Below are 72,089 nucleotides of genomic sequence, written 5' to 3' on the forward strand. Positions count from 1 at the left end.
TTTACATTTATTAAGGATCCCCATTAGCTGTGTGTGTGTGTGTGTGTGTGTATAAATACATACTATTTTAACCATGATTTATAGTGTTTGTTCACTGTTTAAGTTGTTGTGGTTTTGGGGTGTGGGGTAGGTGGTGGATTTTAAAGCAGAATTGTTGTATGTGTCGAGGTTGAAATTCTATGGAAGTTTAACAACACAGCTTTGGCCAAAGTGCACACAGTCTCCTCTACTCCTGTGGTCAAGGACCTTGCAGTTAGTATAGCTTATTTGTTCAAGTGGTGAGGAAATATTAAATATCACAAGTTCTCTGCTGAGACTGGGTAGTAATTATCAACAGATGGCTGCCAGTTGTGAAAAGTGTGGTGTGTGTGTGTGTGTGTGTGTGTGTGTGCCTGTGTGTGTGTGTGTGTGTGTGGTTCAGGATAGATACAGTGATATGAAGATGAGGTGAGGGTAAGAGGAGAGATCGATAACAGGTTGAGGGAATAAATCAAATTTCAGTAAAAGAGAACCAAGGAAGAGGGGAGAGAAAAAGAGAAGATACAATTAAGATGGAAAGGGAGAGAGAATGAGACCCTTTATGTCAGTTATTGCCCCAGGTGACCAATAGTTCACAGTCCTGGTTAGGACCAGTTTGAAGTTAACTGCCCAACTTTTTCCACTTTGGATGTTATCTTAACCTTTCTTATGTACCTTGAATGACTAATACGAACCATCTGTGGGGGTGACACATATAGCTCCCCTGGAAACAAGAGCAACACATTTCTGGACCCATACTACGATCCCAATGGTGGACATTATGGCGTTTAGGGGAAGGGGCGGCAGGGGCGGCAGGGTTAAGGGCAGCACAGGTCACCAGGGTTCAGTCAAATGAGCCGAGAATGACAGGAAGATCCCCCCCACACGTTCCACCCAAAACACTGACCTCCCTGTGGTCCCTCCCATGTGTGATCACCTACACACATTAACCATTACAATGTATCCCGACACCCAAAGCACAGCCCCCTGTGCTAAATTACACTGCGACGTGACACCGTCCCAAACACGAGTCCATCGCGCACTCTTCTTCCACTGTCTGCCTTTTATCTCTTTGAGCTCAAATCAGCAGTGATGTAATTAGGGGTTCAAAGCTTCTGCCACAAATTGACAGCAGACATGGAGAACAGTGCTGTACAGTACTGATACCTCTCACAGACACAGGTCATGACTACAGGTGTTTAGACAAGTTCCAAGCATTTGGTACAAATTTACACCAGAAACAAGGGCAGATAGATTAGACTTAAAGACAGACAAATAGATCTAAGATCACATTCATTATTTGGATTGACTGGAGATACAACCAATAAGCACCAGCAGATGCGGGTTAGCATATGATTTGTTTTGGGTTAACACTCTAATACAAATTAGGCCAATGTATTCAATTTTGTCACTGTCCCTTTTTCCACAATAACACCTTTCCCTTATTCCTCACTGAAGGAGTTCCTTGAGCCTCACTTCTCAAAATACAACGGAGAGGATACAATGTTAAAGCCCTGCTTTCTTCTGAGAGACCAGGGCTTGCTTTCATAGCTGGAGAAGTGTTGACCCCAGGATAGAACCCCTTTCTCCCCTACTGTGAGTGACAGGCCTATTGGATGTGGGGCCACAGGACCTTATTGCCCCTATTGAGAGGTGGGGCACGATCCCCAAAACCGAGCATCCTAGGTGGCCACAGTCGCAGGGACCTCCTTCACTGGTCGCAAACACCTTAGTTCCAAACGAAAATATTTTTTTATACCCAAATGTATATCTACAGTATACCGTTCTGTACACTCTACAGCGCCTTCCATTCAGTCGGCACATTGTGCCTGTGAAAAATATGTGGGATTTATTTTCTTCTCTCTGCTCACTCATTGAAATTTGCTGCGCCGGCCGAATTACTCATTTCTTTGCCCTGCAGATTAAGACTTGGTTTGTAAAAAGTACATTAAATAATCACGTGGCGCTTGGCTGCGCACGAACCCTCAAATCCATAACATCGTATAACACTCAAACTCCCTGGCTGTCACGATCGTTGAGAGACGGGTCAGACCAAGGTGCAGCGTGGTATGCGAACATGTTTATTTAACTCAATAAACATAAACAAAACAAGAAACAACGTAAAGTCCTCAGGCTAAACACATACATACATACATGCATACATACATACATGCATACATGCATACATGCATACATGCATACATGCATACATGCATACATGCATACATGCATACATGCATACATGCATACATGCATACATGCATGCCTAACACGGAACAAGATCCCACAACTAAGGTAGGCAAACAGGCTACTTAAGTATGATTCCCAATCAGAGACAACGAGCGACAGCTGTCTCTGATTGGGAATTACACCTGGCCAAACATAGAAACACCACATCTAGATCCTAAACATAGAAATCCTAACATAGATCCTCACGCCCTGACCAAACCAACTAAAGACAACAGGCCTCTCAAGGCCAGGGCGTGACAGTACCCCCCCCCAAAGGTGCGTACTCCGGCCACACCAACCTGACTCATTAGGGGAGGGTCCGGGTGGGCTTTCAGCCTCGGAGGCGGATCCGGCTCCAGGCGTGACGACCTCTTCCTCTCTGCCTCCCCGTTGCGCCCCTGGTCTGGTCTGGACCTTGGCACGATGCTTCCCCTCTCCTTCCTCCCACGATGCACCAAGCCCTGTCTGGACCCTGGTGTGGGAGACCCCGAACCTGGAGAGGGGCTGACATCTGGGCCTGGATCGGCAATCCTCCCGCGATGCACCAAGCCCTGTCTGGACCCTGGTGTGGGAGACCCCGAACCTGGAGAGGGGCTGACGTCTGGGCCTGAAGTGGATTCGCTGACCGGAACTGGATCCCGGTGGAGCGGACTGCTCTGTCTCCGGAATGGATCCGCTGACCGGAGCTGGACTTGGCACCAGTGGATCGGACTGCTCTGACCCCGGAGTGGAACCGCTGACCGGAGTTGGACCGGGCACCGGTGGAGCGGACTACTCTGGCTCCGGAGTGGATCCGCTGACCGGAGCTGGACTAGGCACCGGTGGAGCGGACTGCTCTGGCTCCGGAGTGGGACCACTGACCGGAGCTGGACTAGGCACCGGTGGAGCGGACTGCTCTGGCTCTTGAGTGGAGCCGCTGACCGGAGCTGGACTGGGCACCGGTGGAACGGGCACAGGCCGTGCCGGACTGGGAACACGCACCACTGGCTTGGTGCGAAGAGCAGGCATGGGCCGGCCGGACTGGGAACACGCACCACTGGTCTGGTGCGAGGAGCAGGTACGGGCCGTACCGGACTGGGAACACGCACCACTGGCTTGGTGCGAGGTGCAGGCACGGGCCGGACTGGAGACACGCACCACTGGTCTGGTGCGGGGAGTAGGACCGCGGCGTACCAGACTGGCGACACGCACCACTGGTTTGGTGCGAGGAGCAGGGACGGGCCGTACTGGACTTGGAACACGCACCACTGGCTTGATGCGGGGAGCAGGTACGGGGCGTACCGGGCTGGCAACACGCACTACTGGCTTGGTGCGAGGAGCAGGGGCGGGCCGTACTGGACTGGATACACGCACCACTGGTTTGGTGCGGGGAGCAGGTACGGGGCGTACCGGGCTGGCAACACGGACAACTGGTTTGGTGTGGGGAGCAGGTACGGGCCTTACTGGACTGGGAACACGCACCACTGGTTTGGTGCAGGGGGAGCAGGTACGGGGCGTACCGGGCTGGCGACACGCACCACTGGTTTGGTGCGGGGGAGCAGGTATGGGGCTTACCGGGCTGGTAAGGCGCACTGGTGACACAGTGCGTAGAACTGGAGCAGGATATACTGGACCGTGGAGGTGTACTGGAGGTCTGGAGTGTACAGCTGGCACAACCCGTCCTGGCTGGATGCCCACTTTTGCACGACATGTGCAGGGCGCTGGCACAGGACGCACTGGGCTGTGAATGCACACTGGCGACACATTGCGTATCTCCGCATATCTAGGTTCTTTGTGATTGAATCTGTTTGAAATTCACTGCTCGACTGAGGGACTTCAGAGATAATTGTATGTGTGGGGTACAGAGATCAAATCAAATCAAAATCAAATCAATTTTTATTGGCCACATGCGCCGAATACAACAGGTGCAGACATTACAGTGAAATGCTTACTTACAGTCCTTAACCAACAGTGCATTTTTTGAAAATAAAAAAGTAAAATAAAAAAAATAAAAAATAAAGTGTTGAGAAAAAAAAGAGCAGAAGTAAAATAAAATAACAGTAGGGAGGCTATATATACAGGGGGGTACCAGTGCAGAGTCAATGTGTGGGGGCATCGGCTAGTTGAGGTAGTTGAAGTAATATGTACATGTGGGTAGAGTTAAAGTGACTATGCATAAATAATTAACAGAGTAGCAGCAGCGTAAAAATATGGGGTGGGGGGTGGGGGTGGGGGGGCAGTGCAAATAGTCCGGGTAGCCATGATTAGCTGTTCAGGAGTCTTATTGCTTGGGGGTAGAAGCTGATGAGAAGTCTTTTGGACCTAGACTTGGCACTCCGGTACCGCTTGCCGTGCGGTAGCAGAGAGAACAGTCTATGACTAGGGTGGCTGGGGGAATAGGCTTTGTCGTGCCCTCTTCACGACTGTCTTGGTGTGTTTGGACCATGATAGTTCGTTGGTGATGTGGACACCAAGGAACTTGAAGCTCTCAACCTGTTCCACTACAGCCCCGTCGATGAGAATGGGGGCGTGCTCAGTCCTCTTTTTTTCCTGTAGTCCATAATCATCTCCTTTGTCTTGGTCACGTTGAGAGAGAGCTTGTTATCCTGGCACCACATGGCCAGGACTCTGACCTCCTCCCTAGGCTGTCTCATCGTTGTCGGTGATCAGGCCTACCACTGTTGTGTCAACGGCAAACTTAATGATGGGGTTGGAGTCATGGGTGAACAGGGAGTACAGGAGGGGACTGAGCACACAACCCTGAGGGGCCCCCGTGTTGAGGATCAGTGTAGCAGATGTGTTGTTACCTACCCTTACCACCTGGGAAGGCCCGTCAGGAAGTCCAGGATCCAGTTGCAGCGGGAGGTGTTTAGTCCCAGGATCCTTAGCTTAGTGATGAGCTTTGAGGGCACTATGGTGTTGAATGCTGAGCTGTAGTCAATGAATAGCATTCTCACGTAGGTGTTCCTCTTGTCCAGGTGGGAAAGGGCAGTGTGGAGTGCAATAGAGATTGCATCATCTGTGGATCTGTTGGGCCGGTATGCAAATTGGAGTGGGTCTAGGGTTTCTGGGATAATGGTGCTGATGTGAGCCATGACCAGCCTTTCAAAGCACTTCATGGCTACAGACGTCAGTGCTACAGGTCGGTAGTCATTTAGGCAGGTTATCTTAGTGTCCTTGGGCACGGGGACTATGGTGGTCTGCTTGAAACATGTTGGTATTACAGACTCAGTCAGGGACATGTTGAAAATGTCAGTGAAGACACTTGCCAGTTGGTCAGCACATGCTCGGTGTACACGTCCTGGTAATCCGTCTGGCCCTGCGGCCTTGTGAATGTTGACCTGCTTAAAAGTCTTACTCACATTGGCTACGGAGAGCGTGATCACATAGTCATCCGGAACATCTGGTGCTCTCATGCATGCTTCAGTGTTGCTTGCCTCAAAGCGAGCATAGAAGTGGTTTAGCTCATCTGGAAGTCTTGTGTCACTGGGCAGCTCGCGGCTGTGCTTCCCTTTGTAGTCTGTAATAGTTTTCAAGCCCTGCCACATCCGACAAGCGTCAGAGCCGTTGTAGTACGATTCAATCTTAGTCCTGTATTGACTCTTTGCCTGTTTGATGGTTCGTCGGAGGGCATAGCGGGATTTCTTATAAGCTTCCGGGTTAGAGTCCCGCTCCTTGAAAGCGGAAGCTCTACCCTTTAGCTCAGTGCGGATGTTGCCTGTAATCCATGGCTTCTGGTTGGGGTATGTACGTACGGTCACTGTGGGGACGACATCATCGATGCACTTATTGATGAAGCCAGTGACTTATGTTGTGTACTCCTCAATGCTATCTAAAGAATCCCGGAACATGTTCCAGTCTGTGCTAGCAAAACAGTCCTGTAGCTTAGCATCTGCGTCATCTGACCACTTTTTTATTAACCGAGTCACTGGTGCTTCCTGCTTTAGTTTTTGCTTATAAGCAGGAATCAGGAGGATAGAGTTATGGTCAGATTTGCCAAATGGAGAGCGAGGGAGAGCTTTCTACGCGTCTCTGTGTGTGGAGTAAAGGTGGTCTATAGTTTTTTTTCCTCTGGTTGCACATTTAACATGCTGGTAGAAATTAGGTAGAATGGATTTAAGTTTCCCTGCATTAAAGTCCCCGGCCACTAGGAGCGCTGCCTCTGGATGAGCGTTTTCCTGTTCACTTATGGCCTTATACAGCTCATTCAGTGCAATCTTAATGCCAGCATTGGTTTGTGGTGGTAAATAGACAGCTATGAAAAATATAGATGAAAACTCTCTTGGTAAATAGTGTGGTCTACAGCTTATCATAAGGTACTCTACCTCTGTCGAGCAAAACCTCGAGACTTCCTTAGTTTTTGATTTTGTGCACCAGCTGTTGTTTACAAATATACACAGACTGCCACACCTTGTCTTACTGGAGTCAGCCGTTCTATCTTGCTGATGTAGCGTATAGCCCGCTAGCTGTATGTTGTCCATGTCGTCGTTCAGCCATGACTCTGTGAAACATAAGATATTACAGTTTTTAATGTCCCATTGGTAGGATAACCGTAATCTTAGGTCATCCAATTTATTCTCAAATGATTGAACATTGGCTAATAGGATTGATGGAAGAGGCAGTTTACTCGCTCGCCGTCGGATCTTTACAAGGCACCCCGACCTACGTCCACGATATCTCTGTCTCTTTCTCATGCGAATGACGGGGATTTGGGCATTGTCGGGTGTCTGTAGGATATCCTTCGCGTCCGACTTGTTGAAGAAAAATTATTCGTCCAATATGAGGTAAGTAATCGCTGTCCTGATATCCAGAAGCTCTTTTTGGTTATAAGAGACGATGGCAGAAACATTATGTACAGAATAAATTACAAATAACGCGGAAAAACACACATATTAGTACAATTGGTTAGAGGGCTGTAAAACGGCAGCCATCTTCTCCGGCGCCATTGTGAGGTAGTCATAAAAATATCATGTTAAACACTATTATTGCAAACAGAGTGAGTCCATGCAAGTTATTATGTGACTAGTTAAGCACATTTTTACTCAAACATCTACAGTACATATTCATTAGAAGAGGAGGAAAAAATTCAACCTCTGTGATCAATGTTCCGTTTTCCCTCCAAAGTTCACCAGGGGCCAAATAAACCCCAAACTAGCCAATCCAATCCTGTTATCCCGCTCCTCAAATTTGGTGAATCACTTTGTTCAGAGCAGGAGGCCTGCCCCTGCCCCTGCGCCCGTCCAGTCCAGCCAGGCAGCCTGTCAGTCAGTGAGTGTTAAAGAGTAAATGTGTGCCTTCAGCAATGCGCTCACTCAATGACCTCTTTATTTGTTAAAATATATTATTTTAAATAAATTACAGAGCACTTTCACTGAATAAACAGAGACTTTGGGGCTGCAGCCTGCGTTACATACTTACCGCGGCCACATAAATCTAGTGAGCTGTGTAATCGCCTTTGATTTCACTGATAGGACACATTCAGGTAAAAGAGATGGGGGCATTGAGGACTCTGAAAGGCAACACCATGAGGAGGGAAAAGAGAAAAGGTTTCATTGGGACTATGTACTTATGATATTTCTTTCTTCAGTGTGGCGACGGAGGACTCCATTAGAAGAACAGAGGGGAGCTTTAAGGAGTCCTGTCATTTCTTCCCTCCTAATCTGAGAGGTTTAACACTCCTACTCCTGCCAATGCCATGGCAAAAACACCACCCTAACTACAGCAGAAGCATAAGGAAACAGGACTTGATTTCTACCTCTTATCTACTATTACGGCTAACCTATTCAATATTAATTAAAGGAACAATAACTGTACAACCGTTTATAAGATGGTGTGAATAGAACCATTTCAACATAATTTTTTTAATTTGATATTGCCATATTAAAGATATATTATTGAAGTTCAGTTGCTTTGTTCATGTCAAATTCTGGCTTGAATGTTGGCTGTACTGTTCATATCCTACATATACTACAATACTGTCCAATTAGGTAATTTCTGGACAATATTTATTTATATTTCTCTCAAACCTCAAACCTCTACTCGGGGACCACCAGCCGTTCCATGTACAGTATTTAAACTATTCTACAGCTAGCACACCTGATTCAAATTGTCAACTAATCAACAAGCCCTTGACTAGGTGAATCAGGTGAGTTAGTTTAGGGCTACAACAACATTTTGAAATGTCTGCGGGTCCCCAAGGAGAGGTTTGAGAACCACTAATTTTGGGGGCCCCTTTTGGTTCAAGAATACCCGTAGAGGCAAAAGTTATGTATAGCCTCTTTAAATGATTGCTGTAATTTTTCTTTCTCATATCCATTCCACCTTCATCAGCAATTAGTTCATTTCCCCAACACTGTTGTGGTCCAGACCAGCCCTGAGAACCGATTTAACATGACCTAAAAGGCAGGGAAAATATACACACATTCACAGAGTGGTACTTCGGCCATCAAGGAAAATGCTATGTCTGGCGCAAAACCAACACCTCTCATCACCCCGAGAACACCATCCTCACAGTGAAGCATGGTGGTGGCAGCACCATGCTGTGAGGATGTTTTTCATTGGCAGGGAAACTGGTCAAAATTGAAGGAATGATGGATGGTGCTAAATACAGGGAAATTCTTGAGGGAAACCTGTTTCAGACTTCCAGAGATTTGAGACTGGGACGGAGGTTCACCTTCCAGCAGGACAGTGACCCTAAGCATACTGCCAAAGCAACACTCGAGTGGTTTAAGGGGAAACATTTAAATGTCTTGGAATGGCCTAGTCAAAGCCCAGACCTCAATCCAATTGAGAATCTGTAGTATGACTTAAAGATTGCTGTACACCAGCGGAACCCATCCAACTTGAAGTAGCTTTGCCTTGAAGAATGGGCAAAAATCCCAGTGGCTAGATGTGCCAAGCTTATAGAGACATACCCCAAGAGACTTGCAGCTGTAATTGCTGCAAAAGGTGGCGTTACAAAGTATTGATTTTGAGGGGGTGAATAGTTATGTACGCTCAAGTTTTCTGTATTCTGAATTTTAATTCCAGGTTGTAAGGCAACAAAATAGGAAAAAATTCCAAGGGGTGAATACTTTCACAAGCCACTGTATACTGTAGTTAGGGATAAAGTGACTAGACAACAGGATAGGTAATAATTAGTAGCAGCAGCATATTTGTATTTATTATGGATACCCATTGGCTGCTGCCAAGGCAGCAGCTACTCTTCCTGGGGTCTAAACACATTAAGGCACTTACATCACACATAAAACAAAAGACAAAACAGTACATCATGTAACATTATTACACCACTACATATCTACAATAAAAAAATATATAATACCACCATACAACAATATTACAATGTACATGTGTAGAGTGCTAGCGTTTGTGTGAGTATGTGTGTGTCTGTACCTCTGTGTCTGTCTCTTCACTGTACCAGCTGTTCCATAAGGTGTCTTTTTTTCTGTTTTATAAATCTGATTCTACTGCTTGCATCAGTTAACTGATGTGGAATAGAGTTCCATGTAGTCATGGCTCTATGTAGTACTGTGCGACTCCCATAGTCTGTTCTGGACTTGGGGATTGAGAAGAGACCTCTGGTGGCATGTCTTGTGGGGTATGCATGGGTGTCCGAGCTGTGTGCTAGTAGTTTAAACAGTCAGCTCAGTGCATTCAGCTTGTCAACACTTCTTAAAAAAACAAGTAGTGATGAAGTCAATCTCTCCTCATCTTTTAGCCATGAGAGATTGACATGCATATTATTAATGTTAGCTCTCCGTGTAATTTAAGGGCCAGCCGTGCTGCCCTATTCTGAGCCAATTGTAATTTTCCTAAGTCCCTCTTTGTGGAATAGTAGTCCAGGTGCGACAAAACTAGGGCCTGTAGGACCTGCCTTGTTGATAGTGTTGTTAAGAAGGCAGAGCAGCGCTTTATTATGGACAGACTTCTCCCCATTTTAGCTACTGTTGTATCAACATGTTTTGACCACAACAGTTTACAATCCAGGGTTGCTCCAAGCAGTTTAATCACCTCAACTTGCTACATTTCCACATAATCCATTACAATATTTAGTTGAGGTTTAGGGTTTAGTGAATGATTTGTCCCAAATACAATGCTTTTAGTTTTAGAAATATTTAGGACTAATTATTCCTTGCCACCCATTCTGAAACTAACTGCAGCTCTTTGTAAAGTGTTGCAGTCATTTCAGTCGCTGTAGTAGCTGACATGTATAGTGTTGAGTCATCCGGATACATAGACACTCTGGCTTTACTCAAAGCCAGTGGCATGTCGTTAGTAAAGATTGAAAAAAGTAAGGGGCTTAGACAGCTGCCTGGGGAATTCCTGATTCTACCTGGATTATGTTGGAGAGGCTTCCATTAAAGAACACACTATGCGTTCTGTTAGACAAGTAACTCTTTGTCCACAATATAGCAGGGGGTGTAAAGCCATAACATTCGCGTTTTTCCAGCAGCAGACTATGATTGATAATGTCAAAAGCCTCACTGAAGTCTAACAAAATGGGTATCCCTAATAAATACAAATATGCTGCAGCTACTAATTATTACCTATCCTGTTGTCTAGTCACTTTATCCCTACCTACAGTAGCTTGTGAAAGTATTCACCCCCCTTGGAATGTTTCCTATTTTGTTGCCTTACAACCTGGAATTAAAATGGATTTTTGGGCCAGTAAAGGCTATTCTTGGGTAGCGTAATTACTTTTGCTTCCCTCCAAGCCTGAGGGCACACACTTTCTAGTAGTCTTAGATTGAAGATATGGCAAATAGGAGTGGCAATATCGTCCGCTATTATCCTCAGCAATTTTCCATTCAAGTTGTCAGACCCCGGTGGCTTGACATTGTTGATAGACAACAATATTTTTTTCATCTCTTCCACACTCACTTTACGGAATTCAAAATTACAATGCTTGTCTTTCATAATTTGGTCAGTTATACTTGGATGTGTAGTGTCGGCGTTTGTTGCTGGTATGTCATGCCTAAGTTTGCTAATCTTGCAAATGAAAAAATCATTAAAGTAGTTGGCAATATCAGTGGGTTTTGTGATGAATGAGCCATCTGATTCAATGAGTGATGGAGCGGAGTTTGCCTTCTTGCCCAGAATTTTATTTAAGGTGCTCCAAAGCTTTTTACTATCATTCTTTATATAATTCATCTTTGTTTCATAGTATAGTTTCTTCTTCTTTTTATTCAGTTTAGTCACATGATTTCTCAATTTGCAGTACGTTTGCCAATCGGTTGTGTAGTCAGACTTATTTGCCATTCTTTTTGCCTCATCCTTCGCAATCATACAATTTTTTCATTTCCTCATCAATCCAAGGGGATTTAACCGTTTTTACAGTAATTTTCTTAATGGGTGCACGCTTATTAGTAACTGGAATAAGCAATTTCATAAATGTCTGGTTGCGCCTCATTACACACCACAGACCAGCCAATATTATTTACATCATCAACATAAGAATCACTACAAAACTTATTGCATGACATCTTATACACTATATTAGGACCAGCCTTTGGAACTTTGGTTTTCCTAGATATGGCTACTATATTGTGATCACTACATCTGATGGATTTGGATACTGCTTTAAAGCACATTTTTTGCAGCATTAGTAAGATGGTTACAGTTGAAAGCTTTTTCTTGAGTGGGCAGCTTGATGAAAGATGATCAATATTTAAATCACCCAGAAAATATACCTCTCTGTTGATATCACATACATTATCAAATTATATTATCCATATAGTGATTGTTAGCACTTGGTGGTCTATAGCAGCTTCCCACAAGAATGGGCTTTAGGTGAGGCAGATGAACCTGTAGCCATATTACTTCAACAGTATTTAATATGAGATCCTCTCTAAGCTTTACAGGAATGTTTGTCTAAATATACACTCCAAGCACAACCCCCATTGGCATTTCTGTCTTTTCTGTAGATGTAATAACCATTTATTGCTACCGCTGTATCCTCAAAGGTATTATATAAGTGAGTTTCAGAGATAGTCAGAATATGAATGTCATCTGTTATTAGCAAGTTATTGATTTCATGAACCTTGTGTATTAGGCTACATATGTTAATTTGGGCTATTTGTAGTACTTTTCTGGGATGATTGATTGTTTTTATTGCTTTACCGGGAAGCTAATCAGAAGTAGACATGCTCATGTTATTTATATTGAAGCTGATAGTGCAGGGTGAGCTGCACACAGTGGACTTCCTACTAGCGCACACCGCCTCAGTGCTAACAGTATAATTCTGGTTTATAGGCACATGATTACTGCATACAATCGCTGTTGGATCAACAAAGGCATTCAGGGCAGTTAAGGGGAAAAAAATTAAGTTACTTACTTTGTGTCTGCCAATGCCCCTGGGATAATGTACATTTGCTGCAGCATATGACAACTCAGTGACACAATGTTAGGAATTACCTGAGCTGGTCTTGAGTAATTGATAAGTCATTGTCTCAACGCAGCCTTGAAATGCGTGGACAGAGTCCAGGAGCCAAGATGATTTGGATGGAATCCGTCATTCCTGTAAAACATCTTCTGTTTCCAAAAGGTGTCAAAGTTATCTATAAAAGTGATTTAACAGAGCTACAGTAATCTTCTAGCCAGGTGTACAATGCCAGTAGCCTGCTGACTTTTTTGGAGTCTTTCAGTGCTGGAATCAGTTCTTTAAAATGCATTTTCAGATTGAGCCCTCTTGATGTCATTTGACCTCACATGGACTACGACAGCGTCAGCTCCCGGCATCTGTCGTAGAACGGTCAGAAGCAGCCTTGTAATGTCCTGTATTCGTGCTCCAGGATAGCATAGATGTTTCCTACAATAGAACTGCCGATGACGACAGCTGGTGCAATGGCTGAGGAGGTCCGGCCATTCTTTCGCCCGAGTGGTTCCGCAAACCCCTCAAGGACCGAAGGACAGTGGGGCCCAATGGACCCGAGCCAGCTGTAGTATCCATTGTGGATGATGAATGGGCCGGAGTCTCAGACAGCCTCACGGTCTGATGAGGGTGGGAGCTCTGAGGATATGAACCCGAGATAGAAGCCACCAGAGAGGGAGACAGAACAGAGGACAAAGGCGCATGTACCTCTGCATCCAGGGCGGCGAAGCTGTTTCTGGTCTGTGTCTGGTCCGTGCTTAACATCTCCAAGGAGGACCCCGTTGCCTGAAGTCGCTGTTTCCGACTTCCAAAGTGAGTGACTTATCTCCATGGCTGGTTGGTAGGATCGAGAACAGGAACATCCCCCATGTCATCCAAGAGCATCCTACTAGCTCCATTCTCCAGGGAAGGGAGAGACCCGGCTACTGTGTCCGGCTACTAGGGTAGAAGTGAAAGAAAAAGTAGGATTCCCCAGTAGCTTGTGTAGGTTCGCTACTTGTTTGTTGAGAGTAGCCACTTTGCCCCTGTAGTCCTCTGCATGTAAACAGTTGCTACATGGAAAGTCCAGAAGGTCCACATTGTCCTGGAATGAAGCAAAATAAACACAGCTCCTGCAGCATTGAAAACGTTCAATAGCGACTTCCATTTAAGACTTCCAACCAGCTAGGCTAGCTGGGCTTCCATGTCTCTCTCCTTACAGGGAATTCTCAACTAAGTGAACAAAAAAAGCTCACACAAATTGCTAAATCCAAAAAGCAGAAAGATATGTCCTCCTTTAAATCCTGTCACAGCGGTGAGCACGAAAGCAGTGTCCTTGCACGTACTGTTGGTATCAGCATCGGCTAACGTTAGTAGTTACACAACGCAGTTCAAGCCAGGTAAGGTTGCAGGGAAAAAGCCACAAGTAGCATGGGACACCTCCGCGGTCCCAGCCACAAGGGCTAACCATATCGCGGGCTGTGTTCAAGCTGTTAGTGAAAAACCCTGCTAGCTTGATACAAGCAGTACCAAGCCGTGATGTAGCCAGTCAAGATACTCTCAATGGCGAAGCTGTAGACATTTTGGAAGATATGAGGGCCCATGCCAAATATCTTCAGCCTCCTGAGGGAGAAGAGGCATTGTCGTGCCTTCTTCACGACTGTGTTGGTGTGTGTGGACCATATTAATTCCTTAGTGATGTGGGCATAGATTAACTTCAAGCTCTCGACCACTCCACTACAGCCCTGTCGATGTGAATGGTGGCCAAGCCCCACTTAATTTGGAGCTCCCTTTTATGACCTAAATAATGCCTAACTCATCAATAATCATTTGTATCAATCTAATTCCTCATAACTAATCCATAAAACCACTCAAAATTCCTAGAGTATACAATGATCATGTTTAATTGATTACCCTTCAGATCATATCCTCTTTAAATCTCACAATGATTAATGAACCCCTAAATCTGCTCATATCAAATGATCCATTATCAATTATTTGATCAACACCATAGGAACATCTGTCTCCCCTTCTATTGTTCCTGTCGCCCCTGTAAATGTCATATTTCATTCATTAGCCAATACAATCACATACTCCGTGTAAGTAAGACATTATATTTTATCCCAGGCATCCCCTTAACATAATGCTATAGGAGACTTCCATCAATCCTGGAAGACACTATATAATACCACGTTTCATTAAGTTCACTACACCTTCTAATATAAACCTATAACCCCTTTTTATTAATTTAATAATCGCAACCTGTTGCATTGATGTTTTTAAAAAATATAAACCTATTGTTTAATAACTTCATGCTTATAACAAATGTTTATTCAATTCATCATCCTAATAGTCACAACTATATCCCATTGTTCAACGTACCATAAACAGATTATCGTTTTAGAAATCACCAATTATTTTCATACACCACTGGTGTTACCCAACCTATACAATAAAGTAATAACCATTAGAATTTGTCAAAGAAATGCTTTTCATTCAACTATTCAAACTTCTGCTCGATACAGTCAAGCAAGTACAACTCTTTTACCCGTGAACTAGAACCATATATTTTTTTTTTCTCAATTCAAATAATTGTTCCAACTCTATTGCAATTTTCAGTTCGCTATTCAATTTCTTTAACTGTTCTCTCTGATTAGGCCCTAATTAATAAAACAAATACTTGCTATCGTTGATAAGCATACATTTAATTTTATTCATATCATTTCAACTATGTACTGTCTCTCACCCCCCCCCCCCCCCCCCCCGCTCCTTCCTACACAATGGGGGAAGCGCGGCGACCTGCCCTAATCATCTTCCTTCTTACGAAATAATGGAATTAGTACTTGTAACCACAACCCATTACTACTTAAAAACATATTTTCATAGACATAACTAGAATATTTATCTATTTAAGCTATCTAATTCAACCTTTCACATTTCTCAATCCACCTAGTAATGCGAAAGCTTTACCCACTGTTCCTACCTAGGTTCGAACCACGGACCCTCTACATACATTGCCAGTCACTCCACAAAATCCGCGATCCTTTAAAGCACGCCAAACAACCACTTCCATGTCGCACAGCCAGCCACGTCATCATTCCCGACTAGCCAGCCCTTTCATCTCAAACACTAAATCCCCTAGTAGCAAAAATAAAACACACTCTCAAACAGCGTTCTGCATTTACCTCTATCATCTGGTTTAAAAACTAACGTAACAACATTAACCATCCTCTATGCTGTAGTAACATCATGTTTGGTTCAGTTTATTTATTACGATGGAGTGTCCATAATACTTCTCTATTCTCACCTCATTCAGCAACACAAAAACTCTCTCCCCGCACCTATTCCGGTTGAATAAGGGTGCCTTTCTATTTAACCCAAAACACGCTACAAATCGTCCATTCAACATCACCAAACCAAATACTCAGTAGTATCCGGTTACCACCCATACCAGCCGTTGAATTCCACTCATACATACAGATTTCACCTTTTGCCATTGAAATGCGCAATAAACCATAATAGTTCAATGGAACCCTAAATTGGCTGTCTACTATATTATACATTACTTCTATAACCACATTAGTTATGGTCTGATTACCCATCAAACCTTATCACATGATCCAACAACGGTACAACTTTAAACTCATGCTTTGGGGCTGTTTTTCTGCAAAGGGACCAGGACGACTGATCCATGTAAAGGAAAGAATGAATGGGGCCACACTGTTGCTGGTATTTTGGCCCATTCCTCCATGCAGATCTCCTCTAGAGCAGTGATGTTTTGGGGCTGTCGCTGGGCAACACGGACTTTCAACTCCCTCCAAAGATTGTCTATGGGGTTGAGATCTGGAGACTGGCTAGGCCACTCCAGGACCTTGAAATGCTTCTTACGAAGCCACTCCTTCGTTGCCCGGGCGGTGTGTTTGGGATCATTGTCATGCTGAAAGACCCAGCCACGTTTCATCTTCAATGCCCTTGCTGATGGAAGGAGGTTTTCACTCAAAATCTCACGATGCATGGCCCCATTCATTCTTTCCTTTACACGGATCAGTCGTCCTGGTCCCTTTGCAGAAATACAGCCCCAAAGCATGATGTTTCCACCCCCATGCTTCACAGTAGGTATGGTGTTCTTTGGATGCAACTCAGCATTCTTTGTCCTCCAAACACGACGAGTTGAGTTTTTACCAAAAAATTATATTTTGGGTTCATCTGACCATATGACATTCTCCCAATCCTCTTCTGGATCATCCAAATGCACTCTAGCAAACTTCAGACGGGCCTGGACATGTACTGGCTTAAGCAGGGGGACACGTCTCGCACTGCAGGATTTGAGTCCCTGGCGGCGTAGTGTGTTACTGATGGTAGGCTTTGTTACTTTGGTCCCAGCTCTCTGCAGGTCATTCACTAGGTCCCCCCGTGTGGTTCTGGGATTTTTGCTCACCGTTCTTGTGATCATTTTGACCCCACGGGGTGAGATCTTGCCCCAGATCGAGGGAGATTATCAGTGGTCTTGTATGTCTTCCATTTCCTAATAATTGCTCCCACAGTTGATTTCTTCAAACCAAGCTGCTTACATATTGCAGATTCAGTCTTCCCAGCCTGGTGCAGGTCTACAATTTTGTTTCTGGTGTCCTTTGACAGCTCTTTGGTCTTGGCCATAGTGGAGTTTAGAGTGTGACTGTTTGAGGTTGTGGACAGGTGTCTTTTATACTGATAACAAGTTCAAACAGGTGCCATTAATACAGGTAACGAGTGGAGGACAGAGGAGCCTCTTAAAGAAGAAGTTACAGGTCTGTGAGAGCCAGAAATCTTGCTTGTTTGTAGGTGACCAAATACTTATTTTCCACCATAATTTGCAAATAAATTCATAAAAAATCCTACAATGTGATTTTCTGGATTTTTTTCTCTCAATTTGTCTATCATAGTTGACGTGTACCTATGATGAAAATTACAGGCCTCTCTCATCTTTTTAAGTGGGAGAACTTGCACAATTGGTGGCTGACTAAATACTTTTTTCCCCCACTGTATATTCCCAGTGGTTTGTTCAGCCTCGGGTCACTAGACCACACCCTACTTTCCCCGATCAATATCCTTATTACTCAACTTTTCAAAAATCCTCCAGTTGTGTTAACATACTCTATTTTTCCCGTATCTGAACTTTTGTATCTGTTCTCTCTTTCCTTCCATATGTGTACCTCATATGTTATTACTCTCATGTTTGCTGCCACTGTATATTCCCCTATGTAACATCCCCTTATTTTGTATCTGTTTTCCTGTGGTTCTCTTTCTAATCTTTGTCTCGGCATTCCTCCTCCAGCCCCTTCTTCCTCATAGGGAGGTGGGGCCAGTGGGGGGGCGAGATTACTCCCCTGCACTCTCCTTCAACTCACTACGTACTCATAATCTGGATTTTCTCTCCATGCCTGGTCTGCAAAGTTTGGATACAACCTTTCTGCCCTCTGCTCTGGGGGAGGCACTGAGACCTCAACCTTCACTTCTCTTTCATTCTCACTCACTTCTCTTTTCTTCCTGCCTTCTTCCTGCTTTCTAACTTCTACTAGCCACACCCTGGCTGTTTCTAAGCCCTCTCTAAGCCCTCTCTTTCTGTTTCTGTAGATCAGTACCACAATTTACATGCATTTGTTTATTCATGGATTCCAGTTTAATTACATCAAGTATTTCTCGTCCCCAGTAAATTCTGGGACCTCTTGTGAGGATTTGCCCCCCATGGTTGGTACCGTTAAAAATCCCTTAGCCACCTCTTCTATATAACAAGTCAATATAACAAGTAATTCAAAACAGCTTCACACCACAACACCTGGAATCACCCCTCCCTGTATAGGTATTCTTGACTAGTCCCCCAGAATTATCTCCTACTCCACGGAGGAATTTATCCCCACAATGTAATCTTGACAATTCCTGACAGTCTCATACAACAGGAATGGGTTCTCCCTCTTCTCTATACAACCACATGGAACCACCCCTTCCTGTATATGTAGTCTTGACTAGTCCCCCAGAATTATCTCATACTCTACGGAGGAATTTATCCCCACAATGTAATCTTGATAATTCCTGACAGTCTCATACAACAGGAATGGGTTCTCCCTCCTCTATACAACCACCTGGAATTATTCATAGATGTGACTTTTGAGCAAACATTAGGTCTCACACGTATACAACCTTACATGATTATTGGGTAACACCATCGGTAACCCGGAGTTTGTAAGGCTCCAGAACGGATAGAGTTACAGCAAAATCTACAGTTGTTTGTGACTTTTGACTTTACTAATATTCTACTTCTCACACATGCTATTTTAATTCCTTCTGGTGTACTTTTTGTATTTGTTTAACCCGGATTATTTGTTGACTGTTCTATAATCTCTTACAGGTTACATCCCATAGGTGTACTTTTAATAGTTCCTTCTATCTCAACACCGGGTAGTTTATTTTGGGAATTGGCCTATTACCGTGAGTCGTTACGGACCCACCAACCTTAAATTGGCTAACAACCTTAAATCGGCTAACAACCTTAAATCGGCTACCGGCTACAACCTTAAATTGGCTACCTTAAAATGTCTACACATTGATCAATTTTGTACTTTAAATTATGACGTTACCCTCAGTCAATATTTTAGCAAGTTCTCAAATCAATTTCACCAAGTAATGAATAAAGATTACTGACCTTATCCTTGCAGCCGAGATTCAATGTAGGTTTGGATTCCGTCACCGTCAGGTGTCCTCTGGCCTGTTTTAACTTTTTTTTTTTACTTTCTATTTACGAATGTATCATTCGCCCGTCGATGGTTTTCAGAGTTACCTGGAATGACAGAAGCAGGTATTGGAATCCGGCTCGAAGGACCAAGCTGTTACGTGAATTATTAAACAAACTATTTCAGTGTCTCTGTGCGTCTCCCAAAAGGTTGTAAGTCTTTTGGGATTTAAGTAACGGACAGAGTCCCGATCTGCATAGTCAGAGATCTTTATTCATTGAGAATTCTCCCATCACAATTTCAGAGTCCATCTTTTATACTCATACGTCATACAAAATAATCTCTCCCCTCTGTAGGCAGGCTGTAGTTTTCCACTCTAAAACTGCTCTTCTGACCATCAGTTCACACACACACACATATACACACATGCATACACACATATATACACACACACACACATGCATACACACACTCATACATACACACTTTCTTATCATAGCCTACTCCCTGCATTCCTCAGTTATCGCTGTTCTCACAATATTCTGCTCATTAAATATATAATATTCATACTCATTAAAAAGCCTAACAGTTTCTCTCCTCCCTAAATTCCTAAGTTATCAGTTGCCTGTAGACAGTTCTCCTTGTCCTTTGTTGTCTGGCCTACAACTCTTACTCACATTGCTAAATAGTGGCTCAGTGCCATAGTCTTTACTGGTCCTTCACTCACACATTTCTAACACATTATACACAGTTTCAGGGTGTAATAATTAGTCATTAATAATTAATCTATCAATCTATCATTTTATTGGTAGGTTTATTTGAACAGTGAGAGACAGAATAACAACAAAGAAATCCATAAAAATGCATGTCAAAAATGTTATAAATTGATTTGCATTTTAATGAGGGAAATAAGAATTTGACCCCTCTGCAAAACATGACTTAGTACTTGGTGGCAAAACCCTTGTTGGCAATCACAGAGGTCAGACGTTTCTTGTAGTTGGCCACCAGGTTTGCACACATCTCAGGAGGGATTTTGTTCCACTCGTCTTTGCAGATCTTCTTCAAGTCATTAAGGTTTCGAGGCTGACGTTTGGCAACTCGAATCTTCAGCTCCCTCCACATATTTTCTATGGGATTAAGGTCTGGAGACTGGCTAGGCCACTCCAGGACCTTAATGTGCTCCTTCTTGAGCCACTCCTTTGTTCCCTTGGCTGTGTGTTTTGGGTCATTGTCATGCTGGAATACCCATCCACGACTCATTTTCAATGCCCTGGATGAGGGAAGGAGGTTCTCACCCAAGATTTGACGGTACATGGCCCCGTCCATCGTCCCTTTGATGCGGTGAAGTTGTCCTGTCCCCTTAGCAGAAAAACATCCCCAAAGCATAATGTTTCTACCTCCATGTTTGACGGTGAGGATGGTGCTCTTGGGGTCATAGGCAGCATTCATCCTCCTCCAAACACGGCGAGTTGAGTTGATGCCAAAGAGCTCAATTTTGGTCTCATCTGACCACAACACTTTCACCCAGTTCTCCTCTGAATCATTCAGATGTTCAGTGGCAAACTTCAGACGGGCCTGTATATGTGCTTTCTTGAGCAGGGGGACCTTGCGGGTGCTGCAGGATTTCAGTCCTTCACGGCGTAGTGTGTTACCAATTGTTTTCTTGGTGACTATGGTCCCAGCTGCCTTGATATCATTGACAAGATCCTCCTGTGTAGTTCTGGGCTGATTCCTCACCGTTCTCATGATCATTGCAACTCCACGAGGTGAGATCTTGCATGGAGCCCCAGGCCGAGGGAGATTGACAGTTATTTTGTGTTTCTTCCATTTGCGAATAATCGCACCAACTGTTGTCACCTTCTCACCAAGCTGCTTGGCGATGGTCTTGTAGCCCATTCCAGCCTTGTGTAGGTCTAAAATCTTGTCCCTGACATCCTTGGAGAGCTCTTTGGTATTGGCCATGGTGGAGAGTTTGGAATCTGGTTGATTGATTGCTTCTGTGGACAGGTGTCTTTTATACAGGTAACAAACTGAGATTAGGAGCACTCCCTTTAAGAGTGTGCTCCTAATCTCAGCCCGTTACCTGTATAAAAGACACCTGGGAGCCAGAAATCTTTCTGATTGAGAGGGGGTCAAATACTTATTTCCCTCATTAAAATGCAAATCAATTTATAACATTTTTGACATGCATTTTTCTGGATTTGTTTGTTGTTATTCTGTCTCTCACTGTTCAAATAAACCTACCATTAAAATTATAGACTGATCATTTCTTTGTCAGTGGGCAAACATACAAAATCAGCAGGGGATCAAATACTTTTTTCCCTCACTGTATTTTCTTAACTCTTATTTTCTTAAAACTTCATTGTTGGCGAAGGGCTTGTAAGTAAGCATTTCACAGTAAGGTCTACTTCTGTTGTATTCGGCACGTGGCAAATACAATTTGATTTGAATTGGTCAGAAGCCCATAAAACGGCTGCTATCCACTGCAGCCCCCTCAGAGATCCTTCTTTTCACTTTGTCATTTAGTCCAATGTTGTTGATCTATCCTCAGTTTTCTCCCATCACAGCCATTTAACTCTGTCGCTGTTTTAAAATCACTAATGGCCTCATGGTGACATCCCTGAGCAGTTTCCTTCCTGTCCTGCAGTTCAGTTCAGAAGGACGACTGTATATTTTATTTGTCTGGGTGGTTTAATACATCATCCACAGCATAATAATTCACTTGACCTTGCTTAAAGAGATATTCAATGTCTGATTTGTTATTGTTACCCATCTACCAATCACTGCCCTTCTTTATGAGGCTTTCAAAAAGCTCCTTGGTCTTTATAGTTGAATCTTTGCTTGAAATTCAATACTTGACTGAGGGACCTTACAGAGATTGTATGTATGGGGAGAGAGGAAGGGTAGTCATAAAAAAAAGTTATTTATCAAGCCAATTTTTACACATGAACTAATTTAGTATTGCCTAAACAAAGGGGTGAATACTTACGCTGTCACGATCGTCTAATGAGGGAGACCAAAGCGCAGCGCGTTGAGCGAACATGACTTTATTAAATTAAAGTACTCACTACAAAAAACAACAAACAATGACGAATCGTGAAGTCCTCAGTTACAATGACTGACAAGGAACATGGAACAAAAACCCACAAACACAAGGTGAACACAGACAGTTTAAATATGGCTCCCAATCAGAGATAACGAGCCGACAGCTGACACTCGTTACCTCCGATTGGGAGTCATTTGACCAACCAAGGAAAACACAACCAATGACAACCCAACCAAACAAAACACAACCAAAACGAACACACCCTGGCTCAAAATACAAAGTCCCGGAGCCAGAGCGTGACAGTACCCCCCCCTAAAGGCGCGGACTCCGACCGCGCCTACACCCCAAATAGGGAAGGGCTGGGTGGGTATTGCTCCTCGGAGGCGGCTCCGGCTCCGGGCTTGACCACCACCCTACTACAATCCCCCCGTAGTGCCCCCAGTCCGATCTGACCCAGTTAGCTGGATCAGGACTGCCGACGCGCACCCCTGGCTTGGCGCGTGAGGCAGGAATGGACCGGACCTGGCAGACGATACGCACCCTTTGCATGGTGCGTGGAGCCGGAACAGGCCTCACCAGGCTGAAGACTCGCATCCCTGGCTTGGTGCGAGTAGCAGGAATGGGCTGAATCCGGCTGACGACTCGCACCCTTGGCTTGGTGCGAGTAGCAGAAATGGGCTGAATCCGGCTGACGACTCGCACCCTTGGCTTGGTGCGAGTAGCAGGAACGGGCTGGACCAGGCTGGCGACTCGCACCCCTGGTTTGGTGCGAGTGGCAGGAACAGGCCGGACAGGGCTGACGAAACGCACCATAGACTTGGTGCGGAGAGCAGGCACGGGCCGGACAGGGCTGGCGACGCGCACCACTGACCTGGTGCGGGGAGCTTGGATGGGCCGGACTGGGCTGGCGACGCGCACCACAGACCTGGTGCGGAGAGCAGGAACGGGCCGGACAGGGCTGACGAAACGCACCATAGACTTGGTGCGGAGAGCAGGCACGGGTCTGACAGGGCTGGCGACGCGCACCACAGACTTGGCGCGGAGAGCAGGAACGGGCCGGACAGGGCTGACGACGCACACCACTGGCTTGGTGCGGGGAGCTTGGATGGGCCGGACTGTACTGGTGACACACACCACTGGCCCTACACCGGGATCTGGAACGGGCCGGACCGGACTGGCAACACACGCCAGTACCTCTCGCCGTGCCTCTACTTCCTCCATCCCCTCTTCGACCAGTGGCCCCCGTAACCCGACGGCCTCCTCCGGCAACCCACTGGACCGCTCTATCGCGGCCTCCTGCTGGTCCGACGTCGTGAGCCCCCCCCTAAAAATTTTCTGGGGTTCTCTCCTCTTCGTGGACCAGGCCTCCATCGTTCTCGCCAGACTATCACCCCACTGCTCCAAAGTCCAACCTCTCTCCTCTTCTCTTGGCTTGGCCCAGTCGAGACTCCTACTCAACTGCTCCCAAGTCCATCCGCTCTCTTCTTCATGCTGCTTGATCTGGTTAAGGTGGGTTTTTCTGTCACGATCGTCTAATGAGGGAGACCAAAGCGCAGCGCGTTGAGCGAACATGACTTTATTAAATTAAAGTACTCACTACAAAAAACAACAAACAATGACGAATCGTGAAGTCCTCAGTTACAATGACTGACAAGGAACATGGAACAAAAACCCACAAACACAAGGTGAACACAGACAGTTTAAATATGGCTCCCAATCAGAGATAACGAGCCGACAGCTGACACTCGTTACCTCCGATTGGGAGTCATTTGACCAACCAAGGAAAACACAACCAATGACAACCCAACCAAACAAAACACAACCAAAACGAACACACCCTGGCTCAAAATACAAAGTCCCGGAGCCAGAGCGTGACATACGCAACAACTATATTTTAGTTATACAATTTGTATGAATTTGTAAACATTTGTAGAATTTTCTCTTCACTTTGACATTATGGAGTATTTTGTGTAGATCACTGATAAAAAAAAAAATCTATATTGAACAAAAATATAAACGCAACATGTAACACGTTGGTCCCATGAGCTTAAATAAAAGATCCAAGAAATGTTCCATATGCTCAAAAAGTGTGCACAAATTTGTGTACATCCCTGTTAGTGAGCATTTATCCTTTGCCAAAATAATCCATCCACCTGACAGGTGTGGCATATCAAGAAGCTGATTAAACATCATGATCACTACATGTGCACACCTTGTGCTGGGGACAATAAAAGGCCACTCTAAAATGTGCAGTTTTGCCACACAACACAATGCCACAGATGTTTCAAGTTTTGAGGGTGCGTGCAGTTGGCATGCTGACTGCAGGAATGTCCACCAGAGCTGTTGCCAGAGAATTTAATAATCATTTATCTACCATGAGCCAATGTTATTTTAGAGAATTTGGCAGTATGTCCAACCGGCTTCACAATCGCAGACCACGTGTAACCACGCCAGCCCAGGACCTCCACATCCGGCTTGTTCCCCTGTGGGATCGTCTGAGACCAGCCACCTGGACAGCTGATGAAACTATTGGTTTGCACAAGTGAAGAATTCCTGCACAAACTGTCAGAAACCGTCTCAGGGAAGCTCATCTGTGTGCTAGTCGTCCTCACCAGGGTCTTGATCTGAATGTAGCTTGGCGTCGTATCCGACTTCAGTGGGCAAATGCTCACCTTGGATTGGCCACTGACATGCTGAAGAAGTGTGCTCTTCACGAATGAATCCCGATTTCAACTGTACCAAGCAGATGGCAGACAGTGTGTAAGGCTTTGCTGATGTCAACGTTGTGAACAGAGTGCCCCATGTTGGCAGTGGTGTTATGGTATGGGCAGGCATAAGCTACGGACAGCGAATACAATTGCATTTTATCTATGGCAATTTGAATGCACAGAGATACCGTGACAATATCCTGAGGCCCATTGTTGTGCCATTTATCCTCCGCCATCACCTCATGTTTCAGCATGATAATGCACGGCCCCATGTCGCAAGGATCTGTACACAATTTCTGGAAGCTGAAAATGTCCCAGTTCTTTCATGGCCTGCATATTCACCATTACCTGGGTGGCAGGTAGCTTAGTGGGTAAGAGCGTTGTGCCAGTAACCGAAAGGTCGCTGGTTCTAATCCCCAAGCCGACTAGGTGAAAAATCTGTCGATGTGCCCTTAAGCAAGGCACTTAACCCTAATTGCTCATGTAAGTCGCTCTGGATAATTACATTTTACATTTTAGTCATTTAGCAGACGCTCTTATCCAGAGCGACTTACAGTTAGTGAATACATTTTTTTTTTTTATACTGGCCCCCCGTGGGAATCGAACCCACAACCCTGGCGTTGCAAACACCATGCTCTATCAACTGAGCTACATCCCTGCCGGCCATTCCCTCCCCTACCCTGGACGATGCTAGGCCAATTGTGCGCCGCCCATGAGTCTCCCGGTCGCGGCCGGCTGCGACAGAGCCTGGATTCGAACCAGGATCTAGTGGCACAGTTAGCACTGCGATGCAGTGCCTTAGACCACTGCGCCACTCACCAGACATGTCACCCATTGTGCATGTTTGGGATGCTCTGGATCGACATGTACGACAGCGTATTCCAGTTCCCGCCAATATCCAGAAACTTCGCACAGCCATTGAAGAGGAGTGGGCCAACATCCCACTGGGCACAATCAACAGCCTGATCAACTCTATGTGAAGGAGATGTATCATGCTGCATGAGTCAAATGGTGGTCACACGCACCAGATACTGACTAGTTTTCTGGTCCACGCCCCTACTTTTTTTAAAGGTATCTGTGACCAACAGATACATATCTGTATTCCAGTCATGTGAAATCCATAGATAAGGGCCTAATGAATTTATTTCAATTGTCTGATTTCCTTATATTAACTGTAACTCAGTAAATTCTTTGAAATTGTTGCATGTCGCGTTTATATTTTTGTTGGGTGTATTTCAATCCCACTTTTTTTAAAGCAACAAATACTTATGATACCCACTGTATGTGTCAGCATACGTCATGTGGGCAATTTTGAAATGATAATATACTCCATATTGACTTCAGTCTTGTCCCTTTATTATAAATACCATGTACAATGGATAGACAATGTAATAGATATAGACCTTAATATCAGGTATAGTTTATTATGTATTTTACAATTAATTCAAATTTTATTAGAATTGATTCCTATAAAGTAACAGGCGATATCATTATGTTGATGTTCTCGATGACGTAGAGATTGAATAACACCATTCAACACGCAAATGTGTTGCATTGAACGGTTTTAGCATAGTTGTTTAGGACATGAACAATACAAATATTATCAATCATAATGTTGAGGATACCTCAAAGACATCATGGTTCATTTATTTGTGGCAGAACTCCGGTATCAAGTTTCTGGCTTCCAAATTGAGAACGATCCTCCATTTATTTATTTATTTCAGCGAGTGTGTCATGTATGTGTGTGATTATGAATAATTAGAGGAAAAACTTAATTTATTAGCCATTAGGTGTTATGAATAGCAATTTCAGTGACTCTCAGTGGCCCTTAAACGGCCACTCTGAAAAGAGCTCACAGACCCAGCTCAGTCCTGCCTCTTTCTGGCAGCTATAATTGAGCTTAATAGCTCCAGCACAGACATAGGGAACCTCTTTGACACCTAGACCAAATGCTCTATTGAAATGATCAAATGAGCATCATCCAGCCTTAGCATATCAAAGGCGGCAGCTGGCAGTGTGTCATACTCTGACATTTGGGCTTTTAACCACTACCAGGCCTGTTTCCCCCAAGCCCTGTGGACTTGTACTCATGTGGAGAGAGGGGACAGTTCTTCAGACCAGAGGATGGAAGAGTGAATAGAGGTGCTTTCTGCCAGGTGCTGAAGAAGAGAAATTGTCTGACCGCTCCCATAATGAGCTATCACAAGTTGTAGGTTTGACAGCAGGGGTGTGTTTCAGTTAGGGAAAGTGTGTGTGTGTGTGCGCGTGAGTGCATTCATCTGTACGTCTGTCTGTCTTAAGGGCCCTACCCAGCTGACAACAAACGTTCCCACAACTTTAGAGAATGTTCCCTTCAGAGTCTCATTAGGTCATTACCTAATGTTTTCATAGAAATGTTCCAGTGATGTGCAAGGCCTGTTTCCAAGAGACCATTCCCTTAATTTAAAATATAACTTTCCCAGAAACGTTCTCAGAGTATTCAATATCATGGAAACATTGCAAGAATATTCATGTACCCAGTTTTCTGAGGGTTAGGAGAATATTCCATCAACGTTCCACCAACCATACTCAGAACATCGTTGCCATGTTCTCAGAACATAAGATATTAAAGAAACACATGGTACAGTGCCTTGCAAAAGTATTTATCCCCCTTGGCAATTTTCCTATTTTGTTGCATTACAACCTGTAATTTAAATGGATTTTAATTTGGATTTCATGTAATGGACATACACAAAATAGTCCAAATTGGTGAAGTGAAATTAAAAAAATTACTTGTTTCAAACAATTCTACAAATTAAATAACGAAAAAGTGGTGCGTGCATATGTATTCACCCCCTTTGCTATGAAGCCCCTAAATAAGATCTGGTGCAACCAATTACCTTCAGAAGTCACATAATTAGTTAAATAAAGTCCACCTGTGTGCAAGTGTCACATGATCTGTCACATGATCTCAGTATATATACACCTGTTCTGAAAGGCCCCAGAGTCTGCAACACCACTAATTAAGAGACACCACTAAGCAAGCGGCACCATGAAGACCAAGGAGCTCTCCAAACAGGTCAGGGGACAAAGTTGTGGAGAAGTACAGATCAGGGTTGGGTTATATAAAAAATATCAGAAACTTTGAACATCCCACGGAGCACCATTAAATCCACTAGTAAAAAATTGAAAGAATATGGCACCACAACAAACCTGCCAAGAGAGGGCCGCCCACCAAAACTCACGGACCAGGCAAGGAGGGCATTAATCAGAGAGGCAACAAAGAGACCAAAGATAACCCTGAAGGAGCTGCAAAGCTCCACAGCGGAGATTGGAGTATCTGTCCATAGGACCACTTTAAGCCGTACACTCCACAGAGCTGGGCTTTACGGAAGAGTGGCCAGAAAAAAGCCACTGCTAAAATAAAAAAATAAGCAAACACGTTTGGTGTTCGCCAAAAGGCATGTGGGAGATTCCCCAAACATATGGAAGAAGGTACTCTGGTCAGATGAGACTCAAATTGAGCTTTTTGGCCATCAAGGAAAATGCTATGTCTGGCGCAAACCCAACACCTCTCATCACCCAAAGAACACCATCCCCACAGTGAAGCATGGTAGTGGCAGCATCATGCTGTGGGGATGTTTTTCATCGGCAGGGACTGGGAAACTGGTGTGAATAGTTATGCACGCTCAAGTTTTCGTTTTTTTTGTCTGATTTCTTGTTTGTTTCACGCAAAAAATCAAATGATACAAACCCCCCCAAATTCAATTTTAATTCCAGGTTGTAAGGCATCAAAATAGGAAAAATGCCAAGGGGAGTGAATACTTTTGCAAGCCACTGTATATGTGGTGTAGATTTCAAAAGACAATGGAGAGTTCTCTTTTAGATGTTCAGCTATATAGAATTAATAAATACTGATCATCTATAAAAGGTAGTTGAATTGTGGTCATAATTATGCTCAAGGGGAAATCCTACCGATTCCTATCTGTCTTTTAAAAACACACCCACAACTTTTCTCCCCAATTGGTAGTTACAATCTTGTCTCATCGCTGCAACTCCCCAACGGGCTCGGGAGAGGCGAAGGTCGAGACATTTGTCCTCCGAAACGTGACCCACCAAGCCTGCTTCTTAACACACTGCTCAGCACTATGGTGCATTGCCTTAGACCATGGTTTCCCAAACTAGGTCCTGGGGCCCCACCTGGGTGCACATTTTGGTTTTTGCCCTAGCACTATAAAGCTGATTCAAATAATCAAAGCTTGATGATGAGTTGGTTTTTTTAATCAGCTGTGTAGCGCTAGGGCAAACACCAAAACTTCCACCCAGGAGAGGCCCCAAGACAGAGTTTGGGAAACCCTGTCTTAGACCACTGTGCCACTCGGGAGGCTCTCCAATTCCCATCTTTCAATGAGAAACTAATTTTAATTAGATCAGATAGGTGAGTTGTAACTTTTGCCAAATAATTACTTTAACCTACAGTGCATTAGGAACGTATTCAGACCCCTTGACTTTTTCCACATTTTGTTACCTTTAAATGGATTAAATAGTTTTTTCCCCCTCATCAATCTACACACAATACCCCATAATGACAAAGCAAAAACAGGTTTTAGACATCTTTGCTAATTTATTAAAAATAAAAAACTGAAATTAAATATTTATATAAGTATTCAGACCCATTACTCAGTACTATGTTGAAGCACCTTTGGCAGTGATTGCAGCATCGAGTCTTCTTGGGTCTGACGCTACAAGCTTGGCACACCTGTATTTGGGGAGTTTCTCCCATTCTTCTCTCTAGATTCTGTCAAGCTCTGTCTGGTTGGATGGGGAGCGTCGCTGCACAGCTGTTTTCAGGTCTCTCCAGAGATGTTCGATCAGGTTCAAGTCCGGGCTCTGGCTGGGCCACTCAAGGACATGCAGAGACTTGTCCCGAAGCCACTCCTGCGTTGTCTTGGCTGTGTCTTTAGGGTCATTGTTGGAAGGTGAAACTTCGCCCCAGTCTGAGGTCCTGAGCGCTCTGGAGCAGGTTTTCATCAAGGATCTCTCTGTACTTTGCTCCTTTCATCTTTCCCTCGATCCTGACTAGTCTCCCAGTCCCTGCCGCTGAAAAAGATCCCCACAGCATGATGCTGCCACCACCATGCTTCACCGTAGGGATTGTGCCAGGTTTCCTCCAGACGTGACGCTTGGCATTCAGGCCAAAGAGTTTAATCTTGGTTTTATCAGACCAGATAATCTTGTTTCTCATCGTCTGAGAGTCTTTAGGTGCCTTTTGGCAACTCCAAGCAGGCTGTCATGTGCCTTTTACTGAGGAGTGGCTTCTGTCTGGCCACTCTACCATAAAGGCCTGATTGGTGGAGTGCTGCAGAGATGGTTGTCCTTCTGGAAGGTTCTCCATCTCCACAGAGGAACTCTGGAGCTCTGTCAGAGTGACCATCGGGTTCTTGGTCACCTCCCTGACCAAGGCCCTTCTCGCCCGATTGCTCAGTTTGGCCGGGTGGCCAGCTATAGGAAGAGTCTTGGTAGTTCCAAACTTCTTCTATTTAAGAATGATGGATGCCACTGTGATCTTGGGGACCTTCAATGCTGCATACATTTGCTGATAACCTTCCCCAGATCTGTGCTCGACACAATCCTGTCTACGAACAATTCCTTCGACCTCATGCCTTGGTATTTGCTCTGACATGCATTGTCAACTGTGGGACCTTATATAGACATGTGTGCGCCTTTCCAAATTATGTCCAATCAATTTAATTTACCACAGGTGGACTCCAATCAAGTTGTAGAAACATCTCAAGGATGATCAATGGAAACAGGATGCACCTGAGCTCAATTTCGAGTCTCAGAGCAAATGGTCTGAATACTTATGTAAATAAGGTATTTCTGTTTTTTATATTTAATACATTTTAATGAATTCTAAAGACCTGTTTTCGCTTCGTCATTATGGGGTATTGTATGTGGATTGATTATTTAATCCATTTTAGAATAAGGCTGTATAACTTTTTGAGGATCTGAGGACCCATGCCAAATCTTTTCAGTGTCCTGAGGGGGAATAGGCACTGTCTTGGTGTGTTTGGACCATGATAGTTTGTTAGTGATGTGGACGCCAAGGAACTTGAAGCTTTCAACCTGCTCCACTACAGCCCCGTCGATGAGAATGGGGTGTACTCAGTCCTCCTTTTCCTGTAGTCCGCAATCATCTCCTTTGTCTTAATCACGTTGAGGGAGATGTTGTTAACCTAGCACCACAAGGCCAGGTCTCTGACCTCCTCCCTATAGGCTGTCTCATCATTGTCGTTGATCAGGTCTACCATTGTTGTGTCATCGGCAAACTTAATGATGGTGTTGGAATCATGCCTGGCCATGCAGTCATGGGTGAACAGGGAGTACAGGAGGGGACTGAGCACACCCCTGAGGGGCCCCCGTGTTGAGGATCAGCATGGCAGATGCGTGGCAGATTTGTGTTGTTACCTACCCTGAAGCACGAGGGTGGCAGCAGCATGCTGTGGGGGTGCTTTGCTGCAGGAGGGACTGGTGCAATTCACAAAATAGATGGCATCATGAAGAAGGAAAATTATGTGGATATATTGAAGCAACATCTCAAGACATCAGTCAGGAAGTTAAAGCTTGGTTGCAAATGGGTCTTCCAAATGGACAATGACCCCAAGCATATTTCCAAATTTGTGGCAAACTGGCTTGGCCTCCGACCGCAAGGCACTACAGAGGGTAGTGCGTACGGCCCAGTACATCACTGGGGCAAAGCTTCCTGCCATCCAGGACCTCTATACCAGGCGGTGTCTGAGGAAGGCCCTCAAAATTGTCAAAGACTCCAGCCACCCTAGTCATAGACTGTTCTCTCTGCTACCGCACGGCAAGCGGTACCGGAGTGCCAAGTCTAGGTCCAAAAGACTTCTCAACAGCTTCTACCCCCAAGCCATAAGACTCCTGAACAGCTAATCATGGCTACCCAGACTATTTGCACTGCCCCCCCACCCCATCCTTTTTACGCTGCTGCTACTCTGTTAAGTATTTATGCATAGTCACTTTAACTCTACCCACATGTACATATTACCTCAACTACCTCAACTAGCCGGTGCCCCCGCACATTGACTCTGCAACAGTACCCCCCTGTATATATAGCCTCCCTACTGTCACTTTATTTTACTTCTGCTCTTTTTTTTCTCAACACTTTTTTTTGTTGTTGTTTTATTTTTACTTTTTTGTTTAAAATAAATGCACTGTTGGTTAAGGGCTGTAAGTAAGCATTTCACTGTAAAGTCTGCACCTGTTGTATTCGGCGCATGTGACCAATAAAATTTGATTTGATTTGATTTGATTTGATTTGATAAGGACAACAAAGTCAAGGTATTGGAGTGGCCATCACAAAGCCCTGACCTCAATAAAGAAAATTTGTGGGCAGAACTGAAAAAGCGTGTGCGAGCAAGGAGGCCTACAAACCTGATTCAGTTACACTCTGTCAGGAGGAATGGGCCAAAATGTACCCAACTTATTGTAGTGTGGAAGGCAACCCAAAACATTTGACCCAAGTTAAACAATTTAAAGGCAATGCTACCAAATACTAATTGAGTGTATGTAAACTTCTGACCCACTGGGAATGTGATGAAATAAATAAAAGCTTAAATAAATCATTCTCTCTACTATTATTCTGACATTTCACATTCTTAAAATAAAGTGGTGATCCTAACTGACCTAAGACAGGGTATTTTTACTAGGATTAAATGTCAGGAATTGTGAAAAACTGAGTTTAAATGTATTTGGCTAAGGTGTATGTAAACCTCCGACTTCAACTGTAATTTACAAAAAAATACAATCGGTCACTAAAACAGCTGTAACTTGTTCACAGCAAAAGGTACAGTATTTATATTCTGATTTCAGATGTTCAAACCTTACAAAACAAGGAAGACTGAATATGCTCTAAATCTTTCTAGATCTTCATTAGAGAGTTGTGTAAAAAAGCATAGATTTTCGTATAAGATATAGATTTTCACAGGTATTATTTCTTGACTGATTACAATTTGATTGATGGGGTGCAATTCTATGTCATATCATTTGAAAGGGCTGTTTCTCAGCTTTCAAAATATGTATCATGTCTTCATAAATGGTTTTACACCAGCAAATTATACTCACTAATGCACGCAGAGGAATGTTCCGCACAGGCTGGAAAGGGTTAAATAACTTTCTGAGAACATGTAAATAAGACTTCTAATAACAATGCTAGCTTAGGTTAACTGTTTCAAACTCCAAGCACAGATAGAAATGTATTTGCTTAGGCATTAATCATGCAAACACATTTTTTTTTTTATTGTGGCACAGTGTCAGCAAGTTTCAAACCTATGATCTTCTCTTCTCTATCCATGGAATTAGTCCACTACGCCACCAGGATGGAGCTAGCACGACATGGTGTTTTAACTCACACAAAACTGTTAATTTTAGTGTATTCAATACCCCATTTCAAAGGGAAGCACTCATTAAGATTAGGTGTGGCCAACACACTGTCACGGTTTCGGCCGAGGCGGCTCCTCCTCCTTGTTCGGGCAGGTTTCGCCGGTCGTCGTCTCCGGAGTTCTAGCTGCCACCGCTCGTTGTTTCGTGTTTGTTTGGTTTTGTCTGTTAGTCACACCTGTTTTGTGTTAGGTCTCGTTGAGCACCCTATTTAGTTTCCTCGTTGTTAGGTTTGTGTTGTGTGTGATTGTTCGTGTCGTGGTTGCGCTACCTGTTACGGTACGCTATTTTTCCATAGTTTCCTCCTTGGGTTTAGGAGAGATTTACGCACCTTTGTGTGCGCTTGCATTACGCCTGTGTGCGTCCTTTTGCCTCCGGGCTGTTTTGGTTATTTTGTGCTAGTAAAGTCTTGTTGGACTTACCCTCTGCTGCCTGCGCCTGATTCCACACCACACCTCTACACAGCAACGTGACAGAATCACACACCATCAGATGGAATCAGCAGGAGCACCCGTCGACCCCATGGAGGAGCGTCTCCTTGGACACGAGCACCGGATCAACCGGATCGGGCACGCCTTGGAGGGCGTCATGGACACCCTTCGTCGATGGGAGACCAGCGGGGTTCCCATAGCCCCACCTATCGCACCATCACCTTCACCACCGGACAACCAGCCCGTCCATCGACCGGAACCCAGTGGGATTCGGCTCTCGCTCCCGAGGGCGTACGACGGCACCGCTGCCGGGTGTCAGGGGTTCCTCCTACAAGTGGAGCTCTACATTGCCACCATACACCCGGCGCCCTCGGGATACGAGAGCGTTTCCGCCCTCATCTCCTGTCTCACCGGCAAGGCGTTGGAGTGGGCCAACGCTGAGTGGAGGGGAATAGACGCTGCCACCGTCACCTATGCGGAGTTCTCCCGTCGCTTCCGTGCGGTCTTCGACCATCCACCAGAGGGGAGAGCGGCGGGGGAACATCTATTCCACCTCCGACAGGGGATGAGGAGCGCTCAGGCGTTCGCGCTGGAGTTCCGGACTCTAGCGGCTGATGTGGGGTGGAATGAGAGGGCCCTCATAGACCACTTCCGATGTAGCCTTCGGGAGGACGTCCGCAGGGAGTTAGCCTGCAGGGACAGTACACTAACATTCGACCAGCTGGTGGACATGGCCATCCGACTGGACAACCTGCTGGCGACCCGCGGACGTCCCGGGTGGGGGTCCCCCATTCCACCCTCCAGCGCCTCCGAGCAGTGTCCGATGGAGCTTGGAGGTGCTGGCGCTAGAGGGAGAAGAGGTAGGAGCCCGAGGGGGGCAGTCTCCTGCACCAAGTGTGGGCGCGGAGGGCACACCGCGGCTAGGTGCTGGGGAGGGTCCCCTGGTGAGGGAGAGAGCAGGTCGTACAGTGGGGAGTCCATCCAGGTGAGTAGGCGCCCTACTTACCCAGAGCTTTCTGTCGTTCACATTACCTTACCTGTTTGTTTCCCACAGGTTGCACCTCGGTCCCAGCATAAGGCGCTAGTCGATTCAGGCGCAGCTGGGAATTTTGTAGACCGGAGATTCTGTGTTAAGTTAGGGATTCCCCTCCTTCCAGTCGACAAACCTTTTCCTGTACATGCCCTAGATAGTCGTCCGTTAGGATCTGGGTTGATTGGGGAGGTCACAGCGCCACTTAGGATGATGACGCAGGGGGGTCATGAGGAGACGATTCAACTCTATCTTATCGACTCTCCTGCGTATCCGGTGGTACTGGGGCTTCCCTGGTTGATGACCCATGATCCTACTATTTCGTGGCGAGAGAAAGCTCTTAAAGGGTGGTCTGCTCAGTGTGAGGGGTTATGTCTGGGTGTTTCCATAGGGGCGACCTCGGTGGAGAGTCCGAACCAGATGCCAGCACTGCACATTCCTCCTGAGTATGAGGATTTGGCGCTCGTGTTCAGTAAGACCAGAGCGGCACAGTTGCCACCTCATAGACAAGGGGATTGTGCGATAGACCTCCAGACAGGAGCAGCGCTTCCGCGGAGCCATGTGTATCCTTTGTCCCAGGAGGAGAAAAAGGCAATGGAGACTTACATTGCCGAGTCTCTGAGACAGGGATACATACGGGCCTCCACTTCTCCCGCGTCCTCGAGCTTCTTTTTTGTGAAGAAAAAGGATGGAGGTTTGCGTCCGTGTATTGATTACCGCGGTCTCAATCAGGTGACGGTGAAGTACAGCTATCCACTTCCTCTGATTGGGACCATGACGGAGTCCTTACACGGGGCAAGGTTCTTCACAAAATTGGATCTCAGGAGCGCATATAACTTGGTGCGCATTAGGGAGGGCGATGAGTGGAAGACAGCATTTAGTACTACATCCGGCCATTACGAGTATCTCGTCATGCCATATGGGTTAATGAATGCTCCATCAGTCTTCCAATCGTTTGTAGACTAACTTTTCCGGGACATGCAGGCGCAGGGAGTAGTGGTGTACATAGATGATATTCTTGTGTACAGTGCTACTCGGGCCGAGCATGTAGCCCTGGTGCGCAGGGTATTGAGGAGACTGTTGGAGCATGACCTGTATGTCAAAGCTGAGAAATGTCTGTTCTTCCAGGAGTCAGTTTCCTTTTTGGGTTACCAGTTGTCTGCGTCGGGGGTGAGAATGGAGGTGGACCGAGTGTCCGCCGTGCGTAATTGGCAAACCCCAACTACGGTTAAAGAGGTGCAGCGGTTCTTGGGTTTTGCGAATTACTACCGGAGGTTTATCCGGGGTTTTGGACAGGTGGCAGCTCCCATAACGTCTCTTCTGAAGGGGGGTCCGGTGCGCTTGCAGTGGTCAGCTGAGGCGGACAGGGCCTTTGGGAGACTGAAGGACCTGTTTACCTCGGCCCCGGTGTTGGCGCACCCGGATCCCACTTTACCCTTCCAAGTTGAGGTGGACGCGTCTGAGGCCGGTATCGGGGCAGTTCTTTCTCAACGATCCGGTACACCACCTAAGCTCCGCCCCTGTGCTTTTTATTCTAAGAAGCTCAGTCCAGCGGAGCGGAATTATGACGTAGGGGACAGGGAGCTGTTAGCCGTAGTACAGGCCCTAAAGGTGTGGAGGCATTGGCTTGAGGGGGCTCAGCACCCTTTCCTCATTCTGACCGACCATCGTAATCTGGAGTACATTCGGGCAGCTAGGAGACTGAATCCTCGCCAGGCTCGATGGACTATGTTTCTCGCCCGGTTTGTGTTCAAGATCACTTACATCCCTGGGTCCCAGAATGGGAAGGCAGATGCTCTGTCCCGTCGGTATGACACGGAGGAGAGGTGCGTGGAGTCCATTCCCATACTACCGGAGTCTTGTCTGGTGGCACCGGTGGTGTGGGAGGTCGATGCGGAGATCGAGCGGGCGTTACGCACCGAGCCTAGTCCTCCCCAGTGTCTGGTGGGTCGGGTGTACGTCCCGCTCGAGGTCCGGGATCGGCTGATTTATTGGGCTCACACGTCCCCCTCCTCTGGACATCCGGGTATTGGCCGGACGGTGCACTGCCTTAGTACGAAGTACTGGTGGCCAACGTTAGCCAGGGATGTGAGGGTTTATGTCTCCTCCTGCTCAGTATGTGCCCAGTGTAAGGCGCCCAGACACTTGCCCAGGGGTAAATTACAGCCCCTGCCCGTTCCACAACGACCCTGGTCTCACCTCTCGGTGGATTTTGTTACCGATCTTCCCTCCTCCCAGGGGAATACCACCATCCTGGTCGTTGTGGATCGGTTCTCGAAGGCCTGTCGTCTCCTTCCCCTGCCGGGTCTTCCTACGGCCCTACAGACCGCTGAGGCTCTATTTACTCACGTCTTCCGGCATTACGGGGTGCCCGAGGATATAGTGTCCGATCGAGGCCCCCAGTTTACCTCCAGAGTCTGGAGAGCATTTATGGAACGTTTGGGGGTCTCGGTGAGCCTTACCTCGGGTTACCACCCGGAGAGTAATGGGCAGGTTGAACGAGTCAACCAGGATGTGGGTAGGTTTCTGAGGTCATATTGTCAGGGCCGGCCGGAGGAGTGGGCGAGATATGTGCCCTGGGCCGAGATGGCACAGAACTCTCTCCGCCACTCCTCCACCCAACTAACCCCTTTTCAGTGTGTATTAGGGTACCAGCCGGTTCTGGCGCCATGGCATGAGAGCCAGATCGAGGCCCCCGCTGTGGATGAGTGGGTGCGGCGCTCGGAGGAGACGTGGGACGCTGCACACGTCCATCTGCAGCGTGCCATACGTCGACAGAAGACGAGCGCCGACCTACACCGCAGTGAGGGGCCAGTGTACGCACCTGGAGATCGAGTCTGGCTCTCAACCAGAAACCTGCCCCTCCGCCTGCCCTGCCGGAAGCTGGGTCGGCGGTTTGTGGGGCCTTTTAAAGTCCTGAGGAGATTGAACGAGGTGAGTTACAGGTTAGAACTACCTATTGATTACAAGAATATTAACCCCTCGTTCCATGTGTCTCTCCTCAGGCCGGTGGTAGCTGGTCCACTCCAGGACTTTGAGATTGAGGAGACTCCTCCACCCCCGTTGGACATCGAGGGGGCTCCGGCGTACACGGTTCGGACCATCCTGGATTCGAGACGCCGGATGGGGGGTCTCCAATATCTCGTGGAGTGGGAGGGGTACGGTCCGGAGGAGCGGTGCTGGGTGCCAAGGAGGGACATTCTGGATTCGTCCCTGATGACCGAATTCCATCGTGGTCATCCTACGCGCCCTGCTCCGCGTCCCCCTGGTCGTCCCCGAGGCCGGAGGCGGCGCGCGGCTCAAGGGGGGGGTACTGTCACGGTTTCGGCCGAGGCGGCTCCTCCTCCTTGTTCGGGCAGGTTTCGCCGGTCGTCGTCTCCGGAGTTCTAGCTGCCACCGCTCGTTGTTTCGTGTTTGTTTGGTTTTGTCTGTTAGTCACACCTGTTTTGTGTTAGGTCTCGTTGAGCACCCTATTTAGTTTCCTCGTTGTTAGGTTTGTGTTGTGTGTGATTGTTCGTGTCGTGGTTGCGCTACCTGGTACGGTACGCTATTTTTCCATAGTTTCCTCCTTGGGTTTAGGAGAGATTTACGCACCTTTGTGTGCGCTTGCATTACGCCTGTGTGCGTCCTTTTGCCTCCGGGCTGTTTTGGTTATTTTGTGCTAGTAAAGTCTTGTTGGACTTACCCTCTGCTGCCTGCGCCTGATTCCACACCACACCTCTACACAGCAACGTGACACACACTTGAACACACTTAACAAGATAGAGGATAGAGAGAGTTTTGTTTACGCTGAGAATGGAATGTATATGTTTTTAAATAACATTCTTAGAATGTTCATTGAACGTTACTAATGTTTTCTTGTGTTTTTTATGGAAGTTTTCTTAATGTTCTGAGAACATAATTTTAAATAGAACCATGGGGAAACCTGCAGAAAACGTTATGCTGAAGTACTTCAATTCTCACAGAAGAACAATGTTTCTTAACGTTCTCTGAGCGTTCTGAAAACATTATTTTAAATAGAAACAAGAAAAAACCTGAAGGAAACGTTATGCTGAAGTATTGAAATTCCCATAGAAGAATGTTGTTTCTTAACATTCTCTGAACTATTTGAGAACATTCCCAATGTCAAACCAGTTGGAGAACGTTCTTAGAACATTACCCAAAACATAATTAAATGTAACCATGTTTGAACTTTTAGGAAGCGTTCTGTTAAAGTAATGAAATACCAAGAAAATAACTATTCTGTAAAGTTCCTTAAATGTACTAGGAATGTTCCAAAGCCAAGCAACATCCTGCACCATTCCCAGATCATTGTGGGAAGGTTGTATGCAAAATAACCATAGGACAACCACGATCTCACCAAGCTCTAAGAAACATATGGTACTCAGAACGTTATGCGCTAGCTGGGATACAGAGAGAGAGGTTGTAACCCTTTGCTTCAAACCCTGAAATGGACACCCTCTAATACCGGCCTGTTAAATTGTAATTGAATGTTACACAGAACTCTCTTTTTCCCATAAGCGTGTGGGATTTAGGCAGACGCTCCAATGACAGGTTCATTTCTACAAAGAGGAGTTGTAGTATGGAGTGTTTTTGTTCTTAAGTAAAAAAAACAGCTCTTATTAATGATAATTGGGGAAATGGTGACACACGTCTCGCCTTCTTGTTTATTCACCAGTTTTGAAGAATTCAATGAACTTTTTTTTTCTCACTCTGACAAATGGATTATTTGTGTTTACTTTCACGTCAAGTTAGCTAGGTCTATGTATTAAAATATCTCAAAATAACCAGGGTCGATAGTTTTGATTGTTGTTTGAGTGGATATTGTTGGATGAGTGGATGCAGTTTATAATAAACTCTAATGGAACGAGCTGGAAAAAACACTCAAACTGGACAGATTTATCTCCATCTCTTCATTCAAAGACTCAGTCATGGACACTCTTACTGACTGTTATGGCTGCTTTGCATGATGTATTGTTGTCCCTTTGTGCTATTGTCTGTGCCCAATCATGTTTGTACCATGTTATGCTGCTACCATGTTGTGCTGCTGCCATGTTGTGTTGCTACCATGTTGTTGTCATGTCATGTTGCTACCATGCTGGGTTGTCATGTGTTGCTGCCATGCTATGTTGTTGTCTTAGGTCTCTCTTTATGTAGTGTTGTGGTGTCTCTCTTGTCGTCATGTGTGTTTTGTCCTTTAATTTTTTATCCCAGCCTCCATCCCCGCATGAGGCCTTTTGCCTTTTGGTAGGCCTTCATTGTAAGTAAGAACTTGTTCTCAACTGGCTTACCTGGTTAAATAAAGGTGAAATAAAATAAAAAATTTAAATAAATTAAATAAATAAATAATATTCAAATAATTATTTTGAAGTAATATAGCTTCCTATAGCTATATTAAAGAAACTCAACTGTCACAATCAAAGTTCTGATCAAAGAATGCATACACTAGCTGTTATACTGCATGCACTACAGTAACAGCATGCACACACACACACAGACACAGACCCAGACACGCACGCACGCATGAGCATACACACACACACCCCTCTGGGCTGTATTTACAGTGGGGCAGCAGCAGAGGGAGTGAGGCCACTGTGTGTGGGGCTCAGAAGGAGGTTTCCCTGCCCTCCCTCCACCAGTCAGCCTCCAGTCCCTGAAATAACCTCATTGTATGTCAAGTCAACCATTCTCACTACTTATTTGATTTCTCTCCTTCTCCTATATGGAGATGCATGTTGTCTATCTGTCTTATATTTGCAGTTCCCTCCTGTAAGCATTACATGGCAATGCAGAAATGTTGATAATGTACAGGGCTGCGGGCCAGAAGATTGTGGGTTCACTGACCATGGTGGACAAGAGTAGGCGTAGTAAAATAATTGCATGAATCTATCATCATATTTGCCTTTTATAAACATTTCATGCAATTCTACCTAATTTTACATATTAGCAAAATCTTTTTTTATTACCACACAAATTACAGAAATTACAGGCTAAGAATGGACAGAGAAATAGGCCTAGGTGTTCATCTAATCATATTTCTCCAATGCCAAATCAATGTGTCTTGTTTGCAACGAAACTGTCCCTGTTCATCCAGTGTTTCCCTAACAGCTGTCTGGGTTTAAACATCTTCTATTGTACAGAAAGTGAATAGTTTAATCAATTGATAGTGCCAGAATTATACTGAACAAAAATATAAACGCAACATGTAAAGTGTTAGTCCCATGAGCTGAAATAAAAGATCCCAGAAATTTTCCATGCTCACAAAAAGCTTACTTCTCTCAAATTTGGAGTACAATTCTTTACATCCCGGTTAGTGAGCATTTCTCCTTTGCCAAGATAATCCATCCACCTGACAGTTGTGGCATGTCAAGAAGCTGATTAAACACCATGATCATTACAAAGGTGCACCTTGTGCTGGGGACAATGAAAGGCCACTCTAGAATGTGCAGTTTTGTCACATGCAATTGACTGCAGGAATGTCCACCTGAGCTGTTGCCAGAGAATTGAATGTTCATTTCTCTACCAATGTCGTTTTAGAGAATTTGGCCTCACAACCACAGACCACGTGTAACCACGCCAGCCCAGGACCTCCACATCCGGCTTCTTCACCTGCGAATCATCTGAGACCATACCCGGAAAGCTGATAAAACTGTAGGTTTGCACAACCGAAGAATCTCTGCACAAAACTGTCAGAAACCGTCTCAGGGAAGCTCATCAGAGTGCGCAACTGAAAATAGTATGCTGGAAAACTGTCTTTGTTATTTTTGATTAAAACAAAAACGCTATTCATAAATACGAATACAGAACTTGTTTTTGCGTGGATTCCACAATGCGGTTAGCTTTTAACAGCTAGGACCGCGATTTCTTGTCCCGGAATCCCGCCTAAGAGACAGGTTAAAGCCTGCTTGACAGAGACGCTAAGCTGCTAGCCATCAAGCTAACGAAGTTAGTACCGGATGAGTGTTGCTCTTTGTCTGGAAAACTAAATGAACGGTTCCAGCGCTGTAGGAGCTGTATCTATTACGCTTTGTTTTGGGACAAACCAGATCTCTCGGAGTTCCAATGCAGCAATTTTTTACTTGCCGAGGATTATTGGCTTGAGGTGGCTTCCTTGATCACGCAGGTTGCCAGCCTACGTAAGTTACTGGGTAAAACGCAGAGTGGAATGTTTACATTTTCTACGCCGGTGGCTGGACAGCGTTTGCGCTTGTTGGATGCATCTCCGCCTTGTCATTTGTTGTTATCCGATTGGCCTGTGTTGCCCGGAGTTCCCCCATTTGATAGCGCCGCCGAAGGAGCACAGAATAAGGAGAAAGGAAATCAACGATGGTCGCATATCACAAGCCGTGGAAGCCGAAGACAGCGACCTCCCGCAAAGCAGTCTACACTCCCAACGAGGGGCCAGGAGCGGATACAAACAACGAATAGTTTCGCCGTCCTGGAGCCTGATCTTCCTGCACCTACGTCGCTGGGGGTGCCTGTGTCTGTGGCCGCAGCAACATTCCGTCCCTGCGCTGGATCGAGCGGTGCTTCTCCATCTGTCAGAGGCCTGCATCCTGTGAAAAGTGGGAGTGGGCGGATTTCCTCGTCCTTCTCGCCAGTCGTGATTTTGGGCAGCTCCATGGTTAGAAATGTGACCGTTCCTGGTGCAAAAACAATGTCCTATCCCGGAGCTCGAGTAAATGACATTACTAAGCTGCTCCCGAATGTACTAAATCAGGACATGGAAATCGATTCTATCGTAGTCCATGTGGGTTTTAATGACATTATGAAGGGGCAGTTCTGAACAGTTGAAACTGGATTTAAAAGAACTGATTGACTCTCTGCTAGACACTAACAAAAACCCCATCATATCTGGCCCTGTGGCCTCTCTGAATCGTGGCATTGAACACTTTAGCAGGATTCTTGCTCTTCACAACTGGCTACGTGATTATTGCAGCTCAATGGGTGTAACTTTTTTTGACAATTTCGATACCTTTTGGAAACAAAACACGTTTTATCTGGAGGATGGTATCCACCCAAATCATTTGGGTTCCTGGATCCTTTCACAGCATTATAAGGCTGCGTTGAGACAATGACTTAGCAATGACCCAAGCCCAGCTCAGCTAATCCCTACCATTGTGAAGCAGAGTTGTCAAAATGCTTCAGCAAATGTACATTACATCAGGGGCATCGGTAGACACAATATAGGTCACCTAATTTATGTCCCTCTAACTGCCCTGAATGCCTTTGCTGATCCTACAGCTATTGTATGTAGTAATCATGTGCCTAAGAACCAGATTTATACTGTTAGCACTGAGCCGGTGTGCCCGAGGAGGAAGGCCACTGTGTGCAGCTCACCCTGCACTAACATAAAGAACATGACCACATCTACTGCTGCTAAGCTTCCCAGTAAAGCAATAAAAACAAGTAAGCATCCCAGAAGAAAAGTGCTCAAAATAGCCCACATTAACATATGGAGCTTAAGAAACAAGGTTCATGAAATAATTTGCTAGTAACAGATTACATTCAAAATCTCTGAAACTCACTTAGATAATACCTTTTGATGATACAGTGGTAGCAATACAAGGTTATAACATTTACAGAAAATATAGAAATGCCAAAGGTGGAGGTGTTGCTGTTTATATTCAGAACCACATTCCTGTGAAGATTAGAGAGGATCTCATGTTAAATACTATTGAAGTAATATGGCTACAGGATCATCTGCCTCACCTAAAGCCAATTCTGGTGGGAAGCTGCTATAGACCACCTAGTGCTAACAGTCAGTATCTGAATAACATGTGTGAAATGCTTGATAATGTATGTTATTTCAGTAGAGAAGTATACTTTCTGGGTGATTTAAATATTGACTGGCTTTCATCAGGCTGCCCACTCAAGAGAAAGCTTCAAACTGTAACCAGTGCCTGCAACCTGGTTCAGGTTATCAGTCAACCTACCAGGGTAGTTACAAACAGTACAGGAATTAAATCATCAACGTATTGATGAAATCTTTACTAATGCTGCAGAGATTTGTTTGAGAGCAGTATCCAAATCCATTGGATGTAGTGATCACAATATAGTAGCCATATCTAGGAAAACCAAAGTTCCAAAGCCTGGGCCTAATATTGTGTATAAGAGGTCATACAATAAGTTTTGTAGTGATTCCTATGTTGTTGATGGAAAGAATATATGTTTGTCCGTGGTCTGTAATGAGGAGCAAACAGACACTGCACTTGACGCATTTATGAAATTGCTTATTCCAGTTACTAATAAGCATGCACCCATTAAGAAAAAGACTGTAAAAACTGTTAAATCCCCTTGGATTGATGAGAAATTGAAAATGTGTATGGTTGATAGGGATGAGGAAAAGGAATGGCAAATAATTCTGGCTGCACAACCGATTTGGCAAATGTATTGCAAATTGAGATGCAGTGCATTAGACCACTGCGCCACTCGGGAGTCAAAAAAAAGCTGTTTAAAAACAAACGTGTCATTGTACGCTGATGATTCTTGTTTTCTTTGAAATCCACAATTTGAATCCCTCCACAACCTCATAGAGCAGGGTTCTTCAATTCCGGTCCTGGAGGGCCGAAACACCTCTGTTTTTCATCCTCTCCTTCTAATCAGGGGCTAATTCAGACCTGGGACACCAGGTGAGTGCAATTAACTACCAGGTAGAAATAAAAAACAGAAGTGTTTCGGCCCTCCAGGACCGGAATTGAAGAACCCTGTCATAGAGAATCTAGATACATTTTCTAACCTCTCTGGATTACAACCACATTATGATAAATGTACAATATTAGGTATTGGCCCTCCTGTAGCTCAGTTGGTAGAGCATGGCACTTGCAACGCAAGGGTTGTGGGTTCGTTTCCCATGGGGGCCGGTATGAAAAATTTATGCACTCACTAATTGGAAGTCACTCTGGATAAGAGCGTCTGCTAAATGACTAAAATGTAAATGTAAAAAGATGTATAGTGTTAAGTCATCCGCATACATAGACACTCTGGCTTTACTCAAAGCCAGTGGCATGTCATTAGTAAAGATTGAAAAAAGTAATGGGCCTAGACAGCTGCCCTGGGGAATTCCTGATTCTACCTGGATTATGTTGGAGACACTTCCATTAAAGAACACCCTCTGTGTTCTGTTAGACAGGTAACTCTGTATCCACAATATAGCAGGTGGAGTAAAGCCATACACATACATTCTTCTAGCAGCAGACTGATCGATAATGTCAAAAGCCGCACTGAAGTCTAACAAAAATCTTAATCTAACAAGGGGTAGCCCTGTGCTTTTTGCCATTTTCTTTAATAAAAGGTAGGCCTATGCCATACCCTCTCATACCCTTTCAATTCAAATCTCGGTTTTAACTTAACCGCCCTTCACTGACATGGTGGTAGGCTATTTACAGAGTGCATGGTTTGGTGAAGGAATTGACCGACAAATCTATGGATATAGCAGCCTATAACCTATTTTGTCTGTCAAACAGGCAGGCCTACCTCTTATTTCTTAAATAGGAAGAAAGAGGCTTCAACACAAGGCCCTCTTGTTGTTAGTAAAGTCTAATTGAAATGAAAATTGTTGAAATGAATTACGCTTACTTGAATTTGTCTACTTTCAGCACCATGAGCTGTCCATTTCTGATTGATTGTGCAGTGGCTGGTGCTTCACGTTTCAGCACTACAATGTAAGTTACTCGAATCTGGCTTATTGTGAGGTCAATAACTCTGAAAAATACATAATGGGCAAGAAACATATTGTTTTTAATCAAATCAATTATAGTCGTTGACCTCCGGTCCTCCTTCTTATCTTCGCGCTCTCCTTCTCAAACTGAACAGAACATAGGCTATAGGCTAGCCCGCGCACAAGATAGTGAATTATTTGGAGTAGGCCTAATCAAAAATTATTTTCAGAAGAAACCTTTGACTCTTCCCCTGACCTGCCACTCTAGCCCTAAACAGCACAGCCATTGGTTAAGCTGCACAAAAACACGTTTCCGATCAGCAATTGCAGAGCAGGCCGGGGCTCAGGGTTGGAATATCCATTGCAGTGTGTAATGCAGCCTAGTTTTATTTACACCATCCCAGCAGCTATCTTAGAAATGTAACTTTGTTCTGTGCTTCTCCAAGCATGCACTTCATAGCCTATAGCCTATAGGCTATGGATAATTTGATTGAGACCACACTAAATAGCCTATAAGCGCAATTCATATTGAGCGCCCAGTGGAGAATCAGAGATGAGGGGTGGTATCGGGCACACATCAATATATACAGTGAGGGAAAAAAGTATTTGATGCCCTGCTGATTTTGTACGTTTGCCCACTGACAAAGAAATGATCAGTCTATAATTTTAATGGTAGGTTTATTTGAACAGTGAGAGACAGAATAACAACAACAAAATCCAGAAAAACGCATGTCAAAAATTGTATAAATTGATTTGCATTTTAATGAGGGAAATAAGTATTTGACCCCCTCTCAATCAGAAGATTTCTGGCTGCCATGTGTCTTTTATACAGGTAACGAGCTGAGATTAGGAGCACATTCTTAAAGGGAGTGCTCCTAATCTCAGCTTGTTACCTGTATAAAAGACACCTGTCCACGGAAGCAATCAATCAATCAGATTCCAAACTCTCCACCATGGCCAAGACCAAAGAGCTCTCCAAGATGTCAGGGACAAGATTGTAGACCTACACAAGGCTGGAATGGGCTAAAAGACCATCGCCAAGCAGCTTGGTGAGAAGGTGACAACAGTTGGTGCGATTATTTGCAAATGGAAGAAACACAAAATAACTGTCAATCTCCCTCGGCCTGGGGCTCCATGCAAGATCTCACCTCATGGAGTTGCAATGATCATGAGAACGGTGAGGAATCAGCCCAGAACTACACAGGAGGATCTTGTCAATGATCTCAAGGCAGCTGGGACCATAGTCACCAAGAAAACAATTGGTAACACACTACGCCGTGAAGGACTGAAATCCTGCAGTGCCCGCAAGGTCCCCCTGCTCAAGAAAGCACATATACAGGGCCGTCTGAAGTTTGCTGGGTGAGGAGAACTGGGTGAAAGTGTTGTGGTCAAATGAGACCAAAATCGAGCTCTTTGGCGTCAACTCAACTCGCCGTATTTGGAGGAGGAGGAATGCTGCCTATGACCCCAAGAACACCATCCCCACCGTCAAACATGGAGGTGGAAACATTATGCTTTGGGGGTGTTTTTCTGCTAAGGGGACAGGACAACTTCACCGCATCAAAGGGACGATGGACAGGGCCATGTACCGTCAAATCTTGGGTGAGAACCTCCTTCCCTCAGCCAGGGCATTGAAAATGGGTCGTGGATGGATATTCCAGCATGACAATGACCCAAAACACACGGCCAAGGCAACAAAGGAGTGGCTCAAGAAGAAGCACATTAAGGTCCTGGAGTGGCCTAACGTCTAACCTCTGTGATTGCTAACAAGGGTTTTGCCACCAAGTACTAAGTAATGTTTTGCAGAGGGGTCAAATACTTATTACCCTCATTAAAATGCAAATCAATTTATAACATTTTTGACATGCGTTTTTCTGGATTTCTTTGTTGTTATTCTGTCTCTCACTGTTCAAATAAACCTACCATTAAAATTATAGACTGATCATGTCTTTTTCAGTGGGCAAACTTACAAAATCAGCAGGGGGTGAAATACTTTTTTCCCTCACTGTAGCCTAGGAAGCAACGAATTCTAAAACACTGAGAAATATTGAAATGTAATCAATGACAAATGACATTACCCTCCCTGGACTAGATTTTAAAAAATACTAAAACCTCCCCTTGTCTGAAATTTAAAATTTCCCCCTCCCACATTTTCTTCCAGGTAACCATTCTGTAAATTTCGATCTGTCCCTTATAATATTCAGCTTTTTTTCAGCTCTATTAGGTTCAGGGTATTAAATAAACCAGCCAACTAAAGTCTGAAGGTGTGAGTGAAATTCCACCCAAAAGGAGTCCCATTTGTCAGTATGATGAAGGCATTGGCGGGAGGAAAAGACAGATTGAGCATTGAAAGGAAAGCTGGGATTGAGCTTGTCTAATGTTTCCAAAATGGCTAACTGCAAACGGCTCCATAATTGATATGTGGACCCCAGAGGGCATGACTAATGTCAGATGAACCACAAAGACGGACTTCCATGGCCGCGCACTGCAGGGAATACTGCTGGGTAATTAGGCCTGTTTACCCATTTCCTGATTTGAAGAACTTAAAGAGCGGGGCCACAATCACATGAACAATAGATGCTCACTTAGCCCAAACCCCCAGAGTAAGTATTCGACCGTTGGTAACATTTAACTGAACATGCACAAGATCAAAACTGAACCATATGAGCTAGTTTCAACAAGTTAAAGAACAAGCAGCAGTTCTATGGGGAAAGATATCTACACAGTGCGTGAAGTGTGTGTCTTCTGGCAACATTATATCAATATATTGATCATATATATGAATGTGTTTATAACGCTTGACATCAATATTTACCATTATTTAAGCAGTGAGTCATGCTGAGACCACGGTCTCTTTCACAGATGAGCCCTGCATGAACACATCAATAAACAACAATCACACTATGCATCTCTATACAGTATACAGATCAATTACAAAATACATGAAAAGCAAACACAAAACACGAAAAGCAAAACACAATCATATGAAACAAACACATTCTTCAGTAAAAAGGCCCTCTAACATCCACCTGAATTGCCCTAGAGGCCCCAACTCCACCAACGTTAAGGACTTTTTGAGATCATTCCACATGAGAGGCGCTAAAAAACTAAAAGCAGATTTACCAAACTCGGTGGAGATTGAAGGGATCTTCAGGGTTAGCCATCCCTGAGTCCGGTTCTGGTAACTTATACATCTGAAGGTTAACAATGAGGTAAGGTATGGCGGAAGTTTATGCAAGAGGGCTTTATAGACATTTTACATTACATTTTACATTTTATAGACAAAAAGAGCGCAATGCATCGATCAACAAGACTTCAAGGAGGGCCAGCCTACTTTCTGATACTAAATGCAATTATGTGTACTGAACCTATCGCCCGTAATAAAGCGCAATGCACTATGATAAACTGCATCCAATGGCTTCAATACAGTGGCAGCTGCATTCATATAGACGATATCGCCATAGTCAATAACCGGAATGAATGTTGACTGAATGATTTGTTTTTTCTGCTATTTAACGAAAGACAGGACCTGTTCCTATAGACGAAGCCTATTTTAATTATTTATTTCTTAACTAAATCATCAACATGCTTTGTGAAAGATAGCTTTTCGTCAGTCCAGATGCCCAGATACTTATAAGCGGGGACACGATCAATGAGGATGGCACCATCCAAAGTATGTATGCATAAATCATCAGATACATTTTTACGTGATTTGGAAAATAACATATACTGGGTTTTACCTGCATTAAGCACCAGTTTCAATTCAACAAAGTTTTTGCAGGTCAATAAAGGCAGATTGAAGCTCTGACAGAGCCTGATCAGCTGTGGGGGCCATAGCATACACCACAGTGTAATCTGCATACAGGTGAAAGTATCTATATGTGGGTTTTTTTTACAGATAAACCAATATTGTTAATGTAAATAGTGAAAAGAACCGGACCAAGAGTTGATCCCTGTTGCAAACCCTTTTATGTCCAGAAAACCTGATTATCATTATTATTATTTATATTTTCTTTACCCCTTTTTCGTGATATCCAATTGGTTTTCCCATCGCTGCAACTCCCGTACAGACTCGGGAGAGGCGAAGGTCGAGAGCTGTGCGTCCTCCGAAACACAACCCTGCCAAGCCGCACTGCTTCTTGACACAATGTTCGCTTAACCCGGAAGCCAGCTGCACAAATGTGTCGGGGGAAACACCATACAACATTTACATTTCACTGGCGACTGTGTCAACGTGCATGCGCCCGGCCCGCCACAGGAGTCGCTAGAGCGCGATGGGACAAGGACATCCCGGCCGACCAAACCCTCCCCTAACCCAGACAACGCTGGGCCAATTGTGCAACGCCTCATGGGTCTCCCGGTCGTGGCCGGCTGCGACACAGCCCGGGATCGAACCCGGATCTGTCGTGACGCCTCAAGCACTGCAGTGCCTTAGACCGCTGCTGCCACTCAGGAGGCCCCAGAAAACCTGATTTAACACCATCAGTAAATACATTAACCATAGCTTTTCATGGAATTTTATTTCATATGGCTGATTAAGTGCCAACACACTTTGGGACATGGTCAGAACAAAAACATTTTATGAAGTGTTATATTTGTATTTATTAAGGAACCCCATTTGATTTTGCCAAGGCAGCAGCTACTCTTCCTGAGGTCCAAACACATTAAGGCACTTACATTACATGTAAAACAAAAGATAAAACAGCACATCATATAACATTAATACACCACTACATATCTACAATACAAAATGTATAATACCACCATACAACAATATTACAATGTACGTGTGTGTAGAGTGCATGTGCTAGCGCTTGTGTGCGTATGCGTGTGTCTGTACCTTTGTGTGTCTCTTCACAGTCCCCACTGTTCCATAAGGTGTATTTTTTCTCTGTTTTTTTCTCTGATTCTACTGCTTGCATCAGTTACCTCATGTGGAATAGAGTTCCATGTAGTCATGGCTCTATGTAGTACTGTGCGCCTCCCATTGTCCGTTCTGGAGTTGGGGACTGTGAAGAGACCTCTGGTGGCATGTCTTGTGGGGTATGCATGGGTGTCCGAGTTGTGTGCCAGTATTCCAAATAGACAGCTCGGTACATTCAGCTCGTCGACACCTATCACAAAAACAAGCAGTGATGAAGTCTCTTCCACTCTGAGCCAGGAGAGACTGACATGCATGTCATCAATATTAGCTCTCCGTGTACTTTTAAGGGCCAGCCGTGCTGCATGTTCTGAGCCAACTGCAATTTTCCCAAGTCCCTCTTTGTGGCACCTGACCACACTACTGAACTCTAGGTGCGACAAAACTAGGGCCTGTAGGACCTGCCTTGTTGATAGTGTTGTTAAGAAGGCAGAGCAGCGCTTAATTATGGACATACTTCTCCCCATCTTAGCTACTGTTGTATCAATACGCTTTGACCATGACAGTCTACAATCCAGGGTTACTCCAAGCAGTTTAGTCACCTCAACTTGCTCAATTTCTACATTATTCATTACGAGATGTAGTTGAGGTTTAGGGTTGAGTGAATGATTTGAACCAAATACAATGCTTTTAGTTTTGGAAATATTCAAGACTAACTTATTCCTTGCCACCAATTCCGAAACTAACTGCAACTCTTTGTTAAGTGTTGCAGTTATTTCAGTTGCTGTGGTATCTGACGTGTATAATGTTGAGTCATCATCATACATAGACACACTGGCTTTACTCAAAGCCAGTGGCATGTCATTAGTAAAGATGGAAAAAAGGAAGGGGCCTAGACAGCTGCCCTGGGGAATTCCTGATTCTACCTGGATTATGTTTGAGAGGCTTCCATTAAAGAACACCCTCTGTGTTCTGTTAGACAAGTAACTCTTTATCCACATTATAGCAGGGGGTGTAAAGCCATAACACATACGTTTTTTAAAGCAGCAGACTATGATCGATAATGTCAAAAGCCGCACTGAAGTCTAACAAAACAGCCCCCACAATCTTTTTATCATCAATTTCTCTCAGCCAATCATCAGTCATTTGTGTAAGAACTGTGCTTGTTGAATGTCCTTCTCTATAAGCATGCTGAAAGTTTGTTGTCAATTTGTTTACAGTAAAATAACATTGTATCTGGTCAAACACAATTTTTTCCAATCGTTTACTAAGGGTTGGTAACAGGCTAATTGGTCGGCTGTTTGAGCCAGTAAAGGGGGCTTTACTATTCTTAGGTAGCGGAATTACTTTTGCTTCCCTCCAAGCCTGGGGCCACACACATTCTAGAAGGCAAATATGGCAAATAGGAGTGGCAATATCGTCCGCTATTATCCTCAGCAATTTTCCATCCAAGTTGTCAGACCCCGGTGGCTTGTCACGGTTAATAGACAACAATAATTTTTTCACCTCTTCCACACTCACTTTACGGAATTCAAAATTACAATGCTTGACTTTTGTAATTTGGTCAGATATACTTGGATGTGTAGTGTCAGCAATTGTTGCTGGCATGTCATACCTAAGTTTGCTAATCTTGCCAACAAAAAAATTATTAAAGTAGTTGGCAATATCAATTGGTTTTATGATGAATGAGCCATCTGATTCAATGAATGATGGAGCTGAGTTTGCCTTTTTTCCAAAAATTTCATTTAAGGTGCTCCAAAGCTTTTTACTATCATTTTTATGTCATTTATCATTGTTTCATAGTGTTGTTTCTTCTTCTTTTTATTCAGTTTAGTCACATGATTTCTCAATTTGCAATACGTTTGCCAATCGGTTGTGCAGCCAGACTTATTTGCCATTCCTTTTGCCTCATCTCTCTCAACCGTAACATTTTTCATTTTCTCATGAATCCAAGGGGATTTAACAGTTTTTACAGTCATTTTCTTAATGGGTGCATGCTTATTAATAACTGGAATATGAAATTTCATAAATGTGTCAAGTGCAGTGTCTGTTTGCTCCTCATTACACACCACGGACCAACATAAACTCAGCAAAAAAATTAAATTCCCTTTTTCAGGACCCTGTCTTTCAAAGATAATACGTAAAAATACAAATAACTTCACAGATCTTCATTGTAAAGGGTTTAAACTGTTTCCCATGCTAAACAATTGATGAACATGCACCAGTGGAACGGTCGTTAAGACACTAATAGCTTATAGACGGTAGCCAATTAAGGTCACAGTTATGAAAACGTAGGACAATAAAGAGGCCTTTCTACTGACGCTGAAAAACACCAAAAGAAAGATGCACAGGGTCCCTGCTCATCTGCGTGAACGTGGCTTAGGCATGCTGCAAGGAGGCATGAGGATGGTAGATGTGGCCAAGGCAATAAATTGCAATGTCCGTACTGTGAGATGCCTAAGACAGCGCTACAGGGAGACAGGACGGACAGCTGATCGTCCTCGCAGTGGCAGACCACGTGTAACAACACCTGCACAGGATCGGTACATCCGAACATCACACCTGCGGGACAGGTACAGGATGGCAACAACAACTGTCCGAGTTACACCAGGAACGCACACTCCCTCCATCAGTGCTCAGACTGTCCGCAATAGGCTGAGAGAGGCTGGACTGAGGGCTTGTAGGCCTGTTGTAAGGCAGGTGCTCACCAGACATCACCGGCAACAACGTCGCCTATGGGCACAAACCTACCGTCGCTGGACCAGACAGTTCTGGCAAAAAGTGCTCTTCACTGACGAGTTGCGGTTTTGTCTCACCAGGGGTGATGGTCGGATTCGCGTTTATCGTCAAAGGAATGAGCGTTACATCGAGGCCTGTACTCTGGAGCATGATCGATTTGGAGGTGGAGGATCCGTCATGGTCTGGGGCGGTGTGTCACAGCATCATAGGACTGAGCTTGTTGTCATTGCAGGCAATCTCAACGCTGTGCGTTACAAGGAAGACATCCTCCTCCCTCATGTGGTACCCGTCCTGCAGGCTCATCCTGACATGACCCTCCAGCATGACAATGCCACCAGCCATACTGCTCGTTCTGTGCATGATTTCCTGCAAGACAGGAATGTCAGTGTTCTGCCATGGCCAGTGAAGAGCCCGGATCTCAATCCCATTGAGCACGTCTGGGACGTGTTGGATCGGAGGGTGAGGGCTAGGGCTGAAAAAAAACACAGATGACAGTGAGAGGACGTTTCTTTTTTTGCTGAGTTTATATTCTTTACATCAACAACATAGGAATCAATAGAAAACCTATTGTATGACCTCTCATACACTATATTAGGCCCAGCATTTGGAACTTTGGTTTTCCTCAATATGTTTACTATATTGTGATTACTACATCCAATGGATTTGGATACTGCGTTCAAACAAATCTCTGCAGCATTAGTAAAGATATGATCAATACATGTTGATGATTTAGTTCCTGTGCTGTTTGTAACCACCCTGGTAGGTTGACTGATAACCTGAACCAGGTTGCAGGCACTGGTTACAGTTTGAAGCTTTCTCTTGAGTTGGCAGCCTGATGAAAGCCAGTCAATATTTAAATCACCCAGAAAGTATACCTCTCTATTGATATCACATACATTATCAAGCATTTCACACGTTATCCAGATACTGACTGTTAGCACTAGGTGGTCTATAGTAGCTTCCCACCAGAATTGGCTTTAGGTGAGGCAGATGAACATGGAGCCATATTACTTCAACAGTATTTAACATGAGATCCTCTCTAATCTTCACAGGAATGTGGTTCTGAATATAAACATCAACACCGCCACCAATGGAATTTCTATATTTTCTGTAAATGTTATAACCCTGTATTGCTACCACTGTATTATCAAAGGTATTACCTAAGTGAGTTTCAGAGATAGTCAGAATATGAATGCCATCTGTTAGTAGCAAATTACAGATTTCTTGTTTCTTAAGCTCCATATGATAACGTGGGCTATTTTGAGCACTTTTCTTCTGGGATGCTTACTACATATGGGCGGTCCTCTGTAGCTCAGCTGGTAGAGCACGGCGCTTGTAATGCCAGGGTAGTGGGTTCGATCCCTGGGACCACCCATACGTACAAATGTATGCACACATGACTGTAAGTCGCTTTGGATAAAAGTGTCTGCTAAATGGCATATTATTGTTTTTATTGCTTTACTGGGAAGCTTAGCAGCAGTAGATGTGCTCATGTTCTTTATGTTAGTGCAGGGTGAGCTGCACACAGTGGACTGCCTCCTTGGGCACACCGGCTCAGTGCTAACAGTATAAATCGGGTTCTTAGGCACATGATTGCTGCATACAATAGCTGTAGGATCAGCGGCAGTTAGAGGGACATAAATTAGGTTACTTATATTGTGACTACTGACGCCCCTGATGTAATGTACATTTGCTGAAGCATTTTTACAACTCTGCATCACAATGGTAGGGATTAGCTTTTAAAGTTTATTTTTTAACTTTGAAAGTTTCTTCAAGTGCAGTCACAAAAACCATCAAACGCTATGATGAAACTAGTTCTCATGAGGATCGCCACAGGAAAGGAAGTCCCAGAGTTTCCTCTGCTGCAGAGGATAAGTTAATTAGAGTTACCAGCCTCAGTTCAAGTAACAGACACATCTCAACTGTTCAGAGGAGACTGTGTGAATCAGACCTTCATGGTCAAATTGCTGCAAAGAAACCACTACTAAAGGACACCAATAATCAGAAGAGACTTGCTTGGGCCAAGAACACGAGCAATGTTCATTAGACCGGTGGAAATCTGTCCTTTGGTCTAGAGTCCAAATTGGAGGTTTTTGGTTCCAACCGCTGTGTCTTTGTAAGACGCAGTGTGGGTGAACGGATGATCTCAACATGTGTAGTTCCCACCGTGAAGCATGGAGGAGGAGGTGTGATGGTGTGGTAGTGCTTTGCTGGTGACACTGTCTGTGATTTATTTAGAATTCAAGGCATTAACCAGCATGGCTACCACAGCATTCTGCAACGATACGCCATCCCATTTGGTTTGGGCTTAGTGGGACTATCATTTGTTATTCAACAGGACAATGACCCAACACACCTCCAGGCTGAGTAAGGGCTATTTGACCAAGAAGGAGTGTGATGGAGTGCTGCATCAGATGACCTGGCTTCCACAATCACCCGACCTCAACCCATTTGAGATGGTTTGGGATGAGTCGGATCGCAGAGTAAAGGAAAAGCAGCCAACAAGTGCTCAGCATATGTGGGAACTCCTTTAAGACTGTTGGAAAAGCATTCCAGGTGAAGCTGGTTGAGCGAATGCCAAGAGTGTGCAAAGCTGTCATCAATGCAAAGGGTGGCTACTTTGAAACAAAACGAACTGGCAACAGACAAACAGAGAACACATGTAAAAATACACTGGGGATAATGGGGAAGATGGGCTACACCTGGAGGGAGGTGGAGACAGTCACATAGACAGGTGAAACAGATCAGGGTGTGACAGTACCCCCGGATACTTTGTGTTCCCACCTAGCTGCAGGTTAGCAGGTCGCAGAGGTAGGCATTTAACATGGCTAATTGCTCCACTTAAGACCTGACATACCCCCTCCATGCCCACCCCTGAGTGACAGCCGAGGAGACGTCTCTTAGATACTTTCCTTTCTCTGCACCCTCTTCTCTCTTCTTGTCTGCAGAGTGAGACAAGGTGAAAGGTATCCCACCATTTCAAAGAGGGGAGCCGCACAGGTGTTCATGCCTACACACCTATCAAGTTCAAAAGCCATTGAGTCCTTAGCAACCAGGGTAACAGTTAAACAATATCCCTACCCCACCTCTCTCTCACTCCCTGAAGGGACAGTGTTCTCTGTTTTACTGTCAGCCTAGGGAGTAAGAGAGTAGAGTAGTTGCTTTAAAACGCATGATTCATGTGTACCATTTCATATACTTATGCTCAATGTTTATTTAATCCTCAGTCACTGACAATGAAAACATACATACAGTACATTTAAAAAAAAATGTGTATGCCCAGATCTCAAAAAAGCTCTCAGGCACAAATATGTGAGGAATATGAAAACAAAACAGAGGACAGACAGGGTCATGCTTTTCTAACAAAATACCCCCTATATCACATCGGTCCCTCACCTAAGATCTTATTTTTTTTCTCGAACCCGTACACATTTCCCAGCTCCTGCAGGTTTATGTGTTCCCAAAAAATGGGAGCCTGTCCAAGCATTACTAGTAACGTTAGTGTCAGTAATTTAATGTGCAGGTGTGAATGGATTCTCAAACAAGCCAGGGAGGCCTGAGTCGTATCACCAGGGCCAAAGGAAGGTTGAAATAAATATGCTGCTGAGCAGACACGTCAGAGGCTGGGGCCCAATTTTGGCCGCCTCTATTTGTGTTGTGGCTTTGCTGGGGTGCTGAGGAGAGCTCAGGAGAGCCCAGGAGAGTGCAGTGTTTCCTGAGAGAAGTGAGGAAAAAAACCTGAGGACAGAAATAAGTGGAAGCTGAAAACTAGACTGTGCTATGTGCAGCTGCATGTGTGTGGGCAGCTCATGAGATCTAATGATTTCAGTGTCAATGTTGTCATTTGGTGCAGCTCTCGTGAATTCACTCCCTCAAGCCAACCCCTGATATTTGCTGTGATTTTTTTTATGCAGTTGTATAACCCTCTTCCCTTGATCAGTCAATAAGCGTATGTGTATGTGTCATATTTAGCCGGATATCCAAAAATAGTTTTAAAGGATGGGGCTTGCTTATTTTCTGGTAATTCACAAAAAAATGGTTAGTAAAAGTTTCCTCTATGGCATATGATATTGAATGTACTAGACCATCTGTATGGATTGAAAAAGTATTAACATTGATGGAATGAAAACATAGCATAAGACATTTAATGTAACAAGGGGGTATATTATTTTGATGTTATTAGGGAATTTAAGGTTCCAAGTTTCTATGTCTGCATGTCTAAAACATATGACATAGTCAGTAAGGGAGACGGAGAAAAAGAGACCAAGATGGACAGACTTAGAGAGAGAGATACAGACAAAAACTTGCAACAAGGTTGTCACAATTGCAACAAAAAGGGCCACTTATCTAAAAAGTGCAGAGGTGCTAAGAGCAAGCCAGAGGGTGGGCAGACTGGGCAGGGCAAGTTCAAATCAAAGAAGCCGCAGTCAGCAGCGCACCATCTAGAGGGCACAGAAGAAGAGGAAGCGGATTGTTCCTACAACATGTTTAATGTGAGTGAGCCGTGCTCTGAGCCTATCTATGCTACAGTAGAGGTAGATGGAAAAGAGATGAGGATGGAGGTTGACACAGGGGCCTCTGCATCTGTCATCAGTGAGGAGACCTACAGAAAGATCTCAGACTCAAAACAGGCTCCTGCCATCACATCGGCAGGGATCAGACTGCGTACGTACACTGGAGAGACCATACTATTGCTGGGGGCTCTAGAGGTGGACATAGCATACAACAGCCAGGAAGCGAGAGCATGGCTCCTGGTGGTGAAAGGGAATGATCCTAGTTTACTAGGGTGTGACTGGCTCAACAAAATACAACTGAACTGGGGTGAGATAAAACTCACACAAGTGACTGAGGATGTCATTCAAAAGTACCCTGAGGTTTTCAGAGATTAACTAGGCACGCTGCAGGATAATGCAGATAAGCTGTTCGTAGATCCTCAAGCAGAACCTCATTTTTTTCAAGCCCAGGACAGTGCCCTACACCATGAAAAAGAAAGTGGAGGATGAGTTGGAGCAGCTGCAGGAAACAAACATTACGGCCATTCAGTTCTCCAGCTGGGCAGCTCCAATCATTCCCGTTCTGAAAAGTGACGGCACTGAGTGTAATGGGACTACAAACTCACCATCAACAAGACCTCCAAGTTGGATGCTTACCTGCTGCCGCGGGTGGAGGACCTGGTCGGGACGCTTGCAGGAGGCAAAACAATTTCAAAGCTTGACATGAGCCACACCTACCAACAGCTCCTTCTGGACAAGGATTCAAAAGAGTATGTCACAGTCAATACTCACAAAGGCTTGTTCAAATACAATCACTTGGTTTTCGTAGTGGCGTCCAGTCCGGCCATTTTCCAGAGGACAATGGACAATCTGTTGCAGGGGATCGCTCATGTAGCAGTGTACCTGGATGACATCCTGGTTACAGGGAAGATGGAGGAGAAGCACCTCCGCAATCTGGACCAGGTGTTAAAGAGACCCTCTGACGCAGGGCTGCGCCCGAAGCGTAGCAAGTGCACCTTCTTAGCACAGAGTGTGACATACAGTTGAAGTCGGAAGTTTACATACACTTAGGTTGGAGTCATTAAAACTTTTTTTTCAACCACTCTACACATTTCTTGTTAACAAACTATAGTTTTGTTAACAAGTAATGTTTCCCAACAATTGTTTACAGACAGATTATTTCACTTATAATTCACTGTATCACAATTCCAGTGCCTTTAAACAGCTTGGAAAATTCCAGAAAATTATGTAATGGCTTTAGAAGCTCCTGATAGGCTCATTGACATCATTTGAGTCAATTGGAGGTGTACCTATGGATGTATTTCAAGGCCTACCTTCAAACTCAGTGCCTCTTTGCTTGACATCATGGGAAAATCAAAAGAAATCAACGAAGACCTCAGAAAAATAATGGTAGACCTCCACAAGTCTGGTTTATCCTTGGGAGCAATTTCCAAACGCCTGAAGGTACACCGTTCATCTGTACAAACAATAGTACGCAAGTATAAACACTGTGGGACCACGCAGCCGTCATGCCGCTCAGGAAGGAGACACATTCTGTCTCCTAGAGATTAATGTACTTTGATGTGAAAAGTGCAAATCAATCCCAGAACAACAGCTAAGGACCTTGTGAAGATGCTGGAGGAAACAGGTAAAAAAGTATCTATATCCACAGTAAAACGAGTCCTACATCGACATAACCTGAAAGGCCGCTCAGCAAGGAAGAAGCCACTTCTGCAAAACCGCCATAAAAAAGCCAGACTAAGGTTTGCAACTGCACATGGGGACAAAGATTGTACTTTTTGGAGAAATGTCCTCTGATCTGATAAAACAAAAATAGAACTATTCGTCCATAATGACCATCGTTATGTTTGGAGGAAAAAGGGGGTCGCTTGCAAGCCGAAGAACACCATCCCAACCGTAAAGCACGAGGGTGGTAGCATCATGCTGTGGGGGTGCTTTGCTGCAGGAGGGCCTGGTGCACTTCACAAAATAGATGGCATCATGAGGAAGGAAAATTATGTGGATATATTGAAGCAACATCTCAAGACATCAGTCAGGAAGTTAAAGTTTGGTTGCAAATGGGTCTTCCAAATGGACAATGACCCCAAGCATACTTCCAAAGTTGTGGCAAAATGGCTTAAGGACAACAAAGTCAAGGTATTGGTGTGCCATAACAAAGCCCTGACCTCAAGCCTATAGAAAATGTGTGGGCAGAACTGAAAAAGCATGTGCAAGCAAGGAGGCCTACAAACCAGCTCTGTCAGGAGGAATGGGCCAAAATCCACCCAACTTATTGTGGGAAGCTTGTGGAAAGCTACCCGAAACGTTTGACCCAAGTTAAACAATTTAAAGGCAATGCTACCAAATACTAATTGAGTGTATGTAAACTTCTGACCCACTGGGAATGTGACGAAAGAAATAAAATATTAAATAAATAATTCTCTCTACTATTATTCTGACATTTCACATTGTTAAAATAAAGTGTTGATCCTAACTGACCTAAGACAGGGAATTTTTACTAGGATTAAATGTCAGGAATTGTGAAAAACTGAGTTTAAATGTATTTGGCTAAGGTGTATGTAAACTTCCGACTTCAACTGTACCTAGGTCACAAAATCACAGCACAGGGTCTGTGTCCTGAGGAGGATGAAGTCAGAGCAAGTAAAGATGCTCCAAACCCCAAGAACGTGTCCGAGCTGAGTTGGTTCCTGGGCATGGCGAACTACTATGGTAAGTTCCTCCCTGAGCTGTCAACAGTGGTGGCTCCACTGTTGGGACCAGCACAAGATAAAGCTTTCAAGGAAGTAAATGCACTACTACAATCAGCACAACTGTTGGTTCACTTCGACCAAGACAAAGAGATCATCCTGTCATGTGACGCCTCGTCCTATAGCATCGGGGCAGTACTCTCTCATCAGATGGAGGATGGGTCAGAAAAGCCATTGGATTTGCATCGCACACGCTGACAAGTGCTGAGAAGGGATATTCACAGTTAGACAAGGAAGGTCTAGCCATAGTTTTTGCTGTAAAACTTTTTCATCAGTACCTCTACGGTCGTGCATACGTAAAAATGTATGCACACATGACTGTAAGTCGCTTTGGATAAAAGCGTCTGCTAAATGGCATATTATTATTATTATTATTTCACCATATGCACTGACCGCAAGCCCCTCATGAGCCTTTTTAGTTAATCAAGATGTATTCCACCAATGGCTTCAGCAAGGATACAGTGGTGGGCTCTCACACGTTCAGCTTACCAATACACCATCGTGTACAGATCGGGAAAAGACAACGCAAACACACATGCACTTAGCTATCTACCGCTACCAGAGATACCTGCCACAACTGTGGTGCCTCCCGAGACAATTTTCCTAATGGAGAGATTGACAAACTCACCTGTGAATGCCAAACAGATTAAACAGTGGATAGACTGGGATCCTATCCCATAAGTGAAAATATTCCTTATGCAGGGTTGGCCTGCTGTCATAGAGGATGATGGACTGAGACCGTATGCAAAGCGCAAAACTGAGCTGACTGTGCAAGATGGCTGCATAATCTGGGGGTCCAGAGTGGTCCCGCTCGCGCCACTACACCCCATGGGAGTGGCCTGACCACCCATGATCCAGGCTGCACAAAGACTTTGCAGGCCCTTTTATTGGTCACATGTTCCTTGTCATGGTGGACACACACTCCAAGTGGATGGAGGCTCACATTATGAGCAACATCACAGCGACAACAACCATCGAGAAGCTGCACCAGGTGTTTGCAACCCATGGTCTGCCTGACTCTCTAGTGTCAGACAATGCGACAACCTGCACCTTTGACTTGTTTCAAGAATTCATGCAGAGAAAAGGGATTTGCCATGTCCGCAACGCTCAATTTCACCCTGCCTCAAACGGCTTAGCGGAGCGGGCTGTGCAGACACTGAAAGAGGGACTCAAAAGATGGCGCCGACAGACATGGAAGCTCTGCGTCTAGCTCTTAAGCAACTTTGCAGTATTTTGTTTTATTTCTTATATTATTAGCCCAGAAAGTTTTTTGTGTTATTACAAACAGCCGGAAAGAACTTTTGGATATCAGAGCAGCGGTAACTCACAAGCATTATGACCAGAAATATGACTTTCCCGAATTGGATCCTTTGTGCGTACCCCCTAGGGCAATTGAACTTATCCCAGAGGCTGCTCCAAGACGCCGCTGGCGGAGAAGAGGTATTCGGAGTGGACTTCTAGTCTGACTCAGGAGGCATGCACACCATCCACTTCTTCCGAGTATATTACTCACTAATGTTCAGTCCCTGGACAATAAAGTAGACGAGCTCAGTGCTAGGATCTCCTTCCAGAGAGACATCAGGGACTGCAACATACTCTGTTTCATGGAATCATGGCTCTCTCCGGACATACTGTCCCCATCAATACAGCCAGCTGGGTTGTCAGTACATCGTGCAGACAGGAATAAAGAACTCTCCAGGAAGAAGAAAGGCGGTGGTGTATGTTTCATAATTAACTACTCTTGGTGTGATTGTGAAAACGTACAGGAAATCAAGTTATTTTGTTCACCCGACCTAGAATACCTCAAACAAATGCCGACCGTATTACCTCCCAAGATAATTATCTTTGGTTATAGTCACAGCCGTGTGTATTCCCCCTCAAGCCGATACCACAACGGCCCTCAAAGAACTACACTGGACTTCGTGCAAACTTGAAACCATATATCCTGAGGCCGCATTTATTGTAGCGGGGGACTTTAACAAAGCACATTTGAGGAAAACGCTACCAGAGATCTATCAACACATTGCCTGTAGCACTTGCGCATCAAAAACTCTCGACCATTGTTCCTCCCCCTTCCGGGATGATACAAGGCCCTCCCCTGCCCTCCCTTCGGCAAATCAGATCATGACTCCATCCTGCTCCTCCCTTCCTATAGGCAGAACCTCAAACAGGAAGTACCATGCTAAGTCCTAATCAACACTAGTCTGAACAATCAGAATCTATGCTTCAAGATTGTTTTGATCACGCGGACTGGGATAAGTTCCGGGTTGCCTCTGAGAATAACATTGACGTATACACGGTGACTGAGTTCATCAGGAAGTGTCTAGGGGAATATGGTTGAATACAAACAGTGTCGCAATTCAACGGCTCAGACATGAGACGTATGTGGCAGGGTCTACAGACAATCACGGATTACAAAGGGAAAACCAGCCACGTCGGGGACACTGATGTCTTGCTCCCGGATAAGCTAAACACCTTTTTTGCCCGCTTTGAAGATAACACAGTGCCACCGACGCGGCCCGCTCCCAAGGACTGTGGGCTCTCATTCTCCGTGGCCGACGTCAGTAAGACATTTAAGTGTGTTACCCCTCACAAGGCTGCCGGCCCAGACAGCATCCTTAGCCACGTCCTCAGAGCATACGCAGACCAGCTGGCTGGAGTGTTTACGGACATATTCAATCTCTCCCTATCCAATTCTGCTGCCCCCACTTGCTTCAAGATGTCCATCATTGTTCCTGTACCCAAGAAAGCAAAGGTAACTGAACTAAATTACTATCGCCCCGTAGCACTCACTTCTGTCATCATGAAGTGCTTTGAGAGGCTAGCTAAGGATCATATCACCTCCACCTTACCTGACACCCTAGAACCACTTCAATTTGCATACCGCCCCAATAGATCCACAGACGATGGAATCGCCATCGCACTGCACACCGCCCTAACCCATCTGGACAAGAGGAATACCTATGTAAGAATGCTGTTCATTGACTATAGCTCAGCCTTCAACACCATAGTACCCTCCAAGCTCATCATCATGCTCCGGGCCCTGGGTCTGAACCATGCCCTGTGCAACTGGGTCCTGACGAAATTCGACTTGGCCTCTAAGACCCTCACAAACATTTACAGATGCACAATTGAAAGCATCCAGTCGGGCTGTATCACCGCCTTGTACATCAACTGCAACGCCTGCAACCGCAGGGCTCTCCAGAGGGTGGTGCGGTCTGCCCAACGCATCACCGGGGGCACACTGCCTGCCTCCAAGACACCTACAGCACCCGATGTCACTGGAAGGCCAAAAAGATAATCAAGGACATCAACCACCCAAGCCACGGCCTGTTCAACCCGCTATCATCCAGAAGGCAAGGTCAGTACAGGTGCATCAAAGCTGGGACCGAGAGACTGAAAAACAGCTTCTACCTCAAGGCTATCAGACTGTTAAATAGCCATCACAAGCCGGCTACCACCCGATTACTCATGCAGCAAGACAATGATCCAAAACACACAATCAAGTCTACATGAAAATTGCTAAAAAGCAACAAATTGGAAGTTTTGGAATGGCCTAGTCAAAGTCCAGACCTAATCCCAATTGCGATGTTGTGGCAGGACTTGAAACGAGCAGTTCATGCTTGAAAACCCACACGTCACTGAGTTAAAGCAGTTCTGCATGGAAGAGTTGGCCAAAATTCCTCCACAGCGACATGAGAGACTGATCAACAACTACAGGAAACATTTGGTTGGAGTCATTGCAGCTAAAGGTGGCACAACCAGTTATTGAGTGTAAGGGGGCAATTACTTTTTCACACAGGGGAATTGGGTGTTGCATAACTTTGTTTATGCAACACCCAGGTAGCTTAGTGGTTAAGAGCGTAGTGCCAGTAACCGAAAGGTCGCTGGTTCTAATCCCCGAGCCGACTAGGTGAAAAATCTGTCGATGTGCCCTTGAGCAAGGCACTTAACCCTAATTGCTCCTGTAAGTCGCTCTGGATAAGAGCGTCTGCTAAATAACTAAAATGTAAATGTAAATGTTTATGAAATAAATATGTAATTGTTGTGTTATTTTGTCACGGATTCTGCCGAGACTGTTCCTCCTCCTAGTTCGGGCAGGCTTCGGCGTTCGCCGTCCCCGGAGTACTAGCTGCCACCGTTGAATGTTTCTTGGTGTGATTGCTTTGGTCTGTCTTTTACACCTGTGTCCGTTTGTGTCTGATTACGTGTCCTATAAGTTCCCTGTTTTGCATTGGTTAGATTGTGTGTTGTTTTTCGTGCTGCGTGTTTTGTATCTGTTTTTTTGTTTATTTGTTATACGCATAGTTTGCGTATTGCTCGCCTCTGTTTTGTTGAGGCCGTTTACTGTATCCTTGCCTGGTGGTTTTTCACAGTAAACTTTGTTGGACTAAGCTTCGGTGTCCTGCGCCTGACTGTGTCCAACACTCTGCGCCGATGTGTCCAACACTCTGCGCCGGTTGGTTACTGGAGAGGTGCCCACGCCTTCTCACACCATCCCATCACCAACGGCCAGTCCTCCTCTCTCAGCACCGGAACCCAGTGGCATACGGCTCTCGCTCCCGAGGGCATATGACGGTTCTGCAGCCGGGTGTCAGGGGTTCCTCCTGCAGGTGGAACTCTACCTGGCTACCATACACCCAGCGCCCTCGGGATACGAGAGCGTCTCCGCCCTCATCTCCTGTCTATCCGGCAAGGCGTTGGAGTGGGCCAACGCCGAATGGAGGGGAATAGACGCCGCTACCATCACCTACGCGGAGTTCTCCCGCCGCTTCAGGGCTGTCTTCGATCACCCACCTGAGGGGAAGGCGGCGGGGGAGCGTCTGTTCCACCTCCGACAGGGGAAGAGGAGCGCACAAGAGTTCGCCCCGGAGTTCCGGACTCTAGCGGCGGATGCGGGGTGGAATGAGAGGGCCCTCATCGACCATTACCGGTGTAGCCTACGAGAGGAGTTTCGTCGTGAGCTGGCCTGCAGGGACACCAACCTATCCTTCGACCAGTTGGTGGACATCTCCATCCGTCTCAACACCCTGCTGGCTACCCGCGGACGTCCCGAGTGGGGGTCGTCCATTCCACCCTCCAGCACCTCCGAGCCGATTCCCATGGAGCTCGGGGGTGCTGGCGCTAGAGAGAGGAGGAGAGAGAACCCGAGCCAAGTGCCCGCAATGCGCATTCCCCCTGAGTATGAGGATTTAGCACTTGTGTTCAGCAAAACGAGGGCAACACGGCTACCACCTCATAGACAGGGGGATTGTGCGATAAATCTCCAAACAGGAGCGGCACTTCCGCGGAGCCGTGTGTATCCCCTGTCTCAAGAGGAGACAGCGGCTATGGAGACTTACATAGCCGAGTCCTTGGCACAGGGATACATACGGTCCTCCACTTCCCCGGTTTCCTCGAGTTTCTTCTTTGTGAAGAAGAAGGACGGGGGTTTGCGCCCGTGTATTGACTACCGTAGTCTCAATCAGATCACGGTTAAGTACAGTTACCCTCTTCCACTGATTGTGACTATGACAGAATCATTACGCGGAGCGCGGTTCTTCACAAAGTTGGATCTCAGGAGCGCGTACAATCTGGTGCGCATTAGGGAGAGGGATGAATGGAAGACAGCATTTAGCACCACCTCGGGTCATTACGAGTATCTCGTCATGCCATACGGGTTAATGAATGCTCCTTCAGTCTTCCAATCCTTTGTTGACGAGATTTTCCGGGACATGCATGGGCAGGGTGTGGTAGTATACATTGACGACATCCTAGTGTACTCTTCTACACGAGCCGAGCATGTAGCCCTGGTGCGCCGAGTGTTGAGAAGACTGTTGGAGCATGACTTGTATGTCAAGGCAGAGAAATGCCTGTTCTTCCAGGAGTCCGTCTCCTTTTTGGGTTATCGGTTGTCCGCGTCTGGTGTGGAGATAGAGGTAGACCGTGTGTCGGCCGTGCGTAATTGGCAAACTCCAACCACTGTAAAAGAGGTGCAGCAGTTCTTGGGTTTTGTTAATTACTACCGGAGGTTTATCCGGGGCTTTGTACAGGTTGCAGCTCCCATTACGTCCCTGCTAAAGGGGGGTCCGGTTCGTTTGCAGTGGTCAGCTGAGGCGGACAGGGCATTCGTCAAACTGAAGAACCTGTTCACCTCGGCCCCGGTGCTGGCGCATCCGGATCCCTCTTTACCATTCCAAGTAAATAAATAATAATAAAATGCCATTTAGCAGACGCTTTTATCCAAAGCGACTTACAGTCATGCGTGCATACATTTTTTTGTGTATGGGTGGTCCCGGGGATCGAACCCACTACCTTGGCGTTACAAGCGCCGTGCTCTACCAGCTGAGTAGAGGTAGACGCGTCCGAGGCCGGCATTGGGGCAGTCCTGTCGCAACGGTCCGGCATGCCACCTAAGCTCCGCCCCTGTGCGTTCTACTCCAAGAAGCTCAGCTCGGCGGAGCGTAATTATGACGTTGGGGACAGGGAGCTGTTAGCTGTAGTCCAGGCCCTAAAGGTGTGGAGGCATTGGCTTGAGGGGGCTCAACACCCTTTCCTCATTCTGACTGATCACCGTAACCTGGAGTACATCCGGGCAGCTAGGAGATTGAACCCTCGTCAGGCTAGGTGGAACATGTTCCTGACCCGGTTTGTTTTTAAGATCACATACATCCCAGGGTCCCAGAACGGTAAGGCAGACGCCCTGTCCCGGCGGTATGACACAGAGGAGAGGTCCATTGAGCCTACTTCCATACTGCCGGAGTCTTGTCTGGTGGCTCCGGTGGTGTGGGAGGTCGATGCGGAAATCGAGCGGGCACTGCGTACCGACCCTACTCCCCCCGAGTGTCCTGTGGGGCGGACGTACGTTCCGCTCGAGGTTCGTGATCGTCTGATTTATTGGGCTCATACATCACCCTCCTCTGGACATCCAGGTATTGGCCGGACAGTGCACTGCCTTAGCGTGAAATACTGGTGGCCAACGTTAGCTAGGGATGTGAGGGTTTATGTCTCCTCCTGCTCGGTGTGCGCCCAGTGTAAGGCGCCTAGACATTTGCCCAGGGGTAAGTTACATCCCCTGCCTGTTCCACAACGACCATGGTCCCACCTCTCGGTGGATTTTGTGACCGACCTACCCCCCTCCCAGGGGAATACCACAATTTTGGTCGTTGTGGATCGGTTTTCCAAGGCCTGTCGTCTCCTCCCAATGCCGGGTCTCCCTACTGCCCTACAGACCGCTGAGGCCCTATTTACCCACGTGTTCCGGCACTATGGGGTCCCCAAGGATATTGTGTCTGACCGAGGTCCCCAGTTCACCTCCAGAGTTTGGGGGGCGTTCATGGAACGCTTGGGGGTCTCGGTAAGCCTTACCTCGGGGTACCACCCAGAGAGCAATGGGCAGGTTGAACGAGTCAACCAGGATGTGGGTAGGTTTCTGAGGTCCTATTGCCGGGACCGGCCGGAGGAGTGGTCTAGGTATATCCCCTGGGCAGAGATGGCCCAGAACTCTCTCCGCCACTCCTCCACCAATTTAACACCTTTCCAGTGTGTTTTAGGGTATCAGCCGGTCCTGGCACCATGGCACCAGAGCCAGATCGAGGCCCCTGCGGTGGACGAGTGGATTCGGCGCTCGGAGGAGACGTGGGACGCTGCCCATGTCCATCTGCAGCGGGCCATCCGTCAACAAAAGGCGCGCCGATCGCCACCGCAGTGAGGGACCGGTGTACGCACCGGGAGATCGAGTCTGTCTCTCGACTCGAAACCTGCCCCTCCGCCTGCCCTGCCGGAAGCTGGGTCGGCGGTTTGTGGGGCCCTTTAAAGTCCTGAGAAGATTGAACGAGGTGTGTTACAGGTTACAACTGCCTATTGAGTACAAGAATATTAACCCCTCGTTCCATGTGTCTCTTCTCAGGCCGGTGGTAGCTGGCCCACTCCAAGAGGATGAGATAGGAGAGACCCCTCCGTCCCCTTTGGACATCGAGGGGGCCCCGGCGTACAGGGTCCGGACCATCTTGGACTCGAGGCGCCGGATGAGTGGTCTCCTGTATCTCATGGAGTGGGAGGGGTACGGTCCGGAGGAACGGTGCTGGGTGCCTAGGAGGGACATCCTAGATCCGTCCCTCCTGACTGAGTTCCACCGTGGGCATCCCACGCGCCCGGGTCCGCGTCCTCCTGGCCGTCCCCGAGGCCGGGGTCGGCGCACGGCTGGAGCCGCGCGTCAAGGGGGGGGTACTGTCACGGATTCTGCCGAGACTGCTCCTCCTCCTAGTTCGGGCAGGCTTCGGCGTTCGCCGTCCCCGGAGTACTAGCTGCCACCGTTGAATGTTTCTTGGTGTGATTGCTTTGGTCTGTCTTTTACACCTGTGTCCGTTTTTGTCTGATTACGTGTCCTATAAGTTCCCTGTTTTGCATTGGTTAGATTGTGTGTTGTTTTTCGCCTGTCCGTAGTGCTGCGTGTTTTTGTATCTGTTTTTTTGTTTATTTGTTATACGCATAGTTTGCGTATTGCTCGCCTCTGTTTTGTTGAGGCCGTTTACTGTATCCTTGCCTGGTGGTTTTTCACAGTAAACTTTGATGGACTAAGCTTCGGTGTCCTGCGCCTGACTTCCACACATCATACACCTCAGCCTTGACATATTTGTTCACTTATGTTCCCTTTATCCAATATTAGGTTTTGGTTGAAGATCTGATAACATTCAGTATCACAAAAATGCAAAAGTAGAGAAAATTAGAAAAGTGGCAAATACTTTTTCATAGCACTGTATATATTTGTGAGAAAAAAACCATATGGGGGATTGGAAGTGATGCAGACAATTACATTGATGGAAGTTACAATCTATCTGAAATATTAAAGCTGATCTACCCCCCCCCCCCAAAAAAAAAAAAAAAATAATAATAATAATAATAACAGGACAGACTCCAACTGAGCTGCTGAAAGGCAGAAAGCCAAAAACCTCACCTGGACATACTGCATCCGGACATCAAAGCACAAGTGGAACGAAAGCAGGAGAAACAAAAAGAGACATGAACACCACGCAAGGGAGAGACAGTTAAAACCCAATGACACTGTCTACATCCGCAACTTCACAAGCAGCCAACGCTGGTTACCAGGTATCATTCTGAGTCAGAGTGGTCCCGTCTCCTTTGTGGTCAAACTGACTGATGGTCGAGTCATGCGCAGACACCAGGACCACCTCCGCCTGCGCTATGACAAAGACAAGACCATGTTTTCAGACGGAACAGCTGTGGGTGGTAGTGCACAAGTTGAACAGTGTCTGAGGAACAGGAGCATTCAGTGGCTCCAGGAGAGGGTGACAATCAAATCAAATCAAATCCAATTTTATTTGTCACATGCGACGAATACAACAGTGAAATGCCTACTTACAAGCCCTTAACCAACAATGCAATTAAGAAAATATTTACTAAATAAACTAAAGTAACACAATAAAATAACAATAACGAGGCTAAATACAGGGGATACCGGTACCGAGTCAATGTGCGGTGATGCAACCGGTCAGGATGCTCTCGATGGTGCAGCTGTAGAACATTTTGAGGATCTGGGGACCCATGACAAATCTTTTCAGTGTCCTGAGGGGGAAAAGCTGTTGTCGTGCCATCTTTACAACTGTCTTGGTGTGTTTGGACCATGATAGTTTGTTGGTGATATGGACACCAAGGAACTTGAAACTCTCGACCTGCTCCAATATAGCCCCGTCGATGTGCCCTCAGACCCAGCTCCATTGGGACACGCCTCACCTGTGTCTAGTGGGACACCAGGATTACTGCGCAGATCACAGCACAGCAAGGCTCCTGACAGATTGACTCTATAGTTGAGACTAGGAGACTCATGGTATTAGTTGTTGAACAGCAGACATAGTTGAAAGAAAAAGGTCTGTTATCTTTGTTTGTTTACAGTTGCACAAGTTCTAAAGTATTGTGAAGAAAAGAAGAAGAAACACTGTTGTTGTATACTTAATGTATTTTCCTTGCAGGGGGATTGAAATTAAGGGGGGAGAAGTGTTATAGTGTGGACACTATACAAATAATTCCTACTGAATAGGTGATGTACTTAACCGCAGTATAGTATTATTACTATTCATGGGAGCATTGTTATTATGGACATTGTTGTTGACCGTGACCTTTACCCTCCTGTGATGTCATCACCCAGAGTCGGTACAGTATTAACATAACACTAGCTCATGTTGAGTTGTGTATATCGCTCTCCTGTTTTCTACCGCTTGTGTATGGCTGTACCCCTTTATTTTGTAGTTTGCAAGTAAAGGCAATGAACATTGAAATGCTGGTGGATATAACTTGTAAAGTTACCACAGAAATGAAAAGAGGAGGATCAGTTTCAATGTTTCTTTCCAACCTGCCAGAAATCCTTTGTAAAGTAGATGGTTGGACTGTCATTAAAAAGAATAGAGCTGTTGATTCCTTCAGGCACTCGGCCAAAAATGATATAAAGAAAGTTAACTTCTAAGTCCTGGGCTAAATCCAATGAATCCATAGAGAGCCTGGGAGAGACACCTGCATGATATTTGATATTGTATATTTAATCCAATTCGTAGGGTCAAGGCCCTGATTCCGACACGAGTTAAGTGCGGGTAAATGGAACGTAATTCCTTTTTTATGCACCTTTCTCTCTATGCATATTCTGACCTTGAGCTCAAGCATGAGAATAGCATGCTATTCGTTCGGGGTGGAGATCTAAGAAATGAAGGTGTGGCGGAGGTGTGTCCAAAGATAAGCCGTATGCTGACCTCGACTTAATTGCCTCATAATTCCACCACCTTTACGCGTGAGGAAACCATGAATAAGGTCGAGCAGTGGAAAAAGCATCTACTTTCTTTTTCCAGATAGAAATACCAGCATTCATCATGCACTGTAATTTATAAATGGATACGAGTTATTGATAAGAGCTAGGTAAATTAGTAATCTGTTTGGAGAAGGGGATTGTAAATACACATAGCAATTGTTTTAGATAATTTTTCCTTATGATCCCTGGAGAAGAATGTGAAACCAGCCATATGGAAGTAAATTGAAAATCATATCAAATTACATGTATTCCACAGCAAAATAGGCTATAAATAGCTGTGCCGTTATTCAGAATTTTAATTGTGTGCCCTCATAATTTGCGTGGATGAAATTTGGACACCCAAGCTAAAGGCTTCTGTAGGGCTGAACCTGCCGTGTTGATGTATGTGCCCAGGCTTTTCGCTGTTTTATTTTGCATTTTGTATCGTGTTAAATATTAGCCACTATCAGGAGCCACAGTCAGTAATACCCACATACATTTAAAACTGCCATTCCATTTACCTTTCTTTCCTCTGTCACGTCAATTTACATTTTTCCTGATTAGTGGATCATATTAGGCTAATGTTGTGCAATAATTTGGGACATGTAGCCTATTTGAATCATCATGGAACTCAGACCACACGCAGCAGGTTAAACCTGGAGCCTGGTGCATAGTTCACGACGACTGGACCGTTGTCATACAGTTCCATGATCAGTGAGAATTAGGGTAGATTTATAGGACTATTGTTCAATCCCTATTGTACACTTTTTTTCCACCATCCAATATTTCATAGATTTTACTTGAATATGACAACTTTCAGGACGAATCAAACCACTCTATTTTTTATTCATCAATTTAG

Source organism: Coregonus lavaretus, assembly GCF_964263955.1.
Source record: "Coregonus lavaretus genome assembly, chromosome: 29".
Taxonomy (NCBI): domain Eukaryota; kingdom Metazoa; phylum Chordata; class Actinopteri; order Salmoniformes; family Salmonidae; genus Coregonus; species Coregonus lavaretus.